Source organism: Primulina eburnea, chromosome 13 (genome assembly GCF_022965805.1).
Source record: "Primulina eburnea isolate SZY01 chromosome 13, ASM2296580v1, whole genome shotgun sequence".
NCBI lineage: Eukaryota > Viridiplantae > Streptophyta > Magnoliopsida > Lamiales > Gesneriaceae > Primulina > Primulina eburnea.
The window spans coordinates 12,484,248-12,556,336 of NC_133113.1; the positions used below are offsets into that span (position 1 = coordinate 12,484,248).

Sequence of the window (72,089 nt, forward strand, 5' to 3'; positions counted from 1 at the left end):
AAAAATTTAAGTGGCGTTGTTGGTTTGGACTTTCAAGCTTGATTGTGATAAAAGATGATGAATCAACCATATTCAAGCAAGTGGTGGAGTTCAACAAAGAATTGCCGAATCTCCAGCGCAACAGGCCCCGCGCTCAAAACAGGGCCGCACCCGCGCTCAAAACAGGGCCGCACCCGCGCTCAAATTGCCGAAGCACTAGCGCACCCGCGCTCATGCAAGGGCAGCACCCGCGGTCATGTTTTTTCCTAAAAAAAAAAAAAAAATTTTTTTTTTTTTTTCGAAGCCGAACCGCACCCGCGGTCCTTACGTCACTGCACCCGCGGTGTTCTGGCGGACTTGCGTGTCAAAGTTGCTAATTAGCTCATTTAAGCTTTTCACACTACTTTCTTGTTTTGTTTTATCTATTTAATCATTGTAAACATTATGAACGAAATTATTATTGAATATGGAATGAAAAACACTTGAGAATTCTCTCAAAACTTGCAAAGTTTATACTTTGTGTTTATCAAAATCAAACTTATCAAAGATTGCATCTTTGTGGCGTTTGTCGATTGTTCTTGCCCGGATTGTCATAGGCATCGTTCTTTGAAGGTTCGTTCTAGATTCAATTGTTATCTTCGTTGATATTTGTTGCTAAGTGTTTAAATCACTTAGAGGTGAATATCACACCAATCGTTACTTGTTTCAAAAGATCGGGACAATATAATCGTTCCTTGTTCGTTATTGAGTTGAGGGTGTGATTCGTATAATCGTGCTTGCTTTCATTCGTACTCGGATTCGTATCAGGTGGTATTGATTTGTATGGATTGCAGAGTAGCATATACGGATGTTGTATAGCCAGTGTTATCCGACTGAGTTACTTGGTAAATTCTGATTTCAGATTAGAATCAGAGACTGATTAAAGAAAGATACCTCAGAATGATGTTAGTGCGACGAGTTTGGAGGTTAAACTCTGTTACACATTTCTTTTGTTAGATTTGAATTGATTGTTGGTGAGTTCGAGGACGAACTCAGATCTAAGAGGGGGAGAAATGTAATGCCCGAGAATTTAATTATTGTAATCTGATATGATTTACTGATTATGAATTGATGTAATTATAGCCGGGCCAGTTCGAGATAAGATTTGAGCAAGTATATGAAATTAGACAATTTGGGCGAAAGTGACTCGCCCGGGCGGACGTCTTTGACCGCCCGAGCGAGAGTGCCTAGGAGAAGAGGGCCGAGAGTCACTCGCCCGGGCGGATGTTTTTGACCGCCCGAGCGAGGCTGCTGGAATGGGCGAGGGCCGAGAATTACTAGCCCGGGCGGCAACTTTTGACCGCCCGAGCGCGAGACGTGTCGCGAAAAGGAGTGTGCCACCTTTCTTGAAATGCATGTAGTATATATACATATAACATAAGCGTGTCTTTCAGATTGGATGGAAGCAAGAATCGAGATTTTGAGGGAAAAGCTTTGTTCTTATTTTTCACATTGAATTGCGAGCGAACCGTCTATCTGAATTGAAATCCGATTTCGGTACTGTGTTCCTAGCAACGCAGGCTACACAAGGACGTAAGTTTTATTACGTTTAGACATGAGTTGAAATTATGATATTGCCAGAATTGAATATGATTCAGATATGGTGTTTCTGCTACCGTAGACATTATAGAATTGAAGTCAGATTAAAGAACAGATTGTGTATGTATTTGTTATGATTTTTGGAGTTGATTTGACTGAGATTTCATATCAGATTCGTATTGTTATTAGGATTATCACTTGTATCAGTATTGATTACAAGTCCAGTATGATATTGTGATGTTGAGACTGACGGGATTACAAGACTGTGTTATTATGCCATTGAAACATCAGTTGAATTAGATTGATAAGATTCAGATATGATTTAGATTATATCCTGATGTTGTTGATATGAATCAAATGGTATTTTGTTCAGATATTGATCAGATTATGTACTGAGTTGAGTATTGATCAGAACAGATTGTGAATACAGATTGTGATTTGAACTACACATTGATACAGTGTACTTTTTATTGTCATTTCAGATCGGATATGGACAGACTGGACTTCGAGACTTCGTCTTCCTCAGACGGGGAAGATAAAGGTATAATTCATGTGATATTCGGGAAGAACAACTCAATTGAGATCGCGTTGAGTTGCCCAATAAATCACATACTATACTCTTGTTTATGTTTATATGATTATGCAATGTTTATAGATTGTTATTCATGCATTAAGATAGGACAGTCTGGAGATCAGGCAGACTCTAGACGTTCGGCGATATCTCAGCTCTGGGGAAGATCACCGCCCCTTTGTAGATGTGGATACAGATCAGGCCGTAGTCTAGGAATAAGAGGTACAGCACCTCGATTGGTAGGGTAGGTGACAGCCAGTGACGTCTTATTCACCCCGGGATCCCTAGAGTTTTAGTCGAGTCAAGTCTAGACATGATTTGATTAGGACTGCATGATTATATGGATGTGGCTTCCTAGATCATGGGACCCATCGTTATTGCTTTCAGTTATGATAGCATGTTTTTATGATTTAGAATGTTTATATGCATGTTTATTTTATTTGAAGTGCATGCATATTTTGATTAGATTTCATAGATTATGAAATCTATTATTTTGATTTTATTCATAACAGTATGCTTCATGATTTATTTGTATATATGCATGTTTACCATGTGTTATACTGGGATTTATTTGAAAGGGAACGATTTAGGGAGACCGAAAACGCAACGGAAGCTACAACAATTTCGAAAATCATATTTTCAAGCAAAGAAAATTTCGGCCCCCTTGAACTTTTGTGTAGCAAAATACATTTCAACACTTTCATGCATAGTGTGTTGAGAAAATATACCTATCAACCTCTTGAGGTTGATGATGGCTCCAACTTTGTTGTCAAGCAACAAAGCTCTTGAATGGCATGAAGATCTACAAGCTCTCCTTGTTCTTGATTCTTTCCTTCAAATTAGGCCCACCACCAACTAGGTAGATCCCCTCATATTTTGCACTAGAAAAATATGAGGATTTTTCTTTGAGAAGTGGTTTCTTTCCTCAACACTTGAAGAAGAAAATTGAGAGAAAAACTTGGAGAGAAAAATGTGAATAGTAACTCGGCACTATTCATGCTAGGAGAGAAGGAGAGACATTTTTTGGTTGTGGGAAAAGTTGTTCCAAAAAGTTGCATGCCATGCCTTGATATTTGAAAAAGTAGTCTCCCAACCTTTCACCTCCCATGCATGCATATTATATGGTTTTTAATCAAATTAAAAATCTTGGACTAAATTTTAATTATCTCAAACATATTTGAGACTAATTAAACATTACTTGAATTTACCCAAGTCCCACTAGTTAAATAATTATTTTAATTGAGCTCTACAAGACTCAATATTATTTAATTAATTCAACACTTGAATTAATTTAATTATTTGGACTCTACTAGGTCCACTAGTGTTTAATTAATTCAACACTTGAATTAATTTAATTTAGTCCACAATAATGTTTATGAAAATCAAAATTTTCAAATACATTATTCACTTGGCCAAATTTTAATTTAGGAACACTTCCATAAATTAAAATTTACATTTCTCTCATAGAAGTCATACTTCTATTTTTTTTTATGCTTATAAACTCATTTATAAGTCGTTCAACACATTGAACTATTTTCTCCTTTATAGAAGTCATACTTCTAATTTTCCTTACGCTTATAAACTCCTTTATAAGCCGTTCAACACATTGAACTATTTTTACTTCTCAACGGGATCTAGAAAGCTAGCACTTGTGTGGCCCTCAATGGTTCATTGATACAACTAGCCGTGGGTTCACATCTCTATGTGATTCGGACTAAACATGTCCTTATATGAGCATACCCCAATTGCTCCATTCTTATTTATCAACACCTTGATAATAAGAACGTCAGAACTCAATTCTGATAGTACCCAACCAATCATGTTAAACGCCTAGCAGCATCGCATACATGATTCCCTAGGTATCAAATGATAGTGCCTGCAAGAACCATTCTATTATGGTTAGCGTACAGTACGGTCCCTTCAACTCATATATCCCGATCGATTCGACAACCATTGGTTTATCGAGAGTTGTCAATGAATCGATACTATGTGTCATGTCGTAGTTGCATCGATGGTGTAATCTATGAAACCCTTTCATAATTACCACCATACTCTGGCCAGAGATTTCAACCTACATATACATGATAACACATAGGATATCCATACCCGAAGGTAAGCGGTGAATCCCCGACTACAATGCATCGACTCCTATGTGTTTCGACAGAACACCCAACCTTGCCACCTGATGACTCCATGAGAGTCGGTAAACAAGTCAAAGTGTAATTCTAGCACATAGAGTCTCAATGTTGTCCCGGGTCATAAGGACTAATTCTGTACAACCATAAACTAGGACATTTCCACTCGATAAGTGAGAACCACTTGGAAAGTCCTTTTATGGAGGGTTGTTCAGTGCACTCTACAAGGAGCACCTATCTGCATGTTTGGACATCACAATGTCCCCTACCAATGAAACATGGTACTCACATCGCAGATACTAGTCTCGAACTCTAGCGGCCTATATCCTTCTTAGTGGCGGCTGAATCGACTAGGAACCGTTTAGAATATACAGTATTACAAATATGAGTTTCATGATACTCATCATATGAGCATCTCATATTCTTTCTACTATTTGTATATTCAAGGGCTTTATCTATGCAACTAGCATGGGTATACAGATAAAGATGTGCCATAATAATAATTTCAAATATTATTAAAATAAAGATTGCTTATCCATAGAGTTTCATTGTGAACACTCGGCCAACACTTGGCTCGACGGGCACCTACTCTAACAATCTTCCACTTGCACTAGAGCCAACTACCCATATGCTTTAAACCCATTGATTCGCGATGCTTGTCGAATAATGGTCCAGGTAAAGGCTTAGCTAGTGGATCAACAACATTATCGGCGGAGCCGACTGTGTCAAAAGACACTTCTCCTCTTTCCACAATCTCTCCGAGGATGTGGTACTTTCTCAATACTAGTTTGGATTTCTGATGAGACCTAGGCTCCTTTGCTTGAGCTATAGCTCCCGTGTTGTCACACAACACCGGGACAGGAGCAACTCCATTAGGAATGACGCCCAACACTTGGACGAAATTCCTTATCCAAACAGCCTCCCTTGCTGCATCTGATGCAGCAATGTATTCGGCCTCTGTGCTGGAATCCGTAATATTGTCTTGCTTGGAACTCTTCCAAGAGACTGCAGCACCATTGAGCATGAATACAAAACCAGAGGTTCACTTCGAGTCATCGATATCGCTTTGGAAGCTAGAGTCGGTATAGCCTTCCAATTTTGTTCTCCACCCCATAGACCAAGAACACTTTATTGGTCCTTCTCAACTACTTGAGGATGTCTTTCACAGCTTTTCAGTGTGAAAGACCAGGGTTCGATTGATATCTACTCACTACATTCAGTGCAAAAGCCACGTCAAGACGTGTAGATATCATCCCATACATGATGCTACCAATTGCCGAAGCATACGGAATGCGTGTCATCGCCACTATCTCTGCATCAGTCTTGGGAGACAGACTTGGATAGGGACACGCCATGACACATTGGTAGAAGTCCTCCCTTGGACTCATCCATCGAGAACGGCTTCACGATGGTATCAATATATGTGGACTGGGTGAGACCAAGCAATCTTCTCGATTTGTATTCTCAATACAAAAGATGCTTCACCCAAGTCCTGCATCGAGAACTTACTCGCTAACCATATCTTAGTTGATTGCAACATTCCTACATCATTGCCAATGAGTAGAATGTCATCAACATATAACACCAGGAATGTCACAACACTCCCACTGACCTTCTTATACACATAGGGTTCCTCAGGATTCTTAGTAAATCAAACTATTTGATTGTACTGTCGAATCTGAGGTTCCAACTCCTAGATGCCTGCTTTATATCATAAATATATCTCTGAAGTTTGCATACCATATGCTCACTTCCGATAGATGTAAACCCTTCAGGTTAAGACATGTAAATAACTTTCTTAAAATCCCCATTAAGAAAGTTTGTCTTGACATCCATCTGCCATATCTCACAGTCATACCATGCAGCTATGGCTAGCAAAATCCTTATGGACTTGAACATTGCGACTGGGGAAAAGGTTTCCTCAAAGTCAACTCCTTGTCTTTGAGTATATCCTTTTGCCACCAATCGCGCCTTGAAGGTCAATACCTTCCCATTCGCCCCCAAGTCCCTATGGGAACAATTCCCTCAGGTGGATCCACAAGATCCTACACTTGGTTCGAATGCATGGAATTCAACTCAGATTCCATTGCTTCAAGTCACTAGGATGAATCGGCATCAGATAACGCTTCCTTGAAGGTCCTTGGATCACATCCATGGTTAGGCTCATCATGGCCCTCTTCAAGAAGCTGACCATACCTCATAGGTGGTCTCGAGACTTTCTCGTATCTTCCAGGAGCTTGTATCTCCTCTCTTGGCTCTTCGGGTGTGGGTTCTTCAATTGTGGGTGTCTCTCGAACCTCTTCGAGTTCTATCATCTCCCATTTTCTATCCAATAGAAATTCCCTTTCCAAAAAGGGTCGCATTCCTAGAAACAAACACTTTTGTTTATTGGGGATGATAGAAGTAGTATCCAATCGAATTCATTGGATATCCCACAAATTAGCATAAAATGGATCGACTATCCAATTTATCTCCCACTACCTACTTCATAAGCAGGGCACCCCCATATTCTAAGATAAGAATACTTAGGAGGCTTACCCATCCATATCTCATATGGTGTATGCCTTTTAATGGACATTTAGTGGAATATCTTTTAATTTAAGTTATAGAGATCGTTTTGAAGTTCACCAGTACCAATCAAACATTCATTCATGTAAATGTTGCAAACACCTTTGCAAAATAAACAAGAATATCCATTTTTATCAGCATAGAAATGGAAACAATGTTTTTACAAAATTAGGTACAAACAAAACATCTCATCAAATTAACTTAAATTATTGTTCAATAATAAGTAAACATCTTCAATAGCTTTGGCAGCAACTCTTGCTCCATTGCCTATCCTCAAGAAGGTCACACCTTCCTTAAACTTCCTACTTCTTCCCATCACCTGTAACCCATTACAGAGATGTGAATCACAACCGGTATCTAATACCCAAGAAGTAGAGTTAATTGAAACGTTTACTTAAATTTAGAACATACCGTTTCCAGAACACTTCTGGGCAAGATATTCCTTGCAATTTCGCCTCTAATGTCCAGGCTTCTTGCAGTGATGACAAACATCACTAGTCTTGTCAGCCCTAACTGGTGTGGCTGCCACAACGGGATTCGGAGATTGCCTCAACAAGGGCACGTTCTTCTTGGGACGTTGGAAAGAACGTTTCTTTCCATTCCCATGTGGATCAATCTTCGTACCAGATGAAGAACCCACATAAAGAACCAACTTCTCTTTCTTGATGGTGGATTCAAACGTAACAAGCATATTCACCAACTCCTCAAGGGTCGGTTCAATCTTGTTCATGTTGAAGTTCACCACAAAAGGATCAAATGAGCTAGGCAGCGATAAGAGCAACACGTCGGTGGTCAACTCCGAAGGCAAGATCAGATCCATGCCAATGAGCTTGTCCACGAGCCCGATCACCTTTAGGCCATGCTCATGGACCGAGGCCCCATCTTGCATGCGTAAAGTGATCAGATCCTTGACGGTAGCATGCCTAAGAGGACGTGTTTGCTCTCCAAAGAGCTCCTTGAGGTGCAAATGAATGTCAGCAGCACTCTTTGCACCCTCAAAACGCCTCTGCAGCTCATCATTCATAGAAGTCAGCATCTAACACCTGGCTATCAAGTCATGGTCACACCATTCCTTGTAAGCCTGCAATTCCTCAGGATTGTAGTGAGTCGGAGCCTCAACAGGGGGCGACTCAGTCAGTGTATATGCTACCCTTTCCGAATTAAAGACTATTTTAGGTTTCTTAGCCAAGTGAGGTAATTAGGTCCGGTTAACATGTGTTTGTCGAGTATTGCATATATCGGATTGCGAATCGAAGACATTGTCAATTTGTACTGAAAAGTAAAACAGATAAATGTTGTTGACTATTTAAAATATTTGGTAAGATATAAAGTATGAACTTTAACTTTATAAATTTTTACTCCCACTGTTTTGACATCTTTCACTACCCTCTAGTGAAAACGGGAAACTCCTTTCCTCAGTAGGTACGTAAGGTCCAATTAGCGAATTATGATCCCGATTATACAGCCAATCACAATTCCTAAAAGGTAGTTTCCCAATTGCATCACAATGCAACCCTTAACGTAAACTTTTGTCTCACGTTTGATTAGGACCCATTATAGACGTCGTTCATCTTTACGTGTCAAGCCTTACCCATCGATGTCGAACCTTAATGGACGGTCGCCATGAGTTCTCTCAATTATCTGAGCCGAAGTCATGGGAGTTCCACGTAGTTCACATCACTATGTCAATGGATGTCACAGCTTTCCGACACCCAAGGCCCCCCCAATAATATGAGCCGAGCCCCGAGTACGGGTAGCGTTCATCATGCACCCATTGTCGATGGAAGACAAGGAAATTATAACCAATTTTATAATTCCCCTTTTCGGGCTTGATATTAATTTTGAATCTTATTCAAAATGAGGGTTTTTAGTTTTGAAATGTCTCATCATTAATTTTATTTTAAAAGCTCGCCATGTTTGATCGTATGTTTGCCGGATTCATGCAACTTTGTTATTATCATAATAATAACGCACATACTCATTATTTATAACATATCATGCATATATTATAAACAGTAAACAAAACAAGGATGATCAATCGCCCCAATACTAACGGACCGTGTGAGCTAAACACGGGCCTAGGTCCAATCCTAGGGAAATGCACGGGATGCAAATGCAACTATTACATAAGCTTCCAATATTTACATGTCTTCGATCTTCATAATCATAATGGCCACCATCTTCCAATCTTGATCATCCACTATACTAATATTTACAAATAAATATCCATGGTAAATAGGGATACATCTCATGGGGTGGGAACGGGCCATAAACCAAGCCCACTTTATAAATTGATAATTATTACAATCATTCAACATCAAATATCCTAGCATACACCTAGCAAATTGGGCTTGGGCTTTTGATCATCCTTCATGCATAATATCACATATCATACACCATCAATTAATTATCACAATAATTAATTGATCCAATATTATATATCTTGATCCAATCACTAACCGCCACGATTATAAACTAAATTAACAAAGTATACAAACACCTTTGTCTACTTTCAAATTAATTTATTTATAACCGAATTTCTTGTAAATCATCATTTACTATAAATAATTAAAGTCAAACTTAAATTATTTATTTCATGAGAAAAATTTGCAACTTTTGTAATTTTAAACTTAAGGGCCCAAAAACTCATTTTTCACAAAAAACATTTTCGGCCCATTTAAAATTCACAAATGTGTTAGCCATCCAATGGCCCAACAACTCAAGGCCCATGACACTTAGATTATCCAAAACACTTTTGGAAACCCTAGCCGTCATCGCCGTCGCCGGAGCTCCGTCGCCGGATTCCGGCCAACTTACTAAAATTTTTTTTTTTATTAAACACATGGGGCTGTTCGGGCAGCCCCTCGGGCTGCCCTTGCTGCCCGTTTCGGGCAGCCCCTCGGGCAGCCCGAGCTGCCCGAAATGGGCAGCAACAAGCTGCCCAAAACAGCCCCTTCCCGGCCTTGATTTTGTTGCAAAAATTCATTCTCATGCGGTTAGAAATCGACCTCAATATAATATCATGTATTGTGCTACACAAAATGGTAACCATAGCTCTTGATACCACTTGAAAGAGAACGATTTAGGGAGACCGAAAACGCAACGGAAGCTACAACAATTTCGAAAATCATATTTTCAAGCAAAGAAAATTTCGGCCCCCTTGAACTTTTGTGTAGCAAAATACATTTCAACACTTTCATGCATAGTGTGTTGAGAAAATATACCTATCAACCTCTTGAGGTTGATGATGGCTCCAACTTTGTTGTCAAGCAACAAAGCTCTTGAATGGCATGAAGATCTACAAGCTCTCCTTGTTCTTGATTCTTTCCTTCAAATTAGGCCCACCACCAACTAGGTAGATCCCCTCATATTTTGCACTAGAAAAATATGAGGATTTTTCTTTGAGAAGTGGTTTCTTTCCTCAACACTTGAAGAAGAAAATTGAGAGAAAAACTTGGAGAGAAAAATGTGAATAGTAACTCGGCACTATTCATGCTAGGAGAGAAGGAGAGACATTTTTTGGTTGTGGGAAAAGTTGTTCCAAAAAGTTGCATGCCATGCCTTGATATTTGAAAAAGTAGTCTCCCAACCTTTCACCTCCCATGCATGCATATTATATTGTTTTTAATCAAATTAAAAACCTTGGACTAAATTTTAATTATCTCAAACATATTTGAGACTAATTAAACATTAATTGAATTTACCCAAGTCCCACTAGTTAAATAATTATTTTAATTGAGCTCTACAAGACTCAATATTATTTAATTAATTCAACACTTGAATTAATTTAATTATTTGGACTCTACTAGGTCCACTAGTGTTTAATTAATTCAACACTTGAATTAATTTAATTTAGTCCACAATAATGTTTATGAAAATCACAATTTTCAAATACATTATTCACTTGGCCAAATTTTAATTTAGGAACACTTCCATAAATTAAAATTTACATTTCTCTCATAGAAGTCATACTTCTATTTTTCTTTATGCTTATAAACTCATTTATAAGTCGTTCAACACATTGAACTATTTTCTCCTTTATAGAAGTCATACTTCTAATTTTCCTTACGCTTATAAACTCCTTTATAAGCCGTTCAACACATTGAACTATTTTTACTTCTCAACGGGATCTAGAAAGCTAGCACTTGTGTGGCCCTCAATGGTTCATTGATACAACTAGCCGTGGGTTCACATCTCTATGTGATTCGGACTAAACATGTCCTTATATGAGCATACCCCAATTGCTCCATTCTTATTTATCAACACCTTGATAATAAGAACGTCAGAACTCAAGTCTGATAGTACCCAACCAATCATGTTAAACGCCTAGCAGCATCGCTTACATGATTCCCTAGGTATCAAATGATAGTGCCTGCAAGAACCATTCTATTATGGTTAGCGTACAGTACGGTCCCTTCAACTCATATATCCCGATCGATTCGACAACCATTGGTTTATCGAGAGTTGTCAATGAATCGATACTATATGTCATGTCGTAGTTGCATCGATGGTGTAATCTATGAAACCCTTTCATAATTACCACCATACTCTGGCCAGAGATTTCAACCTACATATACATGATAACACATAGGATATCCATACCCGAAGGTAAGCGGTGAATCCCCGACTACAATGCATCGACTCCTATGTGTTTCGACAGAACACCCAACCTTGCCACCTGATGACTCCATGAGAGTCGGTAAACAAGTCAAAGTGTAATTCTAGCACATAGAGTCTCAATGTTGTCCCGGGTCATAAGGACTAATTCTGTACAACCATAAACTAGGACATTTCCACTCGATAAGTGAGAACCACTTGGAAAGTCCTTTTATGGAGGGTTGTTCAGTGCACTCTACAAGGAGCACCTATCTGCATGTTTGGACATCACAATGTCCCCTACCAATGAAACATGGTACTCACATCGCAGATACTAGTCTCGAACTCTAGCGGCCTATATCCTTCTTAGTGGCGGCTGAATCGACTAGGAACCGTTTAGAATATACAGTATTACAAATATGAGTTTCATGATACTCATCATATGAGCATCTCATATTCTTTCTACTATTTGTATATTCAAGGGCTTTATCTATGCAACTAGCATGGGTATACAGATAAAGATGTGCCATAATAATAATTTCAAATATTATTAAAATAAAGATTGCTTATCCATAGAGTTTCATTGTGAACACTCGGCCAACACTTGGCTCGACGGGCACCTACTCTAACATTATTCTCACCGGAGTTATCCGGCTGTTGTCTTGTTTTGTATGTGTGCATGACAACAGGTGGGGCTGGATCAGGGTCGAGATGAAGAGGAGAGAAGACGAGTTTAGCGTGGTGATTCCGGACTTACAGTAGACTTGGTTTTATTACTTGACTTTAGTAGTTGAACCTTAGACAAGATTATTGTATTTTTAATACTGAAATGTATTTTATACAGATATGTATATTATTAGATGCCATTACCTTCCGCGTTTATATTTTAAAAAGAAAAATTTTTAGACCCTGTTTATCAGAACAGATAATTAAATCCCAAAGACGATTAAGAAGAAAGATCAGCGTCTGGGTCCCCACATCTATTGACAACTTCAGTTTGTCCATCCGTTTGAGGATGACAAGTAGTAGAAAACAACAATGTTGTGCCAAGTTTAGCCCATAAAGTTTTCCAAAATTAACACAAGAATTTAACATCGCGATCAAAAACAATAGTCCTAGGCATGCTATGCAACCTAACGACTTCTCTAAATAACAAATCCGCAATGTTTGAAGCATCATCGGTTTATGACAAGCTATAAAATGTGCCATCTTAGAGAATCTATCCACAACAACAAAAATAGAATCCCTCCCGTTCTTAGTCCTAAACAACCCAAAAATAAAGCCTATAGAAATGTAAATCCAAGTTCTTTTTAAGAATAGCACGCAAAAGTGTTCCCAAAGTTCTATTGACAACTTCAGTTTATCCATCCGTTTGAGGATGACAACAGTAGAAAACAACAATTTTGTGCCAAGTTAAGCCCATAAAGTCTTCCAAAAGTAACTCAAGAATTTAACATCGCGACCATAATAAATAGTCCTAGGCATGCCATGCAACCTATCGACTTCTCTAAAGAACAAATCCGTTATGTTTGAAGCATCATCGGTTTTATGACAAGCTATAAAATGTGCCATCTTAGAGAATCTATCCACAACAACAAAAATAGAATCCCTCCCCTTCTTAGTCCTAGGCAACCCCAAAATAAAGTCCATTGAAATGTCAATCCAAGTTCTTTTTAATAATAGCAGGCAAAAGTGTTCCCAACGTTCTATTGACAACTTCAGTTTATCCATCCGTTTGAGGATGACAAGTAGTAGAAAACAACAATTTTTTGCCAAGTTTAGCCCATAAAGTATTCAAAAAGTAACTCAAGAATTTAACATCGCGACCAGAAACAATAGTCCTAGGCATGCCATGCAACCTAACGAATTATCTAAAGAACAAATCCGGAATGTTTGAAGCATCAACGGTTTTATGACAAGCTATAAAATGTGTCATCTTAGAGAATCTATCCACAACAACGAAAATAGAATCCCTCCCCTTCTTAGTCCTAGGCAACCCCAAAATAAAGTCCAAAGAAATGTCAATCCAAGTTCTTTTTAAGAATAGCACGCAAAAGTGTTCCTAAAGTTCTAGTGACAACTTCAGTTTGTCCATCCGTTTGAGGATGACAAGTAGTAGAAAACAACAATTTTGTGCCAAGTTAAGCCCATAAAGTCTTCCAAAAGTAACTCAATAATTTAACATCGCGACAAGAATCAATAGTCCTAGGCATGCCATGCAACCTATCGACTTCTCTAAAGAACAAATCCGCTATGTTTGAAGCATCATCGGTTTTATGACAAACTATAAAATGTGCCATCTTAGAGAATCTATCCACAACAAGAAAAATAGAATCCCTCCCCTTCTTAGTCCTAGGCAACCCAAAATAAAGTCCATAGAAATGTCAATCCAAGTTCTTTGTAAGAATAGCACGCAAAAGTGTTCCCAAAGTTCTATTGACAACTTCAGTTTGTCCATCCGTTTGAGGATGACAACAGTAGAAAAAAACAATTTTGTACCAAGTTAAACCCATAAAGTCTTCCAAAAGTAACTCAAGAATTTAACATCGCGACCAGAATTAATAGTCCTAGGCATGCCATGCAACCTATCGACTTCTCTAAAGAACAAATCCGCTATGTTTGATGCATCATCGATTTTATGACGAGCTATAAAATGTGTCATCTTAGAGAATCTATCCACAACAACGAAAATAGAATCCCTCCCCTTCTTAGTCCTAGACAACCCCAAAATAAAGTCCATAGAAATGTCAATCCAAGTTCTTTTTAAGAATAGCACGCAAAAGTGTTCCCAAAGTTCTACTGACAACTTCAGTTTGTCCATCCGTTTGAGGATGACAAGTAGTAGAAAACAACAATTTTGTGCCAAGTTTAGCCCATAAAGTCTTCCAAAAGTAAATCAAGAATTTAACATCACGACCAGAAACAATAGTCCTAGGCATGCCATGCAACCTAACGACTTCTCTAAAGAAAAAATCCGGAATGTTTGAAGCATCATCGGTTTATGACTAGCTATAAAATGTGCCATCTTAGAGAATCTATCCACAACAACAAAAATAGAATCCCTCCCGTTCTTAGTCCTAGACAACACCAAAATAAATCCATAGAAATGTCAATCAAGTTCTTTTTAAGAATAGCACGCAAAAGTGTTCCCATAGTTCTAGTGACAACTTCAGTTTGTCCATCCGTTTGAGGATGACAAGTAGTAGAAAACAACAATTTTGTGCCAAGTTAAGCCCATAAAGTCTTCCAAAAGTAAATCAAGAATTTAACATCACGACCAGAAACAATAGTCCTAGGCATGCCATGCAACCTAACGACTTCTCTAAAGAAAAAATCCGGAATGTTTGAAGCATCATCGGTTTATGACAAGCTATAAAATGTGCCATCTTAGAGAATCTATCCACAACAACAAAAATAGAATCCCTCCCGTTCTTAGTCCTAGACAACACCAAAATAAATCCATAGAAATGTCAATCAAGTTCTTTTTAAGAATAGCACGCAAAAGTGTTCCCAAAGTTCTAGTGACAACTTCAGTTTGTCCATCCGTTTGAGGATGACAAGTAGTAGAAAACAACAATGTTGTGCCAATTTAGCCCATAAAGTTTTCCAAAATTAACTTAAGAATTTAACATCGCGATCAGAAACAATAGTCCTAGTCATGCCATGCAACCTAACGACTTCTCTAAAGAACAAATCCGCAATGTTTGAAGCATCATCGGTTTTATGACAAGCTATAAAATGTGCCATCTTAGAGAATCTATCCACAACAACAAAAATATAATCCCTCTCCTTCTTAGTCCTAGGCAACCCCAAAATAAAGTCTATAGAAATGTCAATCCAAGTTCTTTTTAAGAAGAGCACGCAAAAGTGTTCCCAAAGTTCTATTGACAACTTCAGTTTGTCCATCCGTTTGAGGATGACAAGTAGTAGAAAACAACAATTTTGTGCCAAGTTTAGCCCATAAAGTCTTCCAAAAGTAACTCAAGAATTTAAGATCGCGACCAGAAACAATAGTCCTAGGCATGCCATGAAACCTAACGACTTCTCTAAAGAACAAATCCGGAATGTTTGAAGCATCATCGGTTTTATGACAAGCTATAAAATGTGCCATCTTAGAGAATCTATCCATGTGGGGATCCGGACGCTAATCATCTTTTAATTAACTTTGGGATTTAATTATCTGTTCTGATAAATAGGGTCTAAAAATTTTTCTTTTTAAAATACAAGTGCGGAAGGTAATGGCATCTAAATAATATACATATCTGTATAAAACTACAATTCAGTAGAAAAGTACACTACTGTACAACCTAAGTCTAAGGTTCAATTACTAAACTCAAGTAATAAACCAAGTCTGCTACAAGTCCGGAATCACCACGCTAACTCGTCTTCTCTCATCGTCATCTCGACCCTGATCCAGCCCCACCTGTTGTCATGCACACATACAAAACAAGACAACAGCCGGATAACTCCGGTGAGAATAAATCCCAGTATAAAACATGGTAAACATGCATATATACAAAGTAAATCATGAAACATTCTATCATGAATAAAATTAAACATAATAGATTTCATAATCTATGAAATCAAATCAAAATAAGCATGCAGCTCAATCAGATAAACATGCAATTCAAATCAAATCATATAACCGTGCTATCATGTCTGAAAGCAATAAACATGGGTTTCATAGTCTATGAAACCACATCTCTAAAAACATGCAGTTCTAGTCAAATCATGTCTAGACTCGACCCAACTATAACTCTAGGGATCCCGGGGTGAATAAGACGTCACTGTCTGTCACCTACCCTCGCAATCGGGGTGACGTACGTCTTATTCCTAGACTTCGGTCATATCTGTATCGAATAATCTACAATAGGAGGGTGTCTGCTCCTATGTAACGATACACCGAACGTCTAGAAGCCTGACTATCTGTCAAACTTTCCTATCTCAAATGCAATGTATAACAATCTGTAAACAAAGCATGCTCTTTTCAAAAGATTTGAATATAAGTCTATAAACAAATCATAATCATATCAAAAGATAAACAATAATCAAGTATGTGATTTTATTGGGAAACTCAAATGAGATCTGATTTGAGTTATGTCTTCCCAAATATCACATGAATTATACCTTTGTCTTCCTGATCTGACGAAGACGATGTCCTGTATTCAAATTTGTCCATCTCGAATCTGAAATGACAATATCGAATACGCTGTATCAGTGAATAACTCAATATACAATTTGTTCTGATCAATACTCAATTCAGTATACAATCTGATCAATGTCTGAACAAGATATAATCTGAATCATATCAATAATATCACAATCTAGTCGAAATCATATCTGAATCTGATCAATCTAAATCAACTGATGTTTCGACGGCATACCAATACAATCTAAATAACCACGTCACTCTGAACATCACAAATATCATACAGAAACTCATAATCAGTGTCAATACTGTAATGCCCAAGAATTGTCGTAGAATTAATCAGACAAGATTAATGTAATGTCCCAAGACTTGTGGAATTGATCAGATAAGATTATGGGATGTTGCACGGACCAAAAATATAATTCTTAGAAGTTTGCACAACCGCACCTGCGGTGCTAGCACGACCGCCCCCGCGGTGCGTGTGCAGAAAATGTAGTGCAAAGCCCGTAGCCACACCGCACCCGCGGTGCAGGGAGTGACCGCACCCGCGGCGCAAGACCGCACCCGCGGTCAAGTTCATGCCGCACCCGCGGTGTGACGTGCAAAGCTAAGAACTATGCCAAGATTTTGAACATGCATGTGGTATATATATAAGTGGAACTCGTGTCTTTCAGAGGAGAAAGAAGCAGAAATCGAAGTTTAGAGACAAAACTTGTCTTCGTGAGGTTCTAAATTGATTTGTGAGGAATCCGTGCATCAGAATTTAAATTCGAACACGGTAGCGTACTCCTCTTAACTGGAGCTACAATTGGACGTAATTTTTATTACGTTTAGACAAGATTTGAAAATATGATGTTGCTAGAATCAAATGTGATTCAGATATGGCGTTTATGCTACCGTAGACATTGTATAATCGAAGTCAGATTTCAGAATAGACTATTTCTGTGATTGTTATGAATTGTGAAAGATATTGATTGAGATTTTGATATCAGAATTGTGTATTACTGATTTTGAATATACCGATATTCAGATTATGAGTTCTGGTATTATATTTGTGATGTTCAGATTGACGGGATTATTCAGATTGTATTGTTATGCCGTCGAAACATCAGTTGAGTTAGATTGATCAGATTCAGATATGATTTTGATTAGATTGTGATATTATTGATATGACTCAGATTGTATCTTGTTCAGACATTGATCAGATTATATACTGAATTGAGTATTGATCAGAACAGATTGTATATTGAGTTATTCACTGATACAGCGTATTCGATATTGTCTTTTCAGATTGGATATGGACAGAGTTGAATACAGGTCATCTTCTTCGTCAGACAGGGACGATAGAGGTATAATTCATGTGATATTCGGGAAGACACAGCTCAAATAAGATCCTATTTGAGTTTCCCAACAAAATCACATACTAAATTATTGTTATATTCTGATATGAATATGTTTTGTTATGTGTTGATATGCTCTGCTTTGTTTACAGATCATGTTGCATTGCATTAAGATGATTATGCTTGTTTACAGATTTTGTATTCATGCATTAAGATAGGAAAGTCTGAGAGATCATCCAGACTTCTAGACGTTCGGCGATATCACAGCTTAGGGGAAGATCACCGCCCCTATTGTAGACGTGGATACAGATCAGACCGAAGTCTAGGAATAAGACGTACAACACCTCGATTGGTAGGGTAGGTGACAGACAGTGACTCTTATTCACAACGGGATCCCTAGAGTTATAGATCGAGTCAAGTCTAGATATGATTTGATTAGAACTGCATACTTATATGGATGTGGCTCCTAGATCATGGGACCCATCATTACTGCTTTCAGTTGGGTGAGCATGTTTTATGATTAAGATGGTTTATATGCATGTTTATCTGATTTGAGTTGCATGCTTATTCGATTAATTTCATAGATTATGAAATAGATTGTTTATATACATGATAGCATGTTTTATGATTTAGATTGTTTATATACATGCTTACCATGTCTTATACTGGGATATATTCTCACCGGAGTTATCCGGCTGTTGTCTTGTTTTGTATGTGTGCATGACAACAGGTGGGGCTGGATCAGGGTCGAGATGATGATGAGAGAAGACAAGTTAGCGTGGTGATTCCGGACTTGTAGAAGACTTGGTTTATTACTTGAATTTAGTAATTGAACCTTAGACTTAGGTTGTACAGTATTGTACTTTTCTACTGAACTGTAGTTTTTATACAGAGATGTATATTGTTTAGATTCCATTACCTTCCGCAGTTACATTTTAAAAAGAAAAATTTTTAGACCCTGTTTTATCTTAATTGATAATTAAATCTCAAAGATGATTAAGCAGAAAGATCAGCGTCCGGGTCCCCACAACAGGTGGTATCAGAGCGATAGATCCTTTAGATTGAGATAGTCAGAGTTGATAGATTCTTTAGACTGAGATAGAAGAGAATGAGCGAGGTAGATTGAATTTTCTTCCTTGCATGTGATTGCTAGCATGAGAATTATGTTAATGTTGACTTGCATGATGTGTGCTAGCATGATTTATTGCTTTCCCAATTACATGTTGTTTGTTATCTGAGTTAATTGCAGCATGTAATGGTTAAGCCTGAATCAGAACTGAGTCTGAATCAGAGGTATATGATCAGAGGAGAGCTGAGACAGACTGTATAGATTGGGTACTAATCTGTTCGATATTCAGATATACCGCCTCGGAGATTTCCAGAAAGGGGTAGCACTTCGTCTGAACAGATGGATGTATCAGAAGCTCAGCTAGAAGAAAAGATGAAAGAATTTGAGTTATTACAGCCGCCGATTCTGAGTGGTACCGAGACATCTGAAGACTGTCAGAACTGGTTTGATGATATAGAAATCTTGTTTGATTTACTTGATTGTAAAGATGAACAGAGGGTTAAAATGGTGCCTTATCAGTTACGAGAAGCCGCCAGGAGTTGGTGGATTACCAGTAGAAGAATGTGGGAACAGAGAGGTACAGTGATTTCGTGGGAAATATTCAGAACTGAATTCTATCGACGATTTTTCTCAGTCTCGTACCGAGAGGACAAGAAAGCAGAGTTTGAGAATTTGAGCCAAGGGCAGTTGAATATTGATGAATATATCGCAAAATTCTCTACTCTACTGCACTTTGCTCCTCAGATAGCTGGAAATGATGAAGCTATAGTGAATCAGTTCATCAGAGGGTTGAATTCGGAGGTAGTTGCATTCATGAATCTACAGCGACCTTATCACTTTGCTGATGTCTTGAGTAAAGCAAAGAGAGCAGAAGCGAGTCTGATTCGACAATTGGGAAGATTGAGCGTGAAGCAATCCCAGACACAGCAATCCCCTCTCCGATTTGAACGTGGCAGCACGAGTGGAAAGCAAGAGTTGCTTAAAGCTCGAAAGAAACCGTTCAAGAAATTAGGAGGTGGTTCCTCTAGTTCCAGCGGTTCTAGCCCGAGCTATACTGTGGTGTATTGTAGAACTTGCGGGGGAATACATCCCACAGAACAATGCCAGGGAGTGACTGGTACCTGTCATATCTGCAGACAACAGGGACATTTTGCTAGAGTCTGTCCCCAGAGAGGTTTCCGAAGATCTTAAAGAGCAAAGTCATTGGTGGTAATGACAGAAGAACAGACCCAGAATTTACAACAGGTACTACTCTTTTATTAATATATTGCATACGTATTGATGTGTACTAATGCATTCTTCATGAGTATCTGTGATTGAGTAGCATGGTGATATGCTATATTTGTGGGGTCTGTGTATATTGTAGTATTGATTCCTTGGTTGTTGAGGAATATGTTGATATCAGAGATCTCTGTGACATGTTATATACTACAGTGAGATGAACCCGGGATTGGGTTAGATTATGATGTAATCGTGTTATACGATTTCGATTTCATTATTGACATGTAATGCTAAACAAGTACAGAAATATCGTAGAATGTGTTCCAGAAATGGTAAGATTAAGATCAGATCTAGTTGAGAAATGAGGATTCTAGATCCAGAATCCCTTAGATCATTGTACTGTTATGACTCAATTATCACAGAAAGGAACAGATGGTATCCTTATGTGTTTGGTAGATATACTGAAATCGAGTCTAACGGTGACAGATTTGCCCGTAATGTATTAGTTGACTGGTGTTTGATATCAGAAAGGTAGATTTCATAATTGAATCGATACCAGGTATTGTTTATATGATAGAATCCAGTAAAGAATGACATTGAATGTATAGAATTGTAATAACCGAGCCCGGTGTACGGTACGGTTTAAGCTTTATTGTGTTATTTGGGTTTATGATTAGATGATAGTTGTGTTTTGGGCTATAGTATTATTGGTTATTATTTATTTGAGGTGTTAGTTGGTGTTGATTGTTCGTTTCAGCGTTTCGGATCGATTTTAGTTGAGTTTTTACTGTTCATTGCCGTGAGTAGAGTGCACCCGCGCTCTTAGAGGAGTGCCCCCGCGGTGTACTATTCATCATTTTGCATTTGGAAGGCCGTGGCATCACTGCACCCGCGGCAGTGCAAGGACCGCACCCGCGGTCAGACCGCACCCGCGGTAGTAGTAACACCGCACCCGCGGTGTTTGTGCATGGGATTTATTTTGGAATGCCGTGAGCTTAGCGCACCCGCGGTGCTTGTGTGACCGCACCCGCGGTGTAAGTATGGGCGAGATATTTAGTTACTTTTTGAGAGTTGTTGGCCATACCTTATCCATTTCTTTCCCTTCCATTCGAGATTTCCCTCCATTGGCAAGGGTTTTCCTCCATTTCAAGTGCTTCCTACCTTTGATTCTTGGAGTTATTTGGATTTCCGACTTGAGATCAACGTTCTCCGTGATATAAGGAAGCTTAGGTAAGTTTTTGGTGCGATTCTATTGAGGCTTCGAGTTAAGAGTTATTTTGGATTTGATGTTTTGTTGGTTCTATGGATTATTTAGCATGGATTCTTGGATTTAGACTTGATGTTGGTGTTATTTATGGATTATTGTTGTAGGTGGTGTACCAAGAGTATAGTTGGAGGTGTTCTATTGGTTTGTAAGTGGAATTTCATCCCTTTGCTCACATGATATTATATGTATTGTGTTTTAAAGGTTTCAAAGTGTTATTCCCTTCCATTGATCCATTGTTATGTATTGATCTCATTGATTATCTATTGGAGGCTTTTATGTCTCACCATTGTTATAAAGGGAATACAAGAGAAAAAATGAGATTGCGAAACGACGGCTTTAAATGTTATTCAGAGTTCAAATGTTTTTATTGGATTGATTAATCATAGTCAGAGCATTGCATGCAATTAGATGATCATCGACCATAGGCTTTTATCCCTCAGAGTTATCGGTTTATATCGATAGGGGTATTAGCAACCATAGACAGAGATACTATTGATATCAATCCAACCAGAGAAAAGAGAAATACCATCTTATTGCTATGATATTGCTATGCTATTGCTACGTTATTCATGTTTCAGAGTTGATGGTATTTATTATTTAAAAGCCATGTTTTACAGAGTATACTATGTATCATTGCTATGTTAGAGTTCCACTTGCTGAGATTTATTCTCATTTCAGTTTATTCATGTGATGCAGATAAGAGCGACGGACCGGGACGTTGACTGTGGATGGGGGTCATATGCATACAAAGATTGGAAGGATGATTATTTTGTAACATGATCACACTAATGATATTTTGTATTTTGTTATGTCATTGGAATGATCATGTTGTTATTTTGTAAACACTTTTATGAAATGTATTTTGAAACTCCTTCCATTTGAAAGTAAATTTTAAATTCCGCTGTATTTTAATTGTAACGGGTCAGGGTGTCACATTTAGTGGTATCAGAGCTCCGGTTCTTCGGACCAATGCATATGACTTCGTCTACTTTCAACTGTCCTGGTATGATTTCTTGCATATATCCATTCATTGTTATATATTGATTGTGTCTTGTGAGCAATTGTAGAGTATGCCACCTAAGAGGAAAGCAGTAGAGGGTGAGGATAGTTCTTCCTCTAGAGTTGTCAACGAGTTCGGCAAGTTGCTCAAGGAGCAGGCTAAGGTGCATAGCGAGCAGATTCAGCAGCTCATTCGTATGCAAGGTACTGGCCAAGGTAGAGGGCAAGGTAGAGTTCCAGTAGCTCAGGCAGTTGGCACCGATGTCGTCTTTTCTGCTTTCAAGAGGATGGATCCACCGGAATTCGCAGGCAGTTCTGATCCGTTAGTTGCTGTTGAGTGGGTCAAGGCTTTAGAAGCGATCTTCGATCATCTGCAGTACGAGGATAAAGACAGGATCAGTTGTGCTGTTTTCATGTTGGTCAAGGCCGCCCGCATTTGGTGGAATGCGACGAAGGTCAGTGTTACTGTTGCGACACTGAAGTGGTCAGAGTTTACAGACTTGTTCTATGACAAGTATTTCCCCGACGCCTGTAGTATCCCGATGCCTAATTTGAGTTAATTATTGGATTAATTATATTTCGGTGGGATCAGAAGGACCGAACCGGGTTCGGATCGTCTGAAGAAGGTTCGGATCGTCCGATCAGGGTTCGGATCGTCCGAAGACAGGTGGCTGGACACGTGGAAGACATGCAAGGTTCGGATCGTCCGATCAGGGTTCGGATCATCCGAAGACAGGTGGCTGGACACGTGGAAGACATGCAGGGTTCGGATCGTCCGATCGGGGTTCGGAGGGTCCGAAGTGTGCCGGATCGGATCGTCCGAAGTGGATCGGATCTACCGATCGTTGTCTATAAATAGAGGCGCGAGGCTTCACTTTTTACTCGCCAATTCCGAGTGTTCCAGAGCGTTTTAGTCGTTTTTGATGGGTTTCTAGTCTTTTCCCGAGATTTAGGCACTAGCGGGGAGCTACTGGTTTTGTAGCGGAGCTGTGCTCTAGTTGGGAGCTAGCGGCATCAGTGGGCTGACTACGGACGCATGCTTGATTCTAGGGCTGATTGCTAGGATCTACTGGTTTGAGGTACGAAAGTACTATCCGAGATAGCAGGATTGAGTATGCTTTACTATGTTTTGCATGTTTATATGTTGCATTATTATCTGTCATATGATGCATGGTTTATTATGCGGCATTTGCATAATCATGTTGAGCCTGACTATTTTTGAGATAGCCTGTTGAGAGGGTGCTCAGCCCTCGTTTGTTGTGGATGGTTGGACCCCGTTGACCGATGGTGGTCAGGTCACCGGTGTATCCACAGGTTTATTTTGGTATGGGAGCCACCTCCTGGTGCGACGGCGCAGAGTGCTACATACCTTGACGTCATTTACCTGAGCAGTATTTCGTTATACCCAGATCCTGGTATCCAGTACATTTTGCATACATGCATGTCATAGTCTTGTATACTCATGCTTTCGGTGCTGAGCGTTTTATGCTCACGTCCTCGGTTTATCTCTGTTTTGGACACTCTATTCGATGGGGCAGGTCTCAGGTTGGACGGTCCAGGAGGGAGTGGACAGGGAGCTGGCAGAGGTTGACCTGTAGTTGTTGGTATTTGTTCTTGGTATTTAGTTCGATCTGGTTGTTTAAGTATTTTGTACTTACAGATTCGATTGGGTTGTATTACTGTTTTTCCGCTGTATTACCTGATTCAGTTTTAAATGTTAATTTTGCATGATTAAGTTCTGATTAGTAGGTGATTCTGGAACGGGTCACTACATTTATGGTATCAGAGCATGCATTAAGATTTTGGGATTTGGAACTGTTCTTTTGGGTTTAATCTCTGGTAACTTTTATAGCTAAGAGATGTCTGGTTTTGACGACGATGCTAGTAGTCATGGCAGCATTGGACGCTGGGGACACCGCGACGATCGGGAGCGTCGCCGAGAGCATCGAGAACGTCGTCAACACCGTCGTGATGAGCCTCGGAATTTTAGTATGCATCGTTTCTTGCAGATGGGGCCGAAACCTCTTTCGGGCGGTGAGACTCCGGATGTTGCGGAGAACTGGCTTGAGAGGATGGAGAGCTGCTTCAAGACTTTTCAGTGCTCGGCGGAGCAGCAGATTGATACCCTTGATTTCTTGCTGGAAGGTGGTGCGCGTAAGTGGTGGAGGTCTACCTCTGCACCAATAGTTCAGCGACAGGGTCGAGTTCTTTGGGCCGATTTCCGAGCCGCTTTCATGCTGCTTTACTTTCCGCCAGCTCTTCTGCAGACCAAGGCGATTGAGTTGATCAATCTGAAGCAGGGAAGTTTGTCTGTTGATGAGTATCAGCAGAAGTTCTTTGAGTTGCTCCCGTATGTTCCACATGTCAGTGACAATGCTAGGGCCAAGTACAACCATTTTCTTCAGGGCCTCAATCAGGAGATTTATGATCGGGTTGTTGTCTGCGATGATCCGACATCGTATGAGGGCCTTGTGAACCGTTGTCGCCAGGCTGAGGGCAGTTTGCTGAGAGGTCGAGCCATGCAGTCTGCTCGTCCTACTAGTTCTTTGGGTCCCCGCGCCCAAGCATTCAAGAAGGCTGGATCTACTTCTTCTTCCTCTGGATCTGGAGGAGTTCACCATTTTGGGAAGAAGAAGGGCCCGTGTCAGCATTGCGGGAAGGATCATCCGACGTAGCGTTGTCGCAAGGTTGCGGGTGCTTGTTACAAATGCGGTGAGATTGGCCAGATGAAGAGAGATTGTCCACAGACGGGCGGAGGATCAGGATCTGGTTCTCAGGCTTCAGTTCATCAGAGGCCACAGCAGGGACAGTCTACTCAGGGTTCTAACCTCCGACCGCATACTCAAGGGCAAGTCTTTGCTCTTAACCAGGATCAGGCTGCTGAGGAGAACGAGAGAGTTATCGCAGGTGGGTTTTTATTATGTGGATTACCTGCTTACGTTCTCATTGATACTGGTGCATCACATTCATTCATATCTGCGAGATTTGCTAAGCGTCATGCATTACCTTTCACTTCTTTGGACGTTGTGGTATCTGTTTCCACACCGATGGGTCATTCGGTGCTAGCTAAACGTCTAGTTTTGGGTTGTTCTCTAGAGTTTGAGGGTAATGTTTTAACTGCTAATTTGATGATTCTTGCGATGGAGGATTTTGATTGCATTCTGGGAATAGATGTGCTGACTGTGTTTAGAGCTACTGTGGACTGTTATCAGAAATTTGTGCAGTTTCGTCCAGTTGAGGGCGACAGTTGGTTTTTCTATGGAGAGGGAGCGCGACCCCCGATGCCTGTGGTTTCTGCTCTGAAAGCCTGTCGTGCTTTAGAGTTGGGCGGGGAAGGCTACCTTATCTATGCTATTGATTCGTCCGCAGATAGTGTCGGTATCAGTGACATTCCAGTGGTTTGCGATTTTCCGGATGTTTTTCCCGAGGAGATTCCTGGTTTTCCTCCCATTCGGGAAGTGGATTTCGGCATTGATTTAGTGCCAGGCACGGCACCAATCTCTAGAGCTCCTTATCGTTTAGCTCCATCGGAGATGCAAGAATTGAAACAGCAGTTGCAGGATCTTCTTGACAAGGGGTATATTCGACCCAGTGTGTCCTCGTGGGGAGCACCAGTTCTTTTTGTCAAAAAGAATGATGGTTCTATGCGGCTCTGCATAGATTATCGGCAATTGAATCGTGTTACGATAAAGAATAAGTATCCGTTGCCACGGATTGATGATTTATTTGATCAACTGCAAGGTACCTCTGTGTATTCCAAGATTGATTTAAGGTCTGGTTATCATCAGCTTCGAGTTCATCAGGAAGATATATCGAAGACTGCATTCAGGACCCGGTATGGGCATTATGAGTTTCTGGTTATGCCTTTTGGGGTGACGAATGCACCAGCAGTTTTTATGGATCTGATGAATCGGGTATTTCGGGATTTCTTGGATAAGTTTGTTGTGGTGTTTATAGATGATATTTTAATCTATTCGCATGATCAGCAAGAACACGTACAACACTTAAGGATTATTTTACAGACACTTCGCGAGAATCAGCTTTATGCGAAGTTGAGTAAATGTGAGTTCTGGATTGACAGGGTTGTATTCCTTGGTCATGTCATTTCTAGCAAGGGATTTTCAGTTGACCCGAGCAAGGTGGAAGCGGTATTGAACTGGTCGCGTCCGACGATAGTAGCCGAGATCCGCAGTTTTCTGGGATTGGCTGGGTATTATCGCCGTTTCATTGTCAACTTCTCTCAGATTGCTAAGCCACTCACTCAGCTCACTCGGAAAGATGTTTCATTTGAATGGACATCAGAGTGCGAAGAGAGTTTCTTGGAACTTCGCAGACGTTTGAGATCTGCGCCTGTTTTGGCTTTACCGTCTGGATCTGGTGGTTTCAGTGTTTACACCGATGCCTCTTTACAGGGACTAGGGTGTGTTCTGATGCAGAATGAGCATGTGATTGCTTATGCGTCGAGACAGTTGAAGCCTCATGAGGAAAAATATCCTGTTCATGATCTGGAATTAGCAGCGATCGTTTTTGCTTTGAAAATCTGGCGCCATTATCTGTATGGTGAGCGATTTGAGATTTTCACTGATCATAAGAGTTTGAAGTATCTGTTCACTCAGGCTGAGTTGAACATGCGTCAGCGTCGTTGGATGGATCTACTCAAGGATTATGATTGTGAGATCAAGTATCATCCAGGATCTGCGAATCTCACGGCCGATGCTCTTAGTCGCAAGGTGAGATTGTCTGCTCTTCAGACTTGTGCTGTATCTGGGATTATTCAGGATTTCTGTTCGATGGGATTCAATTGTAAGCATCGGAAGGGAACAGAGAGTATCCGTGTAGCTACTATTTTGTCTGAGCCAGTTTTGTATTCTCGGATTAGAGATGCTCAGATGTCTGATTCTAAGATTCAGAGATTAGCTCGGTTGGCTGATGGAGATAATACTTCTGGATTCCACTATCAGTCCGAGGGTCTTTTGTGCTTATCTGGTCGTGTTGTTGTACCGGAAGATGACACTTTGAGGGAGGAGATTTTGTCCCAGGCTCATCGTAGCAAATTGAGTGTTCATCCGGGGAGCAACAAGATGTATAAGGATTTGAGGACTCGATTTTGGTGGAAAGGTATGAAACGTAATGTTTATCAGTATGTCTCCAAGTGCCTAGTCTGTCAGCAGGTGAAGGCTGAGTATCGACGACCTGGAGGTTTGTTGCAGAATCTTCCTATTCCGGAGTGGAAGTGGGAGCATATCACGATGGACTTCGTGACTCACTTGCCTATGTCTGTGGGGAATAAAGATGCTATCTGGGTGGTAGTGGATCGGCTTACTAAGTCTGCCCATTTTCTTCCGTATAACAGAGATTTCACTTTCGATCGGATGGCACGGTTGTACATTCAGGAGATTGTACGGTTTCATGGTGTGCCCGTGAGTATCGTTAGTGACAGAGATCCTCGATTTACATCTAGATTTTGGGGCAGCTTTCAGCAAGCTTTGGGCACTACCTTGAGTTTGAGTACTGCATATCACCCAGAGACTGACGGTCAGTCAGAGAGGACTATTCGTACTCTTGAGGATATGTTGAGATCTTGTGTGATGGATTTCGGGCCAGCTTGGCAGGATCATCTGCCACTGATAGAGTTTGCATACAACAACAGTTTTCATAGGAGTATTGGTATGTCTCCGTTTGAAGCATTGTATGGTCGACGTTGTCGTACTCCTCTGTTCTGGGAGGAAGTCGGAGAACGACAGGTCGAGGGTCCAGAATTGATTCAGCAGGCCATGGACAAAGTTCTTGTGATCAAACAGCGGATTAAGACTGCTCAGGATCGACAAGCGAGTTATGCGAACACCAAGCGCAGACCTCTTCATTTAGATGCAGGAGAGAAAGTGTTTCTCAAGGTATCACCTTTTCGGAGGATTCTGAGATTTGGACTCAAGGGTAAGCTATCTCCGAGATTCATTGGTCCTTTTGAGATCTTAGAATGTGTGGGAGATTTGGCCTACAGATTAGCTTTGCCACCGTATCTGTCTAGTGTTCACAATGTGTTTCATGTGTCTTTGTTGAGACGATACGTAGCGGATGAGTCTCATGTTTTGCATCCGACAGAAGTTCAGCTGAATCCGGATTTGTCTTTTGTGGAAAGACCGGTTTCGATCTTAGACCGGAAGGATAAGGTACTGCGGAATAAGACTATTCCTCTTGTCTTAGTGCAGTGGCAGCGCCGAGGTACTGAAGAAGCTACTTGGGAACTAGAGAGTCGCATGCGGTCAGAGCATCCAGAGTTGTTCTAGTTGTAGTATTTTCAGTTATGATTGTAGTTTCAGTTGTACTTTCAGTTGTAATTCATTCCTAAGTTGAATGTATTGTTGTTCAGAATTGTCATTCTTCAGACTCGATTTCGCGGACGAAATCCTTTTTAGGGGGGGAGAATGTAGTATCCCGATGCCTAATTTGAGTTAATTATTGGATTAATTATATTTCGGTGGGATCGGAAGGACCGAACCGGGTTCGGATCGTCTGAAGAAGGTTCGGATCGTCCGATCAGGGTTTGGATCGTCCGAAGACAGGTGGCTGGACACGTGGAAGACATGCAAGGTTCGGATCGTCCGATCAGGGTTCGGATCGTCCGAAGGCAGGTGGCTGGACACGTGGAAGACATGCAGGGTTCGGATCGTCCGATCGGGGTTCGGAGGGTCCGAAGTGTGCCGGATCGGATCGTCCGAAGTGGATCGGATCTACCGATCGTTGTCTATAAATAGAGGCGCGAGGCTTCACTTTTTACTCGCCAATTCCGAGTGTTCCAGAGCGTTTTAGTCGTTTCTGATGGGTTTCTAGTCTTTTCCCGAGATTTAGGCACTAGCGGGGAGCTACTGGTTTTGTAGCGGAGCTGTGCTCTAGTTGGGAGCTAGCGGCATCAGTGGGCTGACTACGGACGCATGCTTGATTCTAGGGCTGATTGCTAGGATCTACTGGTTTGAGGTACGAAAGTACTATCCGAGATAGCAGGATTGAGTATGCTTTACTATGTGTTGCATGTTTATATGTTGCATTATTATCTGTCATATGATGCATGGTTTATTATGCGGCATTTGCATAATCATGTTGAGCCTGACTATTTTTGAGATAGCCTGTTGAGAGGGTGCTCAGCCCTCGTTTGTTGTGGATGGTTGGACCCCGTTGGCCGACGGTGGTCAGGTCACCGGTGTATCCACAGGTTTATTTTGGTATGGGAGCCACCTCCTGGTGCGACGGCGCAGAGTGCTACATACCTTGACGTCATTTACCTGAGCAGTATTTCGTTATACCCAGATCCTGGTATCCAGTACATTTTGCATACATGCATGTCATAGTCTTGTATACTCATGCTTTCGGTGCTGAGCGTTTTATGCTCACGTCCTCGGTTTATCTCTGTTTTGGACACCCTATTCGATGGGGCAGGTCTCAGGTTGGACGGTCCAGGAGGGAGTGGACAGGGAGCTGGCAGAGGTTGACCTGTAGTTGTTGGTATTTGTTCTTGGTATTTAGTTCGATCTGGTTGTTTAAGTATTTTGTACTTACAGATTCGATTGGGTTGTATTACTGTTTTTCCGCTGTATTACCTGATTCAGTTTTAAATGTTAATTTTGCATGCTTAAGTTCTGATTAGTAGGTGATTCTGGAACCGGTCACTACAACGCCCTTCGAGCGAGGAAAGTTACAGAGTTCTTGGAGCTTCGACAGGGAGGCATGGATGTTGGTGAATACATTCTGAAGTTTGAGGAGGGTTGCTTGTTTGCTCCGTATATTGCTTCGAACGACAAGGACAAAGGCGCTCATTTCATTCGAGGCCTTAGAGCTGAGATTCGACGGGACATCAACATGTCCAAGGCCGTTACTTTCAAGGAGATTGTATCCAAAGCTTTGATGGCCGAGCAGGACGAGAAGGACATTGCCCGGAAGAGGCAAGAGAGACACCAGGCCATTGCTCAGAGAGGCCAGGGTTCGAATCAGAGGGGCAGAGATCGTTTCAAGGGTAAAGGCAAGATGGAGTTCAGTCCTAGACCTCCGCCAGTTCCAGTTGCTCCAGTTGATCCTGAGAAGCCACTATGTCCTAAGTGTGGCAAGCATCACCGTGGAGAGTGCAGATATGGCACTCATACTTGTTACCGTTGTGGCACGGCAGGCCACGTTGCCAGGAATTGTCCGAGGGGAGATAGCCAAGGGAAGGTGCAGGGTCGTATCTTTGCGATGACTAAGGAAGGTATTAATCGTGATTCTTCATTGATCTCTAGTACTATTTTGATTTCAGGCAGAGTAGCTACGACTTTGGTAGATACTGGTGCTACTCATTCTTTTATGTCTGATTTGTTTTTGAGATCGTTGGGTATAGTTCCTTCTGTTCTTCCCCTTCAGCTTAGTGTAATTTTGCCTTCGGGGGACGTGTTGTGCCCGACATCGATTGTTTATGCGTGCCCTGTTCGTATTGAGGAGCGAGTTGTCTTCGCTGATTTGATTGTTATTCCTATGGTTGCTTTCGATGTTATTCTTGGCATGGATTGGCTTTCGACTTACCGTGCAGTTATCGATTGTGTTGCTAAGACAGTAGCTTTTGCAGATGACGGCCAGGGAGGAGCTCTCGCCAGCACAGGTACTTCGCTGGTCCTTTCTTTTATTTCTTGCTTTGAGGCTGAGAGATTGTTGTGTAGAGGTTGCGATGGGTTTCTTGCTTCTATTGTGGATGTTGATAGATTGATTAAGTTGAATGTAGATGATATTGATGTGGTGAGGGAGTTTGCTGATGTGTTTGAGGATGATGTTCCGGGTTTGCCGCCGGATAGGGATGTTGAGTTTGTGATTGATTTAGCTCCAGGTACGGTTCCTATTTCTAAGGCTCCGTACAGGATGGCCCCTACAGAGATGAAGGAGTTGAAGACTCAGTTACAGGATCTTTTAGACAAGGGCTTTATTCGTCCGAGTTCTTCGCCTTGGGGAGCTCCGGTTCTGTTTGTCAAGAAGAAGGATGGTTCTTTGCGACTGTGTATCGACTACAGGGAGCTTAACAAAGTAACTGTCAAGAACAAGTATCCGTTGCCTCGGATAGATGATTTGTTTGATCAGCTCCATGGTGCTACTGTGTTCTCGAAGATTGATCTCCGGTCTGGCTACTATCAGTGGAAGGTTAGGGAGTCTGATATCCCTAAGACAGCTTTCCGGACCAGGTACGGTCACTATGAGTTTCTTGTCATGTCTTTTGGTTTGACCAATGCCCCTTCAGTCTTCATGGATCTGATGAACCGTGTGTTCAAGCCTTATCTGGATAGCTTTGTCATTGTTTTCATCGACGATATCTTGATCTATTCCAAATCCAGAGAGCTTCATGCCGAGCATCTCAGAGTTGTTCTTCAGTTGTTGCGAGAGAAGAGATTGTTTGCCAAGCTGAAGAAGTGTGAGTTTTGGTTGGATCAGATTTCTTTTCTAGGCCATGTGGTTTCGAGAGATGGCATTGCTGTTGATCCGTTGAAGATAGAGGCGATTCAGAGTTGGCCTATTCCTACCACTGTTCCTGAGGTACGCAGTTTCCTTGGTTTGGCGGGTTACTATCGTCGTTTCGTTTCAGGTTTCTCCAAGATTGCCCTGCCATTGTCCAATCTGACGAGAAAGACTGTGAAGTTCGAGTGGTCTATCGATTGCCAGAGTGCATTTCAGGAGTTGAAGGACAGATTGACGACAACTCCTGTTCTTTCTTTGCCCAGTGGTTCTGAAGATTTTGTTGTCTTTACCGATGCGTCGAAGAGAGGCCTTGGTGCAGTACTGATGCAGCGAGGTAAGGTCATTGCCTATGCGTCTCGCCAGTTGAAGGATTATGAGAAGAATTATCCGACGGACGATTTGGAGCTCGCAGCTGTGGTTTTCGCCCTTAAGATTTGGAGACATTATTTGTACGGCGAAAAGTGTGAGATCTTCACAGACCACAAGAGTTTGAAGTATTTGTTCTCGCAGAAAGAGCTCAATATGCGACAGAGGAGGTGGTTAGAGCTTGTCAAGGATTACGATGTGACGATCAGTTACCACCCGGGGAAAGCGAATGTAGTGGCTGATGCTTTGAGCCGCAAGTCGAGTGCTTCATTGAGTTCTTTGATTCAGAGACCATTGTTGATGGATTTGCAGAGAGAGGAGATTGATCTGGTGATTCCAGGGACCATTGCTCGTTTGTCAGCATTGGTTATTCGATCTACATTGATGGACAGGATCCGTAGAGAGCAGTCGACTGATGTTAAGTTGGCAGAGTTGAGAGCTAGAGCCGAGGCTAGAGGGAATTCAGAGTTTAGTCTGAATGGTGATGATTTGGTGACTTTCAGAGGCCGTATTTGTGTTCCTTCTGGCGACGATATTCGTAGAGACGTCTTGACAGAGGCTCATACTGCACCTTATTCGATTCATCCAGGTAGCACGAAGATGTATCAGGATCTTCGTCGACTCTATTGGTGGCCAGGTATGAAGAGAGATATTGCTTTGTTCATTTCTCAGTGCCTTACTTGTAAGCAGGTGAAGATTGAGCATCAGAGACCTGCTGGGACATTGCTTTCTTTGCCGATTCCTCAGTGGAAGTGGGAGCATATCACTATGGATTTCGTGACTGGTTTACCCAGGACGCAGAAGGGTTTCAATTCCATTTGGGTCATTGTTGATAGATTGACCAAGTCAGCTCATTTTCTCCCAGTCAAGACGACGTATTCGATGTCTCAGTATGCCGAGGATTACATTGCTGAGATTGTTAGACTTCATGGGGTTCCTGTGTCGATCGTGTCTGATCGTGACCCTAGATTTACCTCAGAGTTCTGGAAGAGTTTGCACAGAGCTATGGGTTCTCGATTAGCTTTCAGTACAGCTTATCATCCTCAGAGCGACGGTCAGTCAGAGAGAGTCATTCAGATTCTGGAGGATATGCTCAGAGATTGTACTATTGACTATTCTGGTAGCTGGGATTCCAAGTTGCCTCTTGTGGAGTTCACGTACAACAATAGCTATCAGGCGTCGATTGGCATGGCACCGTATGAGGCACTTTATGGCAGGAAGTGCAGATCCCCTTTGTTTTGGGATGAGGTTGGTGAGAGGAAGATGTTGGGTCCCGAGTTGGTCCAGCAGACAGCCGATGTTGTTGCAGTGATCAGAGAGAGGTTGAGGGCTGCTCAGTCCAGGCAGAAGAGTTATGCAGATGTTCGTCGTAGACCTTTGCAGTTCGAGGTTGGCGATCATGTTTTTCTAAAGATAGCACCTCTCAAGGGTGTGATGAGATTTGGCAAGAAGGGCAAGTTGAGTCCTAGATTCATTGGTCCATTCGAGATATTGGACAGAGTTGGTGACCGAGCCTACAGATTAGCCCTACCGCCCGATCTTGACAGAGTCCATAATGTGTTTCACGTATCAATGCTCAGGAAGTATATTGCAGATCCTTCCCATGTTCTTCGCCACGAGCCATTGGACTTGACGCCGAATTTGACTTACCAAGAGATTCCGGTCCAGATTTTGGATCGCACAGTTAGAGTTTTGAGGAACAAAGAGATCGGCATCGTTAAAGTCCTTTGGAAGAACCATTTGATTGAGGAGGCTACGTGGGAACCAGAGACTGAGATGAGAGAGAGGTATCCTGAGTTGTTCGTGCAGTGACGTTGTTGCGACTTTGATTGTTGCACTCCCAAGAGCAGGTTGTCCACAAGTAGTATAATTCGATGAGTCCGAGTATCGTATCCACGAGGAAGCTAAGGTAATTACAAGTCCACTACAATGTCTTTTTATTTATTTTTTCTTTTAGTTGTTTGAATCTTTAATTGGTAATATTTTTAATTGTTCAAATTTATATTTAAGTAGTTGAGATTAAAGGATCCACTCTTGGTATTGTAATAAAGTTAACATTAACGAACAATATTGAAATCCACTTAATAAAATGGTTCCAATATATTAAATAATCATATTTATATTATGTTATAAATTATTATCTTATAAGTATATAATATATACCAAAACTTATAAATGTGGTCAAGTATTTATTGTGCTATATATATTTGTAAACACTAAATCAAGGTTCCCACTTTAAATGGTTGGTAAAACCAAACAAACATTTAAATGGTACCAATAAATTAATACTATAATATATTCATATATAATAAATCAAGGAATCCAAGTTAAATGGTTGGTAAAACCAAACTAACATTTAAATGGTTCCAAGAATTTAATATTATAATATATTTATATATAATAACTCAAGGCATCCACTTTAAATGGTTGGTAATACCAAACTAACATTTAAATGGTTCCAAGAATTTAGTGTAACATATAGCAACAATAAATCAAAACTCCCACTTATAAGTAGGGTATAAAAATGCTTAAAGAAATAAATATAACATAAACAATAAATAATGATTAAATAATATAAAACATAGATTCTTACCTTATAATAACCTTATTATCATGCCAAGAGCTTCACCTTATCATCTCAACTTTAGGAAGTTAGCTATTCATTATTCAAAGTGTAAAACTTTGAATATGAAATTAAAATGCTAATTATATTTAAATGAAGAAATAAAAGAAAAATATAGAGAGAAATATTATGAACTCAAAGATTTGTTCATAGAATGAGGGATATCTCAATACATTACAATGCACCCCTATTTATAGCCAAATTTGGGGAGACAACCACAAATAAAATATTATTTTTTACACATAAGTCTTCATTGGTGTTCCAAGAAATTAATATTATATTGCACATCACTTTTGACAAGCATCTTCTCCGAATTTTCTTCTTCACATAAAATGAAACATGTGGATAATTGAGTTGTCTAGTTGTGGTATTTTTTTCAGAATATTTGACCAAGTAGTTTGAGAGATATGGTCAAAATACTAGAGCATGGTAAAACTGCCACTCCTTCGGTAACTTTAATTATTGCTTAATTTGATCCCAAATGTGAGAGGATTTTTATCTCATGCTTGCCACCAATATTGTAGATATTAACATCAACTTTCTACAGGTCCAAGAATCATCTTAGTCCCATTTGCAACGCCAAGGTTATTCTTGTTTTATCGAACCTGTAAAAATAGTAAAAACTTATAAATACACAACAACTTATATTTTATACAATTTATTATAAAACATATAATATTTAAACATTTAATAAAACAAAAACTATATATTTATATTATAAAACATTTAATTAATATACATTTTTTTATCTTTATCACACTCCCCAACCAGCTTATTGCTAGTCCCTAGCAATTTAAGCGTTAATAGCAACACAAAACATATTGATTAATTTAAATAGAAATGTAATCAAAACTATCTAAGTGTTTAAATTAAATTTGAAAACTGTCAAAGTTATATCAAGATCATTATAATTATAATTTATGAAATAATCTGAGATGATCAATTCAAAGCTTATTTTCAGGTAGTTAAATGTACACGGCCTTCAGAAATTCCTAGTAAGAGTCTCAACTCCATATCCTCACAGGTTAATAAATGTTTCAATTTATGGGAACGATTTCTCTCATGGAGTTGGAATACAGATAAATGCTCAGGAAAATGGTTTACAAAATGCAGACAGACAAACGAGCCAAACTAATCAAAAGATAGAAAATCCATTGATTCAAAATCTAATTGTTCTTATTATATATTTTTTTTCCTGATATATTTTTTTTTTCATAACATCACGGAATCAGACTAAATTTATGCTTCTTGACCACATATTTATTTAATTTGTACAATAAATTTCTCTTTTTTTTTATGAGAGATATATGGGTCGTAGCATATAACATAAATCTTCAATATCTTTCTTTTTGTATTTTTCTCTTTTTTTTTCTTTTTTTTTTTCAGGAAATATCAATTTTTTTTTTTTAAAATAAGAACTCAAGATCTAAACAATAGATAGTCTCTCTCATGATCAATAAAGGCTCGAAAGCTGTTTTCTCAATCCTCTCCACTTACTCACAAAATATGTGTGAGTTTAAAATTTTAGGCACTCTTATAAGGTATATCTTGGGCCATATACTTTAATACCTGATTTTATCACAATGGTTAATCACTCAAAAAGATTTCATAAATCATATTTTTATATTGATCAGAATATTAAAATTGACTATTTTTTCAAATAAAAATTAAACATTCTTAAATAGATTAATGCATATTCTAATTTAAATTTTTCAAACATGTAATGTATGATATTTTTGCAAAAATTACTAAGATACAAACAATAAACATGATTTATTTTAGAATAATATATATATATATATATATTTTTATTTTTTTAATTTTTTTTTAATTTTAATTTTTTTTTTTAAATTTTTTCTCCCCCCAATCAGAATATGACATTGTCCCTAATGTCAAAATAGCTATTAATAAAGAGTACATAATGAAAGAGATATCACCTGGAATTTTATTGAAGATAACAAACTGAAACAAACGCAAACCAATCCACGACTTTTGAATCAATGATCCAACTTCCTTTTCTTACTGCTTGATTGCGACCAATTGATCTTTGTTATCATCGGATCAGGAATATGAACAAAAGCTTCCAAATCATCAATTAATTGGTCGGCAGTCGAGGCACAGATGAGAATCCGTCGTGAATTTTCTGAAATGAAATTCTGTTCCACAGCTTTATCAAGAAATGTCAACAAACTGTCATAATAATTATTGATATTCAACAAGCCCACAGGTTTATTATGGATATTAAGTTGTGCCCAAGAAACAGTGTGAAAAATTTCTTCTAATGTACCAAAACCACCTGGTAGTGCGATAAAAGCATCAGAATTTTCAATCATTTGAGTGATTCTTTCATACATAGAAGAAACTTTTAATTCTTCTCCAATCGTAACACCTGTAATATTTCCTTCAGCTAAAGCTGTAGGAATAATACCCAAAACCTGACTACCTCCAAGATGAGCAGATGTTGAAACAGATCCCATTAACCCAATATTACCTCCCCCATATACCAAGTGAATTTTTCTCTCAGCCAATATCTTTCCAAGGTTATTCGCTGCTTCTACAAACACTTCATTTTTTCCAGAACTCGACCCACAAAATACACAAATATTTTTCAATGTTTGTGCAGAGGATCCAGCCATGTTTTTACTTTCTTTTTTTAGGTCTGCGAAAATAGAGAGAAAGATGAGAGATTTTATAGGGGTAATATGTTATCATGACAAAACTATGGGTCACAGCTGTAAACAAAATAAATAGTAAAAACAATAATGACACACATGCATATAAACAGTGGTGTGATTGTGGCTCACAATTTTCCTCTGGTTTTACGTCCAGAAACGGCTTCAACGCCTTCTATGAGTCGAGGATATGCTTCCCATCCAATTTTCTTATAAATTGGCAAACATGGTCTTTTTTAGTCAGATTCCCAAGACTATGACGCTCATCTTGGAATTGTTTCCATAAACGGAGAAGTTCAATATGCACATGTCCACTAGAATGCGTCTCAAGAGTCAATAAGATGTTATCTAAAGACTCCTTACTCAGCCCATTCTTAATGAAATCAATTTTATCTTCTCTGTTATTGGAAACACATCCCAAAGATCTGCATCGTTTGTCACAAGTCCATCTTACACACTTATGACAAACCCCTAAACTTTTGGCCCTTCATTTTTTCGCATAAGTGCTTTTTCCTAATCCAGGCAAATACCGAATGAGCAATGATTGTGGAACTTCTCCTCCTAATCGGACCTTAGCTTCAATTACAAGACGAATATCTTCTGGAATTCCTTTTTGCATTAGCAATCTCAATCTTTCACACCTTCCTGCATAAATTTTTCTTAGAACATTTTCAGAAACAGAGGGAAAATATTTACAAATTTTTGAGAGAATTTCATCCATTTTGAAAAGAAAAGAAATGATTATTATTTTTTTTTATTTTGTATCAGCAATTGTGGGAAACTGATTTAACCGACTATGAGAGTCACGGAGTACCGTTATCCGCCCTTTAACCGGGAAAATAAAAAGATTAAGAAAACCTGAAATAAAAACAAACAAAATTAAATGTAACACAAACAAAAATCAAGGATCAGAAAGGGAAATAAACTCTTCTTGAAAGATTTCATTTTCTAAAAATGGTTTAAGCCTTTGTCCATTTACTTTAAAAATATCACCATTTTTAGGATTTTCAATATCCACAGCTCCATAAGGATACACATGTTTTACAACATATGGGCATGTCCATCTTGATCGTAATTTTCCTGGGAATATGTGAAGTCGAGAATTATAAAGCAAAACTTTTTTACCAATCTCAAAAGATTTTCTAAGAATTGTTTTATCATGAAATGATTTGATTTTTGCTTTATAAATCCTTGAATTCTCATACGCATCAATTCTGAGTTCATCAAGTTCATTAAGTTGCAATTTACGCAATTTGTTGGCATCATCCATGTTTGAATTTAAAGTTTTGATCGCCCAATAAGCTTTATGTTCCAATTCCACAGGCAAATGACAATGTTTTCCATAAACCAACCTATAGGGAGACAAATTCAATGATGTTTTAAAAGCTGTTCGATATGCCCAAAGTGCATCATTAAGTCGCAGAGACCAATCTTTTCTATTTGAGTTAACAGTTTTTTCCAAAATTTGCTTTATCTCCCTATTAGCTAATTCAACTTGTCCATTTGTTTGAGGATGATAAGGGGTAGTTACTTTATGAGTAATACCATATTTTTTCATTAATGAAGCAAATGGTTTATTAACAAAGTGAGTTCCCCCATCACTTATCATGGCTCGAGGAATTCCAAATCTACTAAAAATATTTTCTTTTAAAAATTTGATGACGATTTTATGATCATTCGACATGGAATTGCCTCTATCCATTTGGAAACATAATCAACTGCAACTAAAATATACAAGTATCCAAACGACGGTGGAAAAGGTCCCATAAAATCAATTCCCCAACAGTCAAAGATTTCAATTTCAATGATAGGATTCAAAGGCATCATGTTTCTTTTTGAAATCGCACCCAATTTTTGACAATTTTCACAGATCTTGCAGATTTCATGGGTGTCTTTAAACAAAGTGGGCCAATAAAATCCACACTGCAAGATTTTTGCAGCCGTTTTCTTAGAAGAAAAATGGCCTCCGCATGCTTCTGAATGACAAAATTTAATGACACTACTTACCTCATTATCGGGTATGCAACGTCGAAAAATTTGATCCGGACAATACTTGAACAGATACGGATCATCCCAATAAAAGTTTTTTACCTCATTCAAAAATTTTCTTTTATCTTGAGAACTCCATTGCGGTGGCATTTTTCCTGTCACAAGAAAATTTACTATGTTAGCAAACCAAGGTGTAGTAGTAACTGAAAATAGATGTTCATCAGGAAAATTATCGTTAATTGGTGTCATTTCACAAGATGATCCTGTTACTAGTCTCGATAAATGATCGGCTACGACATTCTCGGTTCCTTTTTTATCTTTGATCACAATGTCAAATTCTTGGAGCAACAAAATCCATCGTATCAGTCGTGGCTTTGCATCCTGTTTGGTCAACAAATATCTAATAGCAGAATGATCAGTAAACACAATAGTTTTTGATCCAATCAAATAAGAACGAAATTTATCTAATGCAAATATTACTGCAAGTAGTTCTTTTTCAGTTGTGGAGTAATTCATTTGAGCATTGTTTAAAGTTCTACTTGCATAATATATCACATAAGGCTTACCATTTCTTCTTTGACCCAATACTGCACCGACTGCATAATCACTCGCGTCACACATGATTTCAAATGGTAAAGACCAATCAGGAGGTTGCATGATAGGAGCTGATGTTAAATGTCGAATGATTTTATCAAAAGCATTTTGACATTCTTGAGTCCACTCAAATGCAGTGTCTTTTGTTAAGAGGTTACAAATGGGTTTAGAGATTAAACTAAAGTCCTTTATAAACCTCCTATAAAATCCAGCATGTCCCAAAAATGAGCGAATTTCTTTAATGGTTTTTGGAGGAGATAAATTGGCAATGACATCAACTTTTGCTTTATCAACTTCAATTCCATGAGATGACACGACATGTCCCAAAACAATTCCAGAAGTAATCATGTAATGACATTTTTCCCAATTTAAAATAAGACCTTTTTCCTCGCATCTTTTTAAAACTTTTTCCAAATTTTCAAGACAATTATCAAATGTATCCCCAAAGACAGTTAAATCATCCATGAAAATTTCCAAACAATTTTCAACCATGTCGCAAAAAATGCTTAGCATACATCTTTGAAATGTTGCTGGGGCATTGCATAATCCAAATGGCATCCTTCTAAATGCAAATGTTCCAAAAGGACATGTGAATGTAGTTTTTTCTTGATCTTCGAGTGCAATGGGAATTTGATAATAACCTGAATATCAATCAAGAAAACAGTAGTATGGATGACCTGCTACTCTTTCTAAAATTTGATCCAAAAATGGTAATGGAAAATGATCTTTTCTAGTGGCGTCATTTAATTTTCTATAATCAATACACATCCGCCAACTAGATGGGACTCGACTTGTTAACAATTCACCTTTTTCATTTTTTATCACTGTGATGCCAGATTTTTTTGGAACTACTTGTGTTGGGCTTACCCACTTACTATCAGAAATAGGGTAGATAATCCCAACATCAAGTAGTTTGAGAACTTCAGTTTTCACAACATCTTTCATGTGTGGATTTAATCTCCTTTGTGGTTGTTGAGAGGTTTTTGCATTTTCTTCTAAGTGAATTTTGTGAGTGCAAATTAGTGGATTAATGCCTTTGATATCTTTTAGTGTCCAACCAATTGCATTTTTATGTCTTTTAAGCATATCAACTAATTTACCTTCTTCATCACTTGCTAGTTTGGAAGAAATTACCACCGGATATGTTTCATCTTCTCCAAGAAATGCATACTTCAATTCTTCTGGCAAGGGTTTTAACTCCAGTATGGGTGGTTCGTCTTTGTTCTCATATTTTGCATCAAATTCTTTCTCTGATCCCGGTAACGAGTGATACCTGATAAAATCATCAAGATCAATTTCAATATTTTCTTTAACAGATTCAATTGAACAAATATCTAATTGATCACGAGTACTCCCTTCTTGAATGTTTTCTTCCACAAGAGTTTCAATAAGATTTTCATCTTCACTTTCATCTCCTTTGTCATGTGGTTGCTTACAAAGATTAAAAACATTGAGCTCCAAGGTCATGTTACCAAATGACAACTTCATTATTCCATTCCTGCAATTTATAAGAGCATTAAAAGTTGCTAAAAATGGACGACCCAGAATTACAGGAATTGCATTACAAGCTTCAATAGGTTGTGTATCTAAAACTATGAAATCGACAGGATATACAAAGTTATCAACTTGGACCAACACGTCTTCTACCATACCTCTTGGCACTTTAACAGATCTATCAGCAAGTAAAAGTGTTACCGAAGTAGGTTTTAACTCGCCTAGATTGAGTTCTTGATAAACTGAATATGGAAGTAAATTCACACTAGCTCCAAGATCAAGCAATGCTTTTTTAATCTTTCGTTCTCCAATAATACATGAAATAGTAGGACAACCAGGGTCTTTGTATTTCAAAGTATTATTATTTTGAATGATTGCACTTACTTGTTCGGCTAAAAATGCTTTCTTTTTCACATTCAATTTTCTTTTCACAGTGCACAAGTCTTTCAAAAATTTGGCATATGATGGTACCTGTTTTATTGCATCTAATAAAGGAATATTAACTTTTACTTGTTTAAAAATATCATATATATCAGAATTTAAATTTAATTTTTTTGTATTTTTCAATGCATGCGGGAATGGTGGTGACACTGTCTGTTGAACCTCTTCTTCGCAAGTTATGGGTTCCACTTCCTTACCCTTTGGAGTTGATTTATCATCATCTTCACAAGGTTCAAGAATGGATTTTTCCACAACCTTGCCACTTCGAAGGGTAATAACAGATTTTACCTGATCCATCGGTTGAGTTTCAGAAGTTCCAGTTTGTGAATGATGATCCTTGGGATTAGGCAGAGGTTGTGAAGGAAATTTACCTTTTTCATGAACATTAAGTGCAGATGCAAATTTGGCAAGAGTATCTTTCAAATCTGTCATTGTTTGAGCAGTTTGAGTATTGATAGACTCTTGCTTTGCAATGAAAGAATTCAATGTATCTTCCAAATTTCTTTTAGGTGGAGGAACATAAGGTGCATAATTTTGAAAATTTTGTTGATTTTGGAAATGTGGTTGTGAAAATTGTGCAGCATTATCATTCCTCCAACTAAAATTTGGATGATTTCGCCAACCTGGATTGTAACTTTGAGAAAATGGTTCAAAATTTGGCCTTTTGAAATTGTTCAAAACATTGGCTTGTTCATGGAGACATTCTTTAAAAGAGGGCAAAGTGGGACAATCTTTTGTAAAATGATCACTTGTATCACAGATGTGACACACAATTTCTTGAACAGATTTTAATTGACCATTCTTTTTCAATTCAAGTGCCTCAACTTTTCTTGCCAAAGAGGTAAATCTAGCTTGAAGATCATGTTCATCTTTGAGAGTGTACATACCTCCACCAGATGTAGGAGATTGAATCTTGTTTGATGGTTCAATTGTACCTATCGTGTCCCAATTTTGAGCATTTTCAGCTAATGAATCGAGATACTCAATTGCCTCGTTTGGATCTTTATCTTCAAATGTTCCATTACACATAAATTCAACCATTTGCCTATCTTTAGGTGTTAAGCCTTCATAAAATTGAGAAACAACTCTCCAAATTTCAAAACCATGATGTGGACAAAGATTAAGCAATTCTTTGTATCTATCCCAACACTGATAAAAAGTTTCTCCCTGTTTTTGAGTGAAAGTGATGATTTGCCTTTTGAAAGAATTTGTTCTATGAGATGGAAAAAACTTTTTCAAAAATTGTTGTTGCAAATCATCCCAAGTTCGAATGGATCCCGATCTAAGATTTTGTAGCCAAGTTTTAGCTTTATCTTTTAAAGAAAAAGGAAAAAGCTTAAGTCGAATGGTGTTCATGCTACAATTTAGATCATTATATGTGTTGCACACTTCTTCAAATTCTCGTAAATGCATGTATGGATTTTCAGAATCTAAGCCATGAAAGTTGGGTAAAAGTTGGATAATACCAGGCTTAAAATTGAAATGAGATGCATCAGGGGGAAAAACTAGACATGAAGGTGCACTAGTACGTGTAGGATTCATGTGATCTCTAAGTGTTCTTCGTCTATCATGATCATGTTGAGATTGAATTTCATCTTCATTTTCTTGAATGGGTTCTTCCGCCATGTTTTGAAAAAATAAAGGGTTATTTCGAATGAGTCGACCACTAAGTGTACGTGACCAAATGCTCATGCAAATGCAAAAGAAAAGAAGAAAAACACACAAAAGCAATAAGTATTCAAAGAAAGAAAAATAAAATTAAATAGACTTGAAATTAAATTATACTTCCCCGGCAACGGCGCCAAAAATTTGTTGCGACTTTGATTGTTGCACTCCCAAGAGCAGGTTGTCCACAAGTAGTATAATTCGATGAGTCCGAGTATCGTATCCACGAGGAAGCTAAGGTAATTACAAGTCCACTACAATGTCTTTTTATTTATTTTTTCTTTTAGTTGTTTGAATCTTTAATTGGTAATATTTTTAATTGTTCAAATTTATATTTAAGTAGTTGAGATTAAAGGATCCACTCTTGGTATTATAATAAAGTTAACATTAACGAACAATATTGAAATCCACTTAATAAAATGGTTCCAATATATTAAATAATCATATTTATATTATGTTATAAATTATTATCTTATAATTATATAATATATACCAAAACTTATAAATGTGGTCAAGTATTTATTGTGCTATATATATTTGTAAACACTAAATCAAGGTTCCCACTTTAAATGGTTGGTAAAACCAAACAAACATTTAAATGGTACCAATAAATTAATACTATAATATATTCATATATAATAAATCAAGGAATCCAAGTTAAATGGTTGGTAAAACCAAACTAACATTTAAATGGTTCCAAGAATTTAATATTATAATATATTTATATATAATAACTCAAGGCATCCACTTTAAATGGTTGGTAATACCAAACTAACATTTAAATGGTTCCAAGAATTTAGTGTAACATATAGCAACAATAAATCAAAACTCCCACTTATAAGTAGGGTATAAAAATGCTTAAAGAAATAAATATAACATAAACAATAAATAATGATTAAATAATATAAAACATAGATTCTTACCTTATAATAACCTTATTATCATGCCAAGAGCTTCACCTTATCATCTCAACTTTAGGAAGTTAGCTATTCATTATTCAAAGTGTAAAACTTTGAATATGAAATTAAAATGCTAATTATATTTAAATGAAGAAATAAAAGAAAAATATAGAGAGAAATATTATGAACTCAAAGATTTGTTCATAGAATGAGGGATATCTCAATACATTACAATGCACCCCTATTTATAGCCAAATTTGGGGAGACAACCACAAATAAAATATTATTTTTTACACATAAGTCTTCATTGGTGTTCCAAGAAATTAATATTATATTGCACATCACTTTTGACAAGCATCTTCTCCGAATTTTCTTCTTCACATAAAATGAAACATGTGGATAATTGAGTTGTCTAGTTGTGGTATTTTTTTCAGAATATTTGACCAAGTAGTTTGAGAGATATGGTCAAAATACTAGAGCATGGTAAAACTGCCACTCCTTCGGTAACTTTAATTATTGCTTAATTTGATCCCAAATGTGAGAGGATTTTTATCTCATGCTTGCCACCAATATTGTAGATATTAACATCAACTTTCTACAGGTCCAAGAATCATCTTAGTCCCATTTGCAACGCCAAGGTTATTCTTGTTTTATCGAACCTGTAAAAATAGTAAAAACTTATAAATACACAACAACTTATATTTTATACAATTTATTATAAAACATATAATATTTAAACATTTAATAAAACAAAAACTATATATTTATATTATAAAACATTTAATTAATATACATTTTTTTATCTTTATCAGACGTCAATTTCGCGGACGAAATTCCTCTAAGGAGGGGAGATTGTAATAACCGAGCCCGGTGTACGGTACGGTTTAAGCTTTATTGTGTTATTTGGGTTTATGATTAGATGATAGTTGTGTTTTGGGCTATAGTATTATTGGTTATTATTTATTTGAGGTGTTAGTTGGTGTTGATTGTTCGTTTCAGCGTTTCGGATCGATTTTAGTTGAGTTTGTACTGTTCATTGCCGTGAGTAGAGTGCACCCGCGCTCTTAGAGGAGTGCCCCCGCGGTGTACTATTCATCATTTTGCATTTGGAAGGCCGTGGCATCACCGCACCCGCGGCAGTGCAAGGACCGCACCCGCGGTCAGACCGCACCCGCGGTAGTAGTAACACCGCACCCGCGGTGTTTGTGCATGGGATTTATTTTGGAATGCCGTGAGCTTAGCGCACCCGCGGTGCTTGTGTGACCGCACCCGCGGTGTAAGTATGGGCGAGATATTTAGTTACTTTTTGAGAGTTGTTGGCCATACCTTATCCATTTCTTTCCCTTCCATTCGAGATTTCCCTCCATTGGCAAGGGTTTTCCTCAATTTCAAGTGCTTCCTACCTTTGATTCTTGGAGTTATTTGGATTTCCGACTTGAGATCAACGTTCTCCGTGGTATAAGGAAGCTTAGGTAAGTTTTTGGTGCGATTCTATTGAGGCTTCGAGTTAAGAGTTATTTTGGATTTGATGTTTTGTTGGTTCTATGGATTATTTAGCATGGATTCTTGGATTTAGACTTGATGTTGGTGTTATTTATGGATTATTGTTGTAGGTGGTGTACCAAGAGTATAGTTGGAGGTGTTCTATTGGTTTGTAAGTGGAATTTCATCCCTTTGCTCACATGATATTATATGTATTGTGTTTTAAAGGTTTCAAAGTGTTATTCCCTTCCATTGATCCATTGTTATGTATTGATCTCATTGATTATCTATTGGAGGCTTTTATGTCTCACCATTGTTATAAAGGGAATACAAGAGAAAAAATGAGATTGCGAAACGACGGCTTTAAATGTTATTCAGAGTTCAAATGTTTTTATTGGATTGATTAATCATAGTCAGAGCATTGCATGCAATTAGATGATCATCGACCATAGGCTTTTATCCCTCAGAGTTATCGGTTTATATCGATAAGGGTATTAACAACCATAGACAGAGATACTATTGATATCAATCCAACCAGAGAAAAGAGAAATACCATCTTATTGCTATGATATTGCTATGCTATTGCTACGTTATTCATGTTTCAGAGTTGATGGTATTTATGATTTAAAAGCAATGTTTTACAGAGTATACTATGTATCATTGCTATATTAGAGTTCCACTTGCTGAGATTTATTCTCATTTCAGTTTATTCATGTGATGCAGATAAGAGCGACGGACCGGGACGTTGACTGTGGATGGGGGTCATATGCATACAAAGATTGGAAGGATGATTATTTTGTATCATTTTGTAACATGATCACACTAATGATATTTTGTATTTTGTTATGTCATTGGAATGATCATGTTGTTATTTTGTAAACACTTTTATGAAATGTATTTTGAAACTCCTTCCATTTGAAAGTAAATTTTAAATTCCGCTGTATTTTAATTGTAACGGGTCAGGGTGTCACAGAATGATACGGAATGATTAGACAGAATTGAAAGAATTGACAGATTAGAATACTGACTGAGAATTACAGTTGATTGAGTATTCTCTTGAAGACATTTCAGTTCTGTTTCTAAATTAATAGCGTTATGTTCAGAGGTATTTTGAAGATTATGCTTGGTATATCTATGATTTCTTGATATATTGCAGCATTTGATTGATTATGTTGAATATTTAAAGACTGTGTTGAATATTCAGAGAACTGTGATTATTGTATACAGAAATTGATCGGGTATGAATCCGGTATGCAGTTATTGATACATTGTTTATTCAGAATATACAGTATCTGAAGATTGATTGATTTAGACAGTTAAGACAGAAAGATCAGGAATGCCAGAAATGTCAGAAATTTATTATCTGCAGATTATCTTATTCTGATTTTCTTATTCTCTTATTGTTATATATCTGCTGAGTATTATTATTTTTCTACATCAGTATCTGCGATATCTTATATTGTTGGGAGCATATTCTATTTGCAGATGAAATATAGCAGTTGATCAGATTGATATTAAGATATTTACCAGAAATCGTTGTTTTATGAGTTTTCTTAAACTCACTAGATCTGTATAGGTTCTTTCTATTCTGAATCTGATGTGATATTACTGTTATTGTGAATCAGTGTTGACACAGTTTATTGTAATCAGTTGAGTGTACATCAGTTCAGAAATCAGCGGGTTCAGAATTGTATTTTGCTAGTCAGAACCGAGTATCAGTCAGATTAATAGATATTTGATTTTGTGATTGTTTGGGACTGATTATTTTATGATATCAAAATGTTTCAGAATTGTTTACAGATTTTGATATCGGTGGTCAGAGCCGAATACCAGGTAGGTATTTTTTTCTTTATCTTATATTATTACTGATTTGTTTATACAGAATAGTTCGAATCCAGAATCACAGATAGTGTCAGAGCCGCACAGTAGTGAAGTCAGTTTCATTCAGATGTTTGTGAATGTATTATATTCGAACAGATAGTTGTGATATAAACAGATTAGATCAGTTATGGCAGAAATTGTACAGAAATGTTGGCAGAAATTGTACTGATAAGTCTGAATTGCTAACAGAAGAAGACAGAAAGATAGAAATCAGAAGATTTGTTACAGAATACATATATTTCTCAATAGAAATGGGAGTACATTCCTATGGTTTTCGTAATGACATTACAGCCATTTTCTTTAGATTTTGATATTATATGATTATGATTGACAGATTTCTCAATCTATATCTATCAGTTTGTACCAGATTACGTACAAACAGAACTAGATGACATAGATCGATGTCAAAGAAATAATCAAATGGATTAGAATATTGAATAAGATGATATCAGATTGTGATTTTGATGGAGTTGTACTTGTGATAGACTATATCATAAGCTCTCTTGTGCAGATTTATTACAGATTGGCAGGTAGTCAGAGAGATTGACAGATAGTCAGGGTGTAGTAAACAGATATTAACAGATGTTGGTAGAACTTTAGTGCTGGATGTTAGAACTAGTTATCCAGATAGTTCAACATGAATAGATGTAAGACACCAACGTCGCAGGATGACGATTGGTATTTGAAGATAAGGACTGAATATGTCCTGGATTGGGATAAGCAAATATGATAACAACTACAGGTAGTATTGTTTTGTTATAACTTACAGGTTGGTATATACGGATGTTGTATAACCCATATGGTGAGATGAATTCAGTCAGAAGGATTGTGAGAAGTATTGTGATAGGATACTTCTTGACTTTGTATTCCTGATTAGAATCAAAGATGGATACAAGGAAGATATCTCAGAATAAATGTAATGAAGCGAGTTTGGATGGTAAACTCTGTTATACATTCCTTCTAATAGCTTTGGATTGCTTGAGGTGAGTTCGAGGACGAACTCAGATCTAAGAGGGGGAGAAATGTAATGCCCAAGAATGGTCGTAGAATTAATCAGACAAGATTAATGTAATGTCCCAAGACTTGTGGAATTGATCAGATAAGATTATGGGATGTTGCACGGACCAAAAATATAATTCTTAGAAGTTTGCACAACCGCACCCGCGGTGCTAGCACGACCGCCCCCGCGGTGCATGTGCAGAAAATGTAGTGCAAAGCCCGTAGCCACACCGCACCCGCGGTGCAGGGAGTGACCGCACCCGCGGCGCAAGACCGCACCCGCGGTCAAGTTCATACCGCACCCGCGGTGTGACGTGCAAAGCTAAGAACTATGCCACGATTTTTAACATGCATGTGGTATATATATAAGTGGAACTCGTGTCTTTCAGAGGAGAAAGAAGCAGAAATCGAAGTTTAGAGAGAAAACTTGTCTTCGTGAGGTTCTAAATTGATTTGTGAGTAATCCGTGCATCAGAATTTAAATTCGAACACGGTAGCGTACTCCTCTTAACTGGAGCTACAATTGGACGTAAGTTTTATTACGTTTAGACAAGATTTGAAAATATGATGTTGCTAGAATCGAATGTGATTCAGATATGGCGTTTATGCTACCGTAGACATTGTATAATCGAAGTCAGATTTCAGAATAGACTATTTCTGTGATTGTTATGAATTGTGAAAGATATTGACTGAGATTTTGATATCAGAATTGTGTATTACTGATTTTGAATATACCGATATTCAGATTATGAGTTCTGGTATTATATTTGTGATGTTCAGATTGACGGGATTATTCAGATTGTATTGTTATGCCGTCGAAACATCAGTTGAGTTAGATTGATCAGATTCATATATGATTTTGATTAGATTGTGATATTATTGATATGACTCAGATTGTATCTTGTTCAGACATTGATCAGATTATATACTGAATTGAGTATTGATCAGAACAGATTGTATATTGAGTTATTCACTGATACAACGTATTCGATATTGTCTTTTCAGATTGGATATGGACAGAGTTGAGTACAGGTCATCTTCTTCGTCAGACAGGGACGACAGAGGTATAATTCATGTGATATTCGGGAAGACACAGCTCAAATAAGATCCTATTTGAGTTTCCCAACAAAATCACATACTAAATTATTGTTATATTCTGATATGAATATGTTTTGTTACGTGTTGATATGCTATGCTTTGTTTACAGATCATGTTGCATTGCATTAAGATGATTATGCTTGTTTACAGATTTTGTATTCATGCATTAAGATAGGAAAGTCTGAGAGATCATCCAGACTTCTAGACGTTCGTCGATATCACAGCTTAGGGGAAGATCACCGCCCCTATTGTAGACGTGGATACAGATCAGGCCGAAGTCTAGGAATAAGACGTACAGCACCTCGATTGGTAGGGTAGGTGACAGACAGTGACGTCTTATTCACAACGGGATCCCTAGAGTTATAGATCGAGTCAAGTCTAGACATGATTTGATTAGAACTGCATACTTATATGGATGTGGCTCCTAGATCATGGGACCCATCATTACTGCTTTCAGTTGGGTGAGCATGTTTTATGATTAAGATGGTTTATATGCATGTTTATCTGATTTGAGTTGCATGCTTATTCGATTAATTTCATAGATTATGAAATAGATTGTTTCTATACATGATAGCATGTTTTATGATTTAGATTGTTTATATACATGCTTACCATGTCTTATACTGGGATTTATTCTCACCGGAGTTATCCGGCTGTTGTCTTGTTTTGTATGTGTGCATGACAACAGGTGGGGCTGGATCAGGGTCGAGATGACGATGAGAGAAGACAATTTAGCGTGGTGATTCCGGACTTGTAGCAGACTTGGTTTATTACTTGAATTTAGTAATTGAACCTTAGACTTAGGTTGTACAGTATTGTACTTTTCTACATAACTGTAGTTTTTATACAGAGATGTATATTGTTTAGATTCCATTACCTTTCGCAGTTACATTTTAAAAAGAAAAATTTTTAGACCCTGTTTTATCTTAATTGATAATTAAATCCCAAAGATGATTAAGCAGAAAGATCAGCGTCCGGGTCCCCACAAATACAATCATACTCTGAATATTAGCACAATTCTGATATAGAATCTCAGTCAATATCTTTCAAAAATCATAACAATTACAGAAACGGTCTGTTCTTTAATCTGACTTTAATTCTATAATATCTACGGTAGCAGAAACATCATATCTGAATCATATTCAATTCTAGCAACATCATATTTTCAAAACATCTCAAAACATAACAAAACTTACGTCCAAATGAAGCCTGCGTTGCTAGGAACTCAATACCGTAATCGGATTCAAAAACAGACGGACAGATTGTCAAAATCTTCAATCAAAATCAAGAGCTTCCCTCGGTTTCCCTTTGAATTCCCCAAGAAATCTTGCATGTATATATATATATGTATATATATATATATATATATACACACGAACATGCAATAGGCCAAGTGGCTCGCCTTTCAAGCTACACGTTACTCGCTCGGGCGGAGAACTCTCGGCCCTCACAAATTATTCAAGCGCGCTCGGGCGGATATAATTTACCGCTCGGGCGCGAGATGTTCGGTCGAACATATTGAGATGTTAGGTCGAACATCTTGGTGTAAAATACACCACGCCCGGCTTCGTCATTTGAGTTCCTATAACCTCAATTATGTCAATTAATCAACATCTGATTACCGTAATTAAATCTCGGGCATTACATTTCTCCCCCTCTTAGATCTGAGTTTGTTCTCGAACTCACAACAATCAATTCAGATATATCAGAAGAAATGCGTACAGAGTTTAAACCAAAACTCAAATATCTGATTCCAGTCTGGAATAAGAATTCACGAAGTATAATGTCATAATACCCCTCAAACTACTTCTGACAAAATCAATCTCATCATACTGGCTATACAACATCCGTATAAACCAATCTATAGCTTATCACATATCAGTATCATCAGCTGTTAACAAATCTGTTTACCTCAAACAAAGACATAAACAATCTTTAGCTTCAACAACCAATCGTCATCATCCGACGTTGGTTTCTTAAATCTGTCCATTCTGAACTATCTGCATCTTTCTTCGAATTGTCTTCAAAAGAAATCTGTAGTACTCTTCGTATACTGTCTTGTCTATACTATCTCATTACCCTTCTGATAAGCTGATAGCTATTGTCACACAGTAATACTGAATTATATCAATTAGTGCTAACATCTAGCACTCTATAACTCTACCAAAGTCTTCCAATATCTTGGATATTACATTCTGACTGTCTGTCAATCTGTAAAACAATCTCAGAGAGAGTTCATGATATACTCTATCACGAATACAAATTCAAGCAAAATCACAATCTGACATAATCTACTGTGGTATTCTAATCTTTCTGACCACTTCTCTGACACCAATCTGTGTCATTTGGTCATGTTTGCACGTTATCTGGTACAAACCAATAGATATAGATTGACCAATCTGTCAATCATCATCATATTATCTTACAATCTGTAAAAAAAATGACGGTACTGTCATTACGAAAGCCATAGAAATGTACTCTCATTTCTATTTAGAACTATACAATTCTGTAATAAATCTTCTGATGTCTATCTTTCTTTCTTTTATGTTAGCGATTCAGACATATCAGTACAATTTCTGCCAACATTTCAATACAAACTCTGTCATAGCTGATCTAATCTGTCTATATCAACAACTGTCTATTCTTATATCATACATTCTCAGTCACATCATGACAACTGAAGTCACTACCGTGCAATTCTGACATTATCTGTGATTTCAACTTCGAACGACTGACATAAACAAATCAGTTAATAACATAATTTAAAGAAGAAATACCTACCTGGTATTCGGCTCTGACTATTGATATCAATTCTGTTATACAATTCTGACACATTCTGATATCACAAGATACTTAATCTCATACAAAACATAAAATCACATATCTGTTACTTGACTTTGATTCTTGAAATCTAGTTCTGAACATTCTGATCACATTTCTGAATTACTGTAAATCTCCCCGGTTCACAATAATCTGTAACATAAACGGATTCAAAACAACAATAATATCAAATCAGAGATGAAATATCAATATCCTATACAGATCTAGTGAGTTCAATGAACTCATAAAACAAGGATTTCTGATAAACATCTTCATGTCATTCTGATCAACTGTTATATCTCATCTGACAATAAAATATGCTCCTCAAAACAATATAGGATGTCTCAAATACTGATTTAGAGCAATAATAATACTCAGCAGATATAAAGCAACTGTCGTATAACATAATCTGCCAAATCAGACAAAATATATCTCTGACAATTCTGACATTTCTGAACTTTCTGGTCTTTCTGATATCGGTATCTTATCAATCACTGATCGCAATCTCAACTGTAACGAAATCAATCTGTATACTAACCTCAGATATCGCATATTCTGAATACAATCTGTTTCAAGCGGGATTCTTATCTGAATAATTTCTGTATACAATCCTTACAGTTTTCAGAATATTCAATACAATCTGCAGATATTCTATTCAATCAATCAAATGCTACCATTATATCAAAATCTCCTAGATACAATGAGCATAAAATCATCAGAACATCTCTGAAGATACTGAAGCATACCAAAGAGCAACACTAAATCAGGTGTAACTCCTGGTCGATATTCTTCTACTGATCTTTCAATTCATTCTGTACCATTCTGTACATTTAATATCATTATGTACTGAATTCTAAAACAACAATCAGTATCTGATCTGAATTCAATTCTGAAATCTATCTTTCTGATATAAAGCATATCTGAAATCTTATCTAGGCAAACATCTGCCAACTCGTATATCACTGGCAAATCTGCCAATGTTAGGCTCGATTTCAGTAGATCTACTGAATACATAAGGATACCATCTGTTCCTTTCTGTATTAATCGAGTCATAGACAACACGGATACTAAAGGAATTCTTAATCTAGAATCCTCATCATGGTATCTCCACTGCTCAGTCATTTCTAGTCTAACTCTTACCATTTCTGGAAAAATTCTACAATATGTCTGTACTTGTTCAGCATATACATATCAATAATGCGTTCAAATCAGAAAACACAAGTACATCATAATCTATCTTGATTTCATTCTCATCTTAATGTAGTATACAATATTCTACAGAAATCTCTGATATCAACATTTCCTCAATAAGCAAGGACATCTGTAGGACCGAGTGCTTACCGTTTTACCAAAAGCTATAGCTAGTGGTAATGGTGCAACTCAAATCTTTTAAACCGCACAGCAGCACAAGCACCATAGTTCGATCGCTCTACCAAGCAAGGACAATTATTGCACCCAACAATCTCCCTCCCAATAATTGCACTCCTTGCAATCAATGGGAATCGAACCCATGACCTTGGCTCTGATACCAATTGTAGGACCGAGTGCTTACCGTTTTACCAAAAGCTATAGCTAGTGGTAATGGTGCAACTCAAATCTTTTAAACCGCACAGCAGCACAAGCACCATAGTTCGATCGCTCTACCAAGCAAGGACAATTATTGCACCCAACAACATCCATACTACAGTATAAACAAACCCAACAGATACAGCATATCTCCATGCCACTCAGTCACAGATAATTATATAGAATGCATTAGTACATATCAATACGTATGCAGTATAATCATAAAAGAATAGTACCTGTAGTGTATTCTGGGTCTGTTTCTCGATTCTGTTCCCTAAAATCTTCGGGAACGTTTCTGGGGACAGACTCTAGCAAAGTGCCCCGGTTGTTTACAGATATTGCATCTACCAAGTACTCCCTGGCAGTATTCTGTGGGATGTCTTCCTCAACAATTTCTGCAATATACACCAGTATAACTCGGAATGGACACACTGGATACCGAGGAACCACTCGGTTCATTTCCAAAATTCTTAAACTGTTTCTTCGTAATCTTCAGTTGTTCCGTCTTTTCACCACTGCTACTGCCAATCTCAACTCTGGAAGGCAGTTGCTGTGAACTCAGTGCTGGAAGATCATCTGATACTTCCTTTCGTCCCATCAGGACTGCTTCTGCTCTTTTGGCTCGGTTCAAAGTATCAGCAAAATTAATCGGTTGTTTCACATTCACCAGCGTATGTATCTCTTGATTCAGTCCCTGAATGAACTGACTAGATATTGCTTCATCATTCCTAGCCACGTGAGGGACAAAACGTACCAAGGTAAAGAACTGAGCCAAATACTCGTCAATGCTCAACTGCCCCTGTCTCAGGTTAGTAAACTCTGCACTTCTGTCCTGTCTGTATGATATAGGGAAGAATCTTAGATAAAATTCAAATTTAAAGATCTTCCACGATATTACTGAACAACTCTGTTCTAAAGCTCCTTTGGTTAGTAACCACCATCTTCTTGCAGTCTCTTGCAATTGGTTCTCAATCAGAGTAATTCTACAATCATCTGTGAAACCAAGAAATTCAAATAACATTTCTATGTCTTCAAGCCAATTCTCACTATCTTCAGATGTCTCGGTACCACTCAGAATCGGCGGCTGAAATGAATGAAACCTCTTCAACTGTATTTCCATCTGAGTCTCTGATATATCTATCTGTTCAGTTGAAGTACTGCCCTTTTTTGAAATTCTCCGAGGCGGTATATCTGAATATCAAACCGGTTAGTACAAAGTCTATACAATCTGTCTCAGCCCTCCTCTGATCATATACCTCTGATCGAGACTCAGTTCTGATTCAGGCTTAGTAATTACATGCTGTAATCAATTCAGATAACAACAACATGTAATAGGGAAAGCAATAAATCATGCTAGCACACATCATGCAAGTCAACATTGACATTAATCTCATGCTAGCAATCACATGCAAGGAAGACCATTCAATCTACCCCGCTCATTCTCTTCTATCTCAGTCTAAAGAATCTATCAACTCTGACTATCTCAATCTAGAGGATCTATCGCTCTGATACCACCTGTTGTGGGGACCCGGACGCTAATCATCTTTTAATCATCTTTGGGATTTAATTATCTGTTCTGATAAATAGGGTCTAAAAATTTTTTTTTTTAAAATACAAGTGCGGAAGGTAATGACATCTAAATAATATACATATCTGTATAAAACTACAATTCAGTAGAAAAGTACACTACTGTACAACCTAAGTCTAAGGTTCAATTATTAAATTCAAGTAATAAACCAAGTCTGCTACAAGTCCGGAATCACCACGCTAACTCGTCTTCTCTCATCGTCATCTCGACCCAGATCCAGCCCCGCCTGTTGTCATGCACACATACAAAACAAGACAACAGCCGGATAACTCTGGTGAGAATAAATCCCAGTATAAAACATGGTAAACATGCATATATACAAAGTAAATCATGAAACATTCTATCATGAATAAAATTAAACATAATAGATTTCATAATCTATGAAATCAAATCAAAATAAGCATGCAGCTCAATCAGATAAACATGCAATTCAAATCAAATCATATAACCGTGCTATCATGTCTGAAAGCAATAAACATGGGTTTCATAGTCTATGAAACCACATCTCTAAAAACATGCAGTTCTAGTCAAATCATGTCTAGACTCGACCCAACTAAAACTCTAGGGATCCCGGGGTGAGTAAGACGTCACTGTCTGTCACCTACTCTCCCAATCGGGGTGACGTACGTCTTATTCCTAGACTTCGGTCATATCTGTATCGAATAATCTACAATAGGAGGGTGTCTGCTCCTATGTAACGATACACCGAACGTCTAGAAGCCTGACTATCTGTCAAACTTTCCTATCTCAAATGCAATGTATAACAATCTGTAAACAAAGCATGCTCTTTTCAAAAGATTTGAATATAAGTCTATAAACAAATCAAAATCATATCAAAAGATAAACAATAATCAAGTATGTGATTTTATTGGGAAACTCAAATGAGATCAGATTTGAGTTATGTCTTCCCAAATATCACATGAATTATACCTTTGTCTTCCTGATCTGACGAAGACGATGTCCTGTATTCAAATTTTTCCATCTCGAATCTGAAATGACAATATCGAATATGCTGTATCAGTGAATAACTCAATATACAATCTGTTCTGATCAATACTCAATTCAGTATACAATCTGATCAATGTCTGAACAAGATATAATCTGAATCATATCAATAATATCACAATCTAGTCGAAATCATATCTGAATCTGATCAATCTAAATCAACTGATGTTTCGACGGCATACCAATACAATCTGAATAACCCCGTCACTCTGAACATCACAAATATTATACGGAAACTCATAATCAGTGTCAATACAATCATACTATGAATATTAGCACAATTCTGATATAGAATCTCAGTCAATATCTTTCAAAAATCATAACAATTACAGAAACGGTCTGTTCTTTAATCTGACTTTAATTCTATAATATCTACGGTAGCAGAAACATCATATCTGAATCATATTCAATTCTAGCAACATCATATTTTCAAAACATCTCAAAACGTAACAAAACTTACGTCCAAATGAAGCCTGCGTTGCTAGGAACTCAATACCATAATCGGATTCAAAAACAGACGGACAGATTGTCAAAATCTTCAATCAAAATCAAGAGCTTCCCTCGGTTTCCCTCTGAATTCCCCAAGAAATCTTGCATGTATATATATATATATATACACACACACGAACATGCAATAGGCCAAGTGGCTCGCCTTTCAAGCTACACGTTACTCGCTCGGGCGGACAAAAGTTTCCGCTCGGGCGGAGAACTCTCGGCCCTCACAAATTATTCAAGCGCGCTCGGGCGGATATAATTTACCGCTCGGGCGCGCGATGTTCGGTCGAACATCTTGAGATGTTAGGTCGAACATCTTGGTGTAAAATACACCACGCCCGGCTTCGTCATTTGAGTTCCTATAACCTCAATTATGTCAATTAATCAACATCTGATTACCGTAATTAAATCTCGGGCATTACAATCCACAACGACAAAAATAGAATCCCTCCCCTTCTTAGTCCTAGGCAACCCCAAAATAAAGTCCATAGAAATTTCAATCCAAGTTCTTTTTAAGAATAGCACGCAAAAGTGTTTCCAAAGTTCTATTGACAACTTCAGTTTGTCCATTCGTTTAAGGATGACAAGTAACTTAGAAAACGACAATTTTGTGCCAAGTTTAGCCCATAAAGTCTTCCAAAAGTAACTCAAGAATTTAACATCGCGACCAGAAACAATAGTCCTAGGCATGCCATGCAACCTAACGACTTCTCTAAAGAACAAATCCGCAATGTTTGAAGCATCATCGGTTTTATGACAAGCTATAAAATGTGCCATCTTAGAGAATCTATCCACAACAACAAAACTAGAATCCCTCTCCTTCTTAGTCCTAGGCAACCCCAAAATAAAGTCCATAGAAATGTCAATCCAAGTTCTTTTTAAGAATAGCAAGCAAAAGTGTTTCCAAAGTTCTATTGACAACTTCAGTTTGTCCATTCGTTTAAGGATGACAAGTAACTTAGAAAACGACAATTTTGTGCCAAGTTTAGCTCATAAAGTCTTCCAAAAGTAACTCAAGCATTTAACATCGCGACCAGAAACAATAGTCCTAGGCATGCCATGCAACCTATCGACTTCTCTAAAGAACAAATCCGCTATGTTTGAAGCATCATCGGTTTTATGACAAGCTATAAAATGTGCCATCTTAGAGAATCTATCCACAACAACAAACATAGAATCCCTCCCCTTCTTAGTCCTAGGCAACCCAAAAATAAAGTCCATTGAAATGTCAATCCAAGTTCTTTTTAAGAATAGCACCAAAAGTGTTCCCAACGTTCTATTGACAACTTCAGTTTGTCCATCCGTTTGAGGATGACAAGTAGTAGAAAACAACAATTTTGTGCCAAGTTTAGCCCATAAAGTATTCCAAAAGTAACTCAAGAATTTAACATCGCGACCAGAAACAATAGTCCTAGTGATGTGAATCTGGCCGGGCATGGTGTTCAAATGATTGATAAGCAAGGGAGAAGGGCTCGTGATGCATGGGAGCACGTTGGGAAGCCAAAGGAACATTATTCAAGCATTATTTTGAGGAACCGAGGCTGCACGGACCCGAGAACGGACCAGTACACGGGGTCCGTGTCCATTACATTTGAGGAAGAGAAACCCGAGTCTACACGGACCCTTGCACGAGGTCCGTGTCCATTGTTTTCCGGAGAGTAATTTTACAGAGCCTACACGGACCCTCACCCGGAGGCCTACATGGGGTCCGTGCCCTTTAGTTTTGACGGAGAGTTATTTTCCTAAATAAGAGTTTTATTTATTTTGGTAACTATATTTCATATCTTTTTGATTTGTAGTCAATATATAGACGAATTTTATTGATTGTAAAGACAACATTGATTATTATTCATCTTTTATGATATTGAGAATTCTCTCAACACAAGATTAAGTTTCGTTATAACTTTGCGTTGTATCAAATCAAACTTATCAAAAGATTTATCTTTTGTGGCGTTTGTCAATCGAGTATCACGAGGGTTGCCAAGGGCGGGTTCTTTGGAGGTTCTCTTGAAACACGATTGTTTATCTCGTTGATTATTTGTTGCTAAACTCTTGCTAGTTTAGAGGTGAATATCACACAATACTTGAATCAAAGATCGGGAAAACACCCGCGTCTTGTTATTGTAATTGAATAGAGGGTGCGATTCACTTTTAATCGTGTTTGCTATTTATTCGTATCAAGATTCACGTCACCTAGGCATGCCATGCAACCTAACGAATTCTCTAAAGAACAAATCCGGAATGTTTGAAGCATCATCGGTTTTATGACAAGCTATAAAATGTGCCATCTTAGAGAATCTATCCACAACAACGTAAATAGAATCCCTCCCCTTCTTAGTCCTACGCAACCCCAAAATAAAGTCCAAAGAAATGTCAATCAAAGTTCTTTTTAAGAATAGCACGCAAAAGTGTTCCCAAAGTTCTAGTGACAACTTCAGTTTGTCCATCCGTTTGAGGATGACAAGCAGTAGAAAACAACAATTTTGTGCCAAGTTAAGCCCATAAAGTCTTCCAAAAGTAACTCAAGAATTTAACATCGCGACCAGAATCAATAGTCCTAGGCATGCCATGCAACCTAACGACTTCTCTAAAGAACAAATCCGCTATGTTTGAAGCATCATCGGTTTTATGACGAGCTATAAAATGTGTCATCTTAGAGAATCTATCCACAAAAACGAAAATAGAATCCCTCCCCTTCTTAGTCCTAGACAACCCCAAAATAAAGTCCATAGAAATGTCAATCCAAGTTCTTTTTAAGAATAGCACGCAAAAGTGTTCCCAAAGTTCTATTGACAACTTCAGTTTGTCCATCCGTTTGAGGATGACAAGTAGTAGAAAACAACAATGTTGTGCCAAGTTTAGCCCATAAAGTTTTCCAAAATTAACTCAAGAATTTAACATCGCGATCAGAAACAATAGTTCTAGTCATGCCATGCAACCTAACGACTTCTCTAAAGAACAAATCCGCCATGTTTGAAGCATCATCGGTTTTATGACAAGCTATAAAATGTGCCATCTTAGAGAATCTATCCACAACAACAAAAATAGAATATCTCCTTTTCTTAGTCCTAGGCAACACCAAAATAAAGTCCATGGAAATGTCAATCCAAGTTCTTTTTAAGAATAGCACGCAAAAGTGTTCCCAAAGTTCTATTGACAACTTCAGTTTTTCCATCCGTTTGAGGATGACAAGTAGTAGAAAACAACAATTTTGTGCCAAGTTAAGCCCATAAAGTCTTCCAAAAGTAACTCAAGAATTTAACATCGCGACCAGAATCAATAGTCCTAGGCATGCCATGCAACCTAACGACTTCTCTAAAGAACAAATCCGCTATGTTTGAAGCATCATCGGTTTTATGACGAGCTATAAAATGTGTCATCTTAGAGAATCTATCCACAACAACGAAAATAGAATCCCTCCCCTTCTTAGTCCTAGACAACCCCAAAACAAAGTCCATAGAAATGTCAATACAAGTTCTTTTTAAGAATAGCACCCAAAAGTGTTCCCAAAGTTCTAGTGACAACTTTAGTTTGTCCATCTGTTTGAGGATGACAAGTAGTAGAAAAAAACAATGTTTTGCCAACTTTAGCCCATAAAGTTTTCCAAAATTAACTCAAGAATTTAACATCGTGATCAGAAACAATAGTCCTAGTCATGCCATGCAACCTAACGACTTCTCTAAAGAACAAATCCGCCATGTTTGAAGCATCATCGAATTTATGACAAGCTATAAAATGTGCCATCTTAGAGAATCTATCCACAACAACAAAAAGAGAAACCCCCCCTTCTTAGTCCTAGGCAACACCAAAATAAAGTCCATAGAAATGTCAATCCAAGTTCTTTTTAAGAATAGCACGCAAAAGTGTTCCCAAAGTTCTATTGACAACTTCAGTTTGTCCATCCGTTTGAGGATGACAAGTAGTAGAAAACAACAATTTTGTGCCAAGTTTAGGCCATAAAGTCTTCCAAAAGTAACTCAAGAATTTAACATCGCGACCAGAAACAATAGTCCTAGGCATGCAATGCAACCTAACGACTTCTCTAAAGAACAAATCCGTAATGTTTGAAGCATCATCGGTTTTATGACAAGCTATAAAATGTGCCATCTTAGAGAATCTATCCACAACAACAAAAATAGAATCCCTCCCCTTCTTAGTCCTAGGCAACACAAAAATAAAGTCCATGGAAATGTCAATCCAAGTTCTTTTTAAGAATAGCACGCAAAAATGTTCCCAAAGTTCTATTGACAACTTCAGTTTGTCCATCCGTTTGAGGATGACAAGTAGTAGAAAAAAACAATGTTGTGCCAACTTTAGCCCATAAAGTTTTCCAAAATTAACTCAAGAATTTAACATCGCGATCAGAAACAATAGTCCTAGTCATGCCATGCAACCTAACGACTTCTCTAAAGAACAAATCCGCCATGTTTGAAACATCATCGGTTTTATGACAAGCTATAAAATGTGCCATCTTAGAGAATCTATCCACAACAACAAAAATAGAATCCTTCCCCTTCTTAGTCCTAGGCAACCCCAAAATAAAGTCCATAGAAATGTCAATCCAAGTTCTTTTTAAGAATAGCACGCAAAAGTTTTCCCAAAGTTCTATTGACAACTTCAGTTTGTCCATCCGTTTGAGGATGACAAGTAGTAGAAAACAACAATTTTGTGCCAAGTTTAGCCCATAAAGTCTTCCAAAAGTAACTCAAGAATTTAACATCGCGACCAGAAACAATAGTCCTAGGCATGCCATGCAACCTAACGACTTCTCTAAAGAACAAATCCGTAATGTTTGAAGCATCATCGGTTTTATGACAAGCTATAAAATGTGCCATCTTAGAGAATCTATCCACAACAACGAAAATAGAATCCCTCCCCTTCTTAGTCCTAGGCAACCCCAAAATAAAGTCCAAAGAAATGTCAATACAAGTTCTTTTTAAGAATTGCACGCAAAAGTGTTCCCAAAGTTCTAGTGACAACTTCAGTTTGTCCATCCGTTTGAGGATGACAAATAGTAGAAAACAACAATTTTGTGCCAAGTTAAGCCCATAAAGTCTTCCAAAAGTAACTCAAGAATTTAACATCGCGACCAGAATCAATAGTCCTAGGCATGCCATGCAACCTAACGACTTCTCTAAAGAACAAATCCGCAATGTTTGAAGCATCATCGGTTTTATGACAAGCTATAAAATGTGCCATCTTAGAGAATCTATCCACAACAACGAAAATAGAATCCCTCCCCTTCTTAGTCCTAGGCAACCCCAAAATAAAGTCCAAAAAAATGTCAATACAAGTTCTTTTTAAGAATAGCACGCAAAAGTGTTCCCAAAGTTCTAGTGACAACTTCAGTTTATCCATCCGTTTGAGGATGACAAATAGTAGAAAACAACAATTTTGTGCCAAGTTAAGCCCATAAAGTCTTCCAAAAGTAACTCAAGAATTTAACATCGCGACCAGAATCAATAGTCCTAGGCATGCCATGCAACCTAACGACTTCTCTAAAGAACAAATCCGCTATGTTTGAAGCATCATCGGTTTTATGACAAGCTATAAAATGTGCCATCTTAGAGAATCTATCCACAACAACGAAAATAGAATCCCTCCCCTTCTTAGTCCTAGGCAACCCCAAAATAAAGTCCAAAGAAATGTCAATCCAAGTTCTTTTTAAGAATAGCACGCAAAAGTGTTGCCAAAGTTCTAGTGACAACTTCAATTTGTCCATCCTTTTGAGGATGACAAGTAGTAGAAAACAACAATTTTGTGCCAAGTTAAGCCCATAAAGTCTTCCAAAAGTAACTCAAGAATTTAACATCGCGACCAGAAACAATAGTCCTAGGCATGCCATGCAACCTAACGACTTCTCTAAAGAACAAATCCGCAATGTTTGAAGCATCATCGGTTTTATGACAAGCTATAAAATGTTCCATCTTAGAAAATCTATCCACAACAACGAAAATAGAATCCCTCCCCTTCTTAGTCCTAAGCAACCCCAAAATAAAGTCCAAAGAAATGTCAATCCAAGTTCTTTTTAAGAATAGCACGCAAAAGTGTTCCCAAAGTTCTAGTGACAACTTCAATTTGTCTATCCGTTTGAGGATGACAAGTAGTAGAAAACAACAATTTTGTGCCAAGTTAAGCCCATAAAGTCTTCCAAAAGTAACTCAAGAATTTAACATCGCGATCAGAATCAATAGTCCTAGGCATGCCATGCAACCTAACGACTTCTCTAAAGAACAAATCCGCAATGTTTGAAGCATCATCGGTTTTATGACAAGCTATAAAATGTGCCATCTTTGAGAATCTATCCACAACAACGAAAATAGAATCTCTCCCCTTCTTAGTCCTAGGCAACCCCAAAATAAAGTCCATAGAAATGTCAATCCAAGTTCTTTTTAAGAATAGCACGCAAAAGTGTTCCCAAAGTTCTAGTGACAACTTCAGTTTGTCCATCCGTTTGAGGATGACAAGTAGTAGAAAACAACAATGTTGTGCCAAGTTTAGCCCATAAAGTCTTCCAAAACTAACTCAAGAATTTAACATCGCGACCAGAAACAATAGTCCTAGGTATGCCATGCAACCTAACGACTTCTCTAAAGAACAAATCCGCAATGTTTGAAGCATCATCGGTTTTATGACAAGTTATAAAATGTGCCATCTTAGAGAATCTATCCACAACAACAAACATAGAATCCCTCCCCTTCTTAGTCCTAGGCAACCCCAAAATAAAGTCCATAGAAATGTCAATCCAAGTTCTTTTTAAGAATAGCACGCAAAAGTGTTCCCAAAGTTCTATTGACAACTTCAGTTTGTCCATCCGTTTGAGGATGACAAGTAGTAGAAAACAACAATTTTGTGCCAAGTTTAGGCCATAAAGTCTTCCAAAAGTAACTCAAGAATTTAACATCGCGACCAGAAACAATAGTCCTAGGCATGCCATGCAACCTAACGACTTCTCTAAAGAACAAATCCGCTATGTTTGAAGCATCATCGGTTTTATGACAAGCTATAAAATGTGCCATCTTAGAGAATCTATCCACAACAACGAAAATAGAATCCCTCCCCTTCTTAGTCCTAGACAACCCCAAAATAAAGTCCATAGAAATGTCAATACAAGTTCTTTTTAAGAATAGCACGCAAAAGTGTTCCCAAAGTTCTAGTGACAACTTCAGTTTGTCCATCTGTTTGAGGATGACAAGTAGTAGAAAAAAACAATGTTGTGCCAACTTTAGCCCATAAAGTTTTCCAAAATTAACTCAAGAATTTAACATCGCGATCAGAAACAATAGTCCTAGTCATGCCATGCAACCTAACGACTTCTCTAAAGAACAAATCCGCCATGTTTGAAACATCATCGGTTTTATGACAAGCTATAAAATGTGCCATCTTAGAGAATCTATCCACAACAACAAAAATAGAATCCCTCCCCTTCTTAGTCCTAGGCAACCCCAAAATAAAGTCCATAGAAATGTCAATCCAAGTTCTTTTTAAGAATAGCACGCAAAAGTGTTCCCAAAGTTCTATTGACAACTTCAGTTTGTCCATCCGTTTGAGGATGACAAGTAGTAGAAAACAACAATTTTGTGCCAAGTTTAGCCCATAAAGTCTTCCAAAAGTAACTCAAGAATTTAACATCGCGACCAGAAACAATAGTCCTAGGCATGCCATGCAACCTAACGACTTCTCTAAAGAAAAAATCCGGAATGTTTGAAGCATCATCGGTTTTATGACAAGCTATAAAATGTGTCATCTTAGAGAATCTATCCACAAAAACAAAAATAGAATCCCTTCTAGGCAACTCCAAAATTAAGTCCATAGAAATGTCAATCCAAGTTCTTTTTAAGAATAGCATGCAAAAGTGTTCCCAAAGTTCTATTGACATCTTCAGTTTGTCCATCCGTTTGAGGATGACAAGTAGTAGAAAACAACAATTTTGTGCCAAGTTTAGCCCATAAATTCTTCCAAAAGTAACTCAAGAATTTAATATCGCGACCAGACACAATAGTCCTAGGCATGCCATGCAATTTAACGACTTCTCTAAAGAACAAATCCGCAATGTATGAAGCAATATCAATTTTATGAAAAGCTATAAAATGTGCCATCTTAGAGAATCTATCCACAACAACAAAAATAGAATCCCTCCCCTTCTTAGTCCTAGGCAACCCCAAAATAAAGTCCATAGAAATGTCAATCCAAGTTCTTTTTAAGAATAGCACGCAAAAGTGTTCCCAAATTTCTATTGACAACTTTAGTTTGTCCATCCGTTTGAGGATGACAAGTAACTTAGAAAACAACAATTTTGTGCCAAGTTTAGCCCATAAAGTCTTCCAAAAGTAACTCAAGAATTTAACATCGCGACCAGAAACAATAGTCCTAGGCATGCCATGCAACCTAACGACTTCTCTAAAGAACAAATCCGCAATGTTTGAAGCATCATCGGTTTTATGACAAGCTATAAAATGTGCCATCTTAGAGAATCTATCCACAACAACGAAAATAGAATCCCTCCCCTTCTTAGTCCTAGGCAACCCCAAAATAAAGTCCAAAGAAATGTCAATCCAAGTTCTTTTTAAGAATAGCACGCAAAATTGTTCCCAAAGTTCTAGTGACAACTTCAGTTTGTCCATCCGTTTGAGGATGACAAATAGTAGAAAACAACAATTTTGTGCCAAGTTAAGCCCATAAAGTCTTCCAAAAGTAACTCAAGAATTTAACATCGCGACCAAAATCAATAGTCCTAGGCATGCCATGCAACCTAACGACTTCTCTAAAGAACAAATCCGCTATGTTTGAAGCATCATCGGTTTTATGACAAGCTATAAAATGTGCCATCTTAGAGAATCTATCCACAACAACGAAAATAGAATCCTTCCCCTTCTTAGTCCTAGACAACCCCAAAATAAAGTCCATAGAAATGTCGATCCAAGTTCTTTTTAAGAATAGCACGCAAAAGTGTTCCCAAAGTTCTAGTGACAACTTCAGTTTGTCCATCCGTTTGAGGATGACAAGTAGTAGAAAACAACAATGTTGTGCCAAGTTTAGCCCATAAAGTTTTCCAAAATTAACTCAAGAATTTAACATCGCGATCAGAAACAATAGTCCTAGTCATGCCATGCAACCTAACGACTTCTCTAAAGAACAAATCCGCAATGTTTGAAGAATCATTGGTTTTATGACAAGCTATAAAATGTGCCATCTTAGAGAATCTATCCACAACAACAAAAATAAAATCCCTCCCCTTCTTAGTCCTAGGCAACCCCAAAATAAAGTCCATAGAAATTTCAATCCAAGTTCTTTTTAAGAATAGCACGCAAAAGTGTCCCCAAAGTTCTATTCACAACTTCAGTTTGCCATCCGTTTGAGGATGACAACTAGTAGAAAACAACAATTTTGTGTCAAGTTTATCCCATAAAGTCTTCCAAAAGTAACTCAAGAATTTAACATCGCGACCAGAAACAATAGTTCTAGGCATGCCATGCAACCTAACGACTTCTCTAAAGAACAAATCCGCAATGTTTGAAGCATCATCGGTTTTATGACAAGCTATAAAATGTGTCATCTTAGAGAATCTATCCACAACAACGAAAATAGAATCCCTCCCCTTCTTAGTCCTAGGCAACCCCAAAATAAAGTCCAAAGAAATATCAATCCAAGTTCTTTTTAAGAATAGCACGCAAAAGTGTTGCCAAAGTTCTAGTGACAACTTCAATTTGTCCATCCTTTTGAGGATGACAAGTAGTAGAAAACAACAATTTTGTGCCAAGTTAAGCCCATAAAGTCTTCCAAAAGTAACTCAAGAATTTAACATCGCGACCAGAAACAATAGTCCTAGGCATGCCATGCAACCTAACGACTTCTCTAAAGAACAAATCCGCAATGTTTGAAGCATCATCGGTTTTATGACAAGCTATAAAATGTGTCATCTTAGAGAATCTATCCACAACAACGAAAATAGAATCCCTCCCCTTCTTAGTCCTAGGCAACCCCAAAATAAAGTCCAAAGAAATATCAATCCAAGTTCTTTTTAAGAATAGCACGCAAAAGTGTTGCCAAAGTTCTAGTGACAACTTCAATTTGTCCATCCTTTTGAGGATGACAAGTAGTAGAAAACAACAATTTTGTGCCAAGTTAAGCCCATAAAGTCTTCCAAAAGTAACTCAAGAATTTAACATCGCGACCAGAAACAATAGTCCTAGGCATGCCATGCAACCTAACGACTTCTCTAAAGAACAAATCCGCAATGTTTGAAGCATCATCGGTTTTATGACAAGCTATAAAATGTGCCATCTTAGAGAATCTATCCACAACAACGAAAATAGAATCCCTCCCCTTCTTAGTCCTAAGCAACCCCAAAATAAAGTCCAAAGAAATGTCAATCCAAGTTCTTTTTAAGAATAGCACGCAAAAGTGTTCCCAAAGTTCTAGTGCAACTTCAATTTGTCTATCCGTTTGAGGATGACAAGTAGTAGAAAACAACAATTTTGTGCCAAGTTAAGCCCATAAAGTCTTCCAAAAGTAACTCAAGAATTTAACATCGCGACCAGAATCAATAGTCATAGGCATGCCATGCAACCTAACGACTTCTATAAAGAACAAATCCGCAATGTTTGAAGCATCATCGGTTTTATGACAAGCTATAAAATGTGCCATCTTTGAGAATCTATCCACAACAACGAAAATAGAATCTCTCCCCTTCTTAGTCCTAGGCAGCCCCAAAATAATGTCCATAGAAATGTCAATCCAAGTTCTTTTTAAGAATAGCACGCAAAAGTGTTCCCAAAGTTCTAGTGACAACTTCAGTTTGTCCATCCGTTTGAGGATGACAAGTAGTAGAAAACAACAATGTTGTGCCAAATTTAGCCCATAAAGTCTTCCAAAACTAACTCAAGAATTTAACATCGCGACCAGAAACAATAGTCCTAGGTATGCCATGCAACCTAACGACTTCTCTAAAGAACAAATCCGCAATGTTTGAAGCATCATCGGTTTTATGACAAGCTATAAAATGTTCCATCTTAGAGAATCTATCCACAACAACAAACATAGAATCCCTCCCCTTCTTAGTCCTAGGCAACCCCAAAATAAAGTCCATAGAAATGTCAATCCAAGTTCTTTTTAAGAATAGCACGCAAAAGTGTTCCCAAAGTTCTATTGACAACTTCAGTTTGTCCATCCGTTTGAGGATGACAAGTAGTAGAAAACAACAATTTTGTGCCAAGTTTAGGCCATAAAGTCTTCCAAAAGTAACTCAAGAATTTAACATCGCGACCAGAAACAATAGTCCTAGGCATGCCATGCAACCTAACGACTTCTCTAAAGAACAAATCCGCAATGTTTGAAGCATCATCGGTTTTATGACAAGCTATAAAATGTGCCATCTTAGAGAATCTATCCACAACAACAAAAATAGAATCCCTCCCCTTCTTAGTCCTAGGCAACCCAAAATAAAGTCCATAGAAATGTCAATCCAAGTTCTTTTTAAGAATAGCACGCAAAAGTGTTCCCAAAGTTCTATTGACAACTTCAGTTTGTCCATCCGTTTGAGGATGACAAGTAGTAGAAAACAACAATTTTGTGCCAAGTTTAGCCCATAAAGACTTCCAAAAGTAACTCAAGAATTTAACATCGCGACCAGAAACAATAGTTCTAGGCATGCCATGCAACCTAACGACTTCTCTAAAGAACAAATCCGCAATGTTTGAAGCATCATCGGTTTTATGACAAGCTATAAAATGTGTCATCTTAGAGAATCTATCCACAACAACGAAAATAGAATCCCTCCCCTTCTTAGTCCTAGGCAACCCCAAAATAAAGTCCAAAGAAATATCAATCCAAGTTCTTTTTAAGAATAGCACGCAAAAGTGTTGCCAAAGTTCTAGTGACAACTTCAATTTGTCCATCCTTTTGAGGATGACAAGTAGTAGAAAACAACAATTTTGTGCCAAGTTAAGCCCATAAAGTCTTCCAAAAGTAACTCAAGAATTTAACATCGCGACCAGAAACAATAGTCCTAGGCATGCCATGCAACCTAACGACTTCTCTAAAGAACAAATCCGCAATGTTTGAAGCATCATCGGTTTTATGACAAGCTATAAAATGTGCCATCTTAGAGAATCTATCCACAACAACGAAAATAGAATCCCTCCCCTTCTTAGTCCTAAGCAACCCCAAAATAAAGTCCAAAGAAATGTCAATCCAAGTTCTTTTTAAGAATAGCACGCAAAAGTGTTCCCAAAGTTCTAGTGCAACTTCAATTTGTCTATCCGTTTGAGGATGACAAGTAGTAGAAAACAACAATTTTGTGCCAAGTTAAGCCCATAAAGTCTTCCAAAAGTAACTCAAGAATTTAACATCGCGACCAGAATCAATAGTCCTAGGCATGCCATGCAACCTAACGACTTCTATAAAGAACAAATCCGCAATGTTTGAAGCATCATCGGTTTTATGACAAGCTATAAAATGTGCCATCTTTGAGAATCTATCCACAACAACGAAAATAGAATCTCTCCCCTTCTTAGTCCTAGGCAACCCCAAAATAAAGTCCATAGAAATGTCAATCCAAGTTCTTTTTAAGAATAGCACGCAAAAGTGTTCCCAAAGTTCTAGTGACAACTTCAGTTTGTCCATCCGTTTGTGGATGACAAGTAGTAGAAAACAACAATGTTGTGCCAAATTTAGCCCATAAAGTCTTCCAAAACTAACTCAAGAATTTAACATCGCGACCAGAAACAATAGTCCTAGGTATGCCATGCAACCTAACGACTTCTCTAAAGAACAAATCCGCAATGTTTGAAGCATCATCGGTTTTATGACAAGCTATAAAATGTGCCATCTTAGAGAATCTATCCACAACAACAAACATAGAATCCCTCCCCTTCTTAGTCCTAGGCAACCCCAAAATAAAGTCCATAGAAATGTCAATCCAAGTTCTTTTTAAGAATAGCACGCAAAAGTGTTCCCAAAGTTCTATTGACAACTTCAGTTTGTCCATCCGTTTGAGGATGACAAGTAGTAGAAAACAACAATTTTGTGCCAAGTTTAGGCCATAAAGTCTTCCAAAAGTAACTCAAGAATTTAACATCGCGACCAGAAACAATAGTCCTAGGCATGCCATGCAACCCAACGACTTCTCTAAAGAACAAATCCGCAATGTTTGAAGCATCATCGGTTTTATGACAAGCTATAAAATGTGCCATCTTAGAGAATCTATCCACAACAACAAAAATAGAATCCCTCCCCTTCTTAGTCCTAGGCAACCCAAAATAAAGTCCATAGAAATGTCAATCCAAGTTCTTTTTAAGAATAGCACGCAAAAGTGTTCCCAAAGTTCTATTGACAACTTCAGTTTGTCCATCCGTTTGAGGATGACAAGTAGTAGAAAACAACAATTTTGTGCCAAGTTTCGCCCATAAAGTCTTCCAAAAGTAACTCAAGAATTTAACATCGCGACCAGAAACAATAGTTCTAGGCATGCCATGCAACCTAACGACTTCTCTAAAGAACAAATCCGCAATGTTTGAAGCATCATCGGTTTTATGACAAGCTATAAAATGTGTCATCTTAGAGAATCTATCCACAACAACGAAAATAGAATCCCTCCCCTTCTTAGTCCTAGGCAACCCCAAAATAAAGTCCAAAGAAATATCAATCCAAGTTCTTTTTAAGAATAGCACGCAAAAGTGTTGCCAAAGTTCTAGTGACAACTTCAATTTGTCCATCCTTTTGAGGATGACAAGTAGTAGAAAACAACAATTTTGTGCCAAGTTAAGCCCATAAAGTCTTCCAAAAGTAACTCAAGAATTTAACATCGCGACCAGAAACAATAGTCCTAGGCATGCCATGCAACCTAACGACTTCTCTAAAGAACAAATCCGCAATGTTTGAAGCATCATCGGTTTTATGACAAGCTATAAAATGTGCCATCTTAGAGAATCTATCCACAACAACGAAAATAGAATCCCTCCCCTTCTTAGTCCTAAGCAACCCCAAAATAAAGTCCAAAGAAATGTCAATCCAAGTTCTTTTTAAGAATAGCACGCAAAAGTGTTCCCAAAGTTCTAGTGCAACTTCAATTTGTCTATCCGTTTGAGGATGACAAGTAGTAGAAAACAACAATTTTGTGCCAAGTTAAGCCCATAAAGTCTTCCAAAAGTAACTCAAGAATTTAACATCGCGACCAGAATCAATAGTCCTAGGCATGCCATGCAACCTAACGACTTCTATAAAGAACAAATCCGCAATGTTTGAAGCATCATCGGTTTTATGACAAGCTATAAAATGTGCCATCTTTGAGAATCTATCCACAACAACGAAAATAGAATCTCTCCCCTTCTTAGTCCTAGGCAACCCCAAAATAAAGTCCATAGAAATGTCAATCCAAGTTCTTTTTAAGAATAGCACGCAAAAGTGTTCCCAAAGTTCTAGTGACAACTTCAGTTTGTCCATCCGTTTGAGGATGACAAGTAGTAGAAAACAACA

The 72,089-nt window shown here is 37.9% G+C and overlaps 1 protein-coding gene across 1 annotated transcript; it reads right to left on the reverse strand.

Moving 5' to 3' along the window:
• Positions 1-16,820: 16,820 nt before the first annotated feature.
• Positions 16,821-43,831, reverse strand: LOC140810306 (uncharacterized). Its single transcript, XM_073168179.1, has 4 exons — positions 41,282-43,831; positions 39,607-39,742; positions 38,804-38,998; positions 16,821-16,884 (listed from the first exon to the last, which is right to left on the reverse strand). The coding sequence occupies exons 1-4, from the start codon at positions 43,806-43,808 to the stop codon at positions 16,821-16,823; spliced, it is 2,922 nt and encodes a 973-aa protein (XP_073024280.1). The 5' UTR covers positions 43,809-43,831.
• Between the last annotated feature and the right edge of the window lie 28,258 nt (positions 43,832-72,089).

Excerpts from the sequence above, each read along its gene's own strand:
- LOC140810306 (XM_073168179.1), bottom strand. The coding sequence starts at position 43,808 with ATGAGCATTTGGTCACGTACACTTAGTGGTCGACTCATTCGAAATAAC. Across the intron at positions 39,743-41,281 it reads ACTAGCAAGTGATGAAGAAG|GAAAAATGCCACCGCAATGG; the intron begins GTAAATTAGTTG and ends TTCTTGTGACAG. Across the intron at positions 16,885-38,803 it reads GATGAACTCAGAATTGATGC|TATTGACACTGATTATGAGT; the intron begins GTATGAGAATTC and ends TGGGCATTACAG.